This window comes from Cervus canadensis, chromosome 4, assembly GCF_019320065.1.
Source record: "Cervus canadensis isolate Bull #8, Minnesota chromosome 4, ASM1932006v1, whole genome shotgun sequence".
Classification (NCBI taxonomy): Eukaryota; Metazoa; Chordata; class Mammalia; order Artiodactyla; family Cervidae; genus Cervus; species Cervus canadensis.
In genome coordinates, this window is record NC_057389.1 from 93,312,875 (window position 1) to 93,384,963 (window position 72,089).

The 72,089-nt window shown below is 41.4% G+C and overlaps 3 protein-coding genes and 2 pseudogenes across 3 annotated transcripts; 3 read left to right on the top strand and 2 right to left on the bottom strand.

The window, feature by feature from the left end:
- Positions 1–7,371: 7,371 nt before the first annotated feature.
- Positions 7,372–8,969, bottom strand: LOC122440940 (olfactory receptor 7A10-like). Its single transcript, XM_043467597.1, has 2 exons — positions 8,043–8,969; positions 7,372–7,410 (listed from the first exon to the last, which is right to left on the bottom strand). Exons 1-2 carry the CDS (start codon positions 8,964–8,966, stop codon positions 7,372–7,374), a joined length of 963 nt encoding a protein of 320 aa, XP_043323532.1. The 5' UTR covers positions 8,967–8,969.
- Positions 8,970–18,368: 9,399 nt separating this feature from the next.
- On the top strand, positions 18,369–18,610 carry LOC122440941 (annotated as a pseudogene).
- Positions 18,611–18,807: 197 nt separating this feature from the next.
- ARMCX5 (armadillo repeat containing X-linked 5) lies at positions 18,808–21,167 on the top strand. The gene is given in 3 exon segments (XM_043467599.1): positions 18,808–18,883; positions 19,177–19,335; positions 19,338–21,167. Coding segments are annotated over 3 exon segments (1,737 nt in total). The 3' UTR covers positions 20,840–21,167.
- An 18,991-nt stretch (positions 21,168–40,158) lies between these two features.
- On the bottom strand, positions 40,159–58,822 carry LOC122440943. The gene is given in 7 exon segments (XM_043467600.1): positions 40,159–41,116; positions 41,119–41,246; positions 49,920–50,065; positions 50,114–50,441; positions 50,813–50,982; positions 51,572–51,841; positions 57,947–58,822. Coding segments are annotated over 7 exon segments (2,742 nt in total). The 3' UTR covers positions 40,159–40,292.
- LOC122439318 lies at positions 50,999–52,693 on the top strand (annotated as a pseudogene).
- Positions 58,823–72,089: the final 13,267 nt, after the last annotated feature.

Here is a 72,089-nt window from a genome sequence, read left to right on the forward strand (position 1 = left end):
GATACAGCAAAAGCAGTTCTAAGAGGGAAGTTTCCACCAATACAATCCTACCACAAGAAATTAGAAAAACATTGAATAGACAACCTAACTTTACACCTAAAACAACTGGAAAAACAAGAACAATAAAAATTAGTAGAAGGAAAGAAATCATAAAGATCGGAGCAGAAATAAGTGAGAAAGAAAATGAAAGGAACAGTAGTAAAAGTTAATAAAACTGAAAGCTATTTCTTTGAGGAGCTAAACAAAATTGAAAAACCTTTAGCCAGACTCATCAAGAAAAAAAAGAGAGAAGACTCAAATCAGCAAAGTTAGGAATGAAAAACGAGAGGTTACAGCAGATAATGCAGAAATACAAAGGCTTATAAGAGATGACTGTGAACAACTACATGGCAATAAAATGGATAACCTGGAAGAAATGGAAAGATTCTTATTAAAGTTCAATCTTCCAAGACTGCACCAGGAAGAAAGAGAAATTATGAACAACCCAATTACAAACACTGAAATTGAAGCTGTGATCCAAAATCTCCCAAAAAAACAAAAAACCCAGGACCAGATGGCTTCACAGGAGAATTCTATCAAACATTCAGAGAACTAATGCTTATCCTGTTAAACGCTTTCAAAAAATTGCAGAGGAAGGAACACTTCCAAACACATTCTATGAGGCCACCATCACCCTGATACCAAAACCAGACGAAGACAACACAAAAAAAGGAAACTACAGGCCAATATCACTGATGAATATAGATGCAAAAATCCTCAACAAAATTTTAGCAAACAGAATTCAGCAACACATCAAAAATCATGATCAAGTTGGGTTTATTCCAGGGATGCAAGGATTCTTCAATATACACAAATCAATCAACATGATACACCATATTAACAAATTGAAAGATAAAAACCATATGATAATCTCAATAGATGCAGAAAAAGCCTTTGACAAAATTCAGCACCCATTTATGATTAAATCTCTTCCAAAAATGGGCACAGAAGGAGCCTACCTCAACATAGTAAAGGCTATATATGATAAGCCCACAGCAAACATTATTCTTAATGGTGAAAAACTGAAAGGATTCCCCCTAAGATCAGGAACAAGACAAGGGTGTCCATTTTTGCCACTGTTATTCAACATAGTTCTGTAAGTCCTAGCTACAGCAATCAGAGAAGAAAAAGAAATAAAAAGAATCCAGATTAGAAAAGAAGAAGTAAAACTCTTACTGTATGAAGATGACATGATACTGTACATAGAAAACCCTAAAGATAGTATCAGAAAATTACTAGAGCTAATCAGTGAATTTAGCAAAATTGTAGGATACAAGATCAATACATAGAAATCATTTGCATTTCTATATACTAACAATGAAAAATCAGAAAGAGAAAATAAGGAATCAATCCCATTCACCTTCACATTCACCACTGCAACAAAAAGATTTAAATATCTAGGAATAACTTACCTAAGGTGACAAAAGAACTGTACACAGAAAATTATAAGACACTGATGAAAGAAGTCAAAGATGACATAAACAGATGAAGAGATATTCCATATTCCTGGTTAGGTAGAATCAGTATTGTGAAAATGACTATACTACCAAGTGCAATCTACAGATTCAGTGCAATCCTTATCAAATTACCAAGGACATTTTCCACAAAACTAGAAGAAAAAATTTCACAATTCATATGGAAATACAAAAGACCCTGAATAGCAAAAGCAGTCTTGAGAAAGAAGAATGGAGCTGGAGGAATCAACCTTCCTGACTTCAGATTATACTACAAAGCTACTGTCATCAAGACAGTATGGTACTGGCTCAAAAACGGAAATATAGACAGAAATGGAGCAAGATAGAAAGCCCAGAAATAAACCCATGCACCCATGGGTACCTTATTTTTGACAAAGGAGGCAAGAATATACAATGGGGCAAAGACAGCCTCTTCAATAAATGGTGCTGGGAAAACTGGACAGCTACATGTAAAAGAATGAAATTAGAACACTTCCTAACACCATACAAAAAGATAAACTCAAAATGGATCAAAGACCTAAATGTAAGACCAGAAACTATAAAACTCTTAGAGGAAAACATAGGCAGAACACTCAAAGACATAAATCAAAGCAAGGTCCTCTATGACCCACCTCCTAGAGTAACGGAAATAAAAACAAAAGTAAACAAATAGGACCGGACTAAACTTAAAAGCTTTTGCACAACAAAGGAAACTATAAGTAAGGTGAAAAGACAAACCTCAGAATGGGAGAAAATAATAGCAAATGAAACAACTGACAAAGGACTAATTTCCAAACTATACAAGCAGCTCATACAACTCAATACCAGGAAAACAAACAACCCAATCAAAAAATGGGAAAAAATACCTAGACATTTCTCCCAAGAAGAAATACAGGAGGCTAACAAACACATGAAAAGATGCTCAACACTGCTCATTATTAGAGAAATGCAAATCAAAACTACAATGAGATATCACCTCACACCAAAGAGAATGGTCATCATCAAAAAGTCTACAAACAGTAAATTCTGGAAAGGGTGTGCAGAAAAGAGAACACTCTTTGGTGGCAATGTAAATTGATACAGCTACTATGGAAGATGGCAGAGAGAGTCCTTAAAAAACTAGGAATAAACCACCATATGACCCAACAATCCCACTCCTAGGCATATACCCTGAGGAAACCAAAATTGAAAAAGACACATGTATCCCATTGTTCATTGAAGCACTATTTACAATAGCTACAACATGGAAGCAACTAGATGTACATATCCATAGATGAATGAATAAAGAAATTGTGGTACATATACACAATGGAACATTACTCAGCCATAAAAAGGAATGCATTTGAGTCAGTGCTAATGAAGTTGGATGAACCTAGAACCTATTATATAGAGTGAAGTAAGTCAGAAAGAGAAACATAAATATCATATTCTAATGCAGATATACAGAATCTAGAAAAATGACACTGAAGAATTTATTTACAGGGCAGCAATGGAGAAACAGACATAGAGAATAGACTTACAGACATGGGGAGAGGGGAGGAGAGGCTGAGATGTATGGAAAGAGTAACATGGAAACTTTCATCACCATATGTAAAAAAGATAGTCAATGGGAATTTGCTGTATGGCTCAGGAAACTCAAACAGGGGCTCTGTATCAACCTAGATGGTGGCGTGGGGAGGGAGATGGGAGGGAGATTCAAAAGGGAGGGGATATATGTATACTGATGGCTGATTCATGTTGAGATTTGACAGAAAACAACAAACTTTATAAAACAATTATCCTTCCATTAAAAAATAAATAATTTTTTTTAATGGAAGGATTTCTTAAGCTGGGGGGAGCTAACAGAAAAGTACTAGATGATGTTACAGGAGGGAGGTGGGTTGATGGGATTAGGCCATCTAATTGCTGCTTTTCCTTTTAACTGCATGATAATTGCTTTACAATGTTGGGTTGCTTTTTGCCATAGAACAACGGAAATTGGTCATAATTGTACATACATCTCCTTCTTGACCCTCCCTCCCCTCCCCGCATCCTACACCTCTAGGTATCACAAGTGTCAGGCGGAGCTCCCTGTGTTGTATATCAGCTTGCCACTAGCTATCTATTTTACACATGATAGTATATACATGACACTGCTACAGTTTCGGTTGCTGCCTTTTTAATTTAGGCTCTTACATTCCCACAGAAGCTGGGAGACAAGAGAACTAACTTTCTTGATGATTACATTTCAAAGCGAAGGCTTAATGAAAGGCATTCCTTGCTTGTAAAAAGAACAAAAGGCTTAGAAAAGATTAATCTACATTTACTAATAAAAGGAGCAGATAGGACTCCCTTGGTGGTTCAATGGTTATTCCTCCATGTTTCCAATGCAAGGGGCATGGGTTCAATTCCTGGTCAGAGAACTAATATCCCACATGCCCACGGTATGGCCAAAAAAGAAAGGAGTAGAAAAAGAATGTTAACGTTTTCTAATGTAAGTATTCTAAGAAAAGAATGGGGACAGATAGGTAGAAACTTGTTTAAGCTGAGGGGGGAAATTTAAGGTAGTCTTAGTGTAAGTTAATGACTTAGTGTTAGTCAATAAGGTAGTCTTAGTCCATTGTTGTTGCAATTTTGCAATTCTTTAGGTTTTGGTTGTGGTGTGGTAAGCTAACCTCCATTCTGAAGCAGCAGTTTTAAATTATGCTTTCAAGTAACTTGAGTTATAAATTCAAATGGTGGTGTTAACAGTGAGAGGCAAGGCAATAAATCTGGAATGGTATGCTCACAGGTGAGCACACATCAGGAGCATTGCTTGATTTAGCTAACTAAAAATATCAAAAGCAAGTCAGCAAGTGTCAGAAAGGAATATATGTATACAACAGTTGATCCACTTTGTTGTACAGCAGAAACTAACACACCATTATAAAGCATTATACCCCAATTAATAAAACAAATTTGAAAAAGATGCATGTACCCCAGTGTTCATTGTGGCACTATTTACAATAGCTAGGACATGGAAGCAACCTAGATGTCCATCGACAGATACATGGATAAAGAAGTTGCAGTATATATATATATATACACTGTGGACTATTTCTCAGCCATAAAAAGGAATGAATTTAAGTCAGTTGTCGTGAGGTGGATGAACCTAAAGCCTGTTATACAGTGTGAAATAAGTCATAAAGAGAAAAACAAGTATTATATATACGGCATCTAGGAAAATGGTACTGATGAACCTATTTGCAGGGCAGGAATACAGACTCAGACATAAAGAACAGATTTATGGACACAGCAAGGAAAAGAGAGGGTGGGATGAATTGAGAGCAGCATTGAAATATACACATTACCATATGTAAAACCGATGGCCAACAGGAAGCTGCCGTATAACACAGAGAGCCAACCAGGTGCTCTGTGACAGCCTAGAGGGACGAGATGGGGTAGGAGGTGGAAGGGAGACTCAAGAGGGAGGGAACACATGTAAACTTATGGCTGATTCATGTTGATGTATGGCAGAAACCAACACAACATTGTAAAGCAATTATCCTCTACTTAAAAATAAATTTTTTTAAAAAGTCAGTTCCCACAATTGAAAATCATGATTCTTTTCCCAGTTTCCAGACCCAACCCCATTTTTCAGTCTCAAAGACTAGAAATTAAACGGATTAAGTAGGAGATGAGCCCCCCTGCCCTTTTGGAAGCCCATTCTTGTTCTTCAAAATGAGAACATTCTTCAAGGACATAACCTGGTGACCAGTTGATTCAACTGGACTCCAGTCCTGGTGTGAGCAGTGATTCTTTTTATGTGTTTATGTTTGCCTTCCCTGCCTGCAGTGCCTTGGCAAACACGAACATTCAAAGACTTAATGCATCATCTAATTTTTTTAAAATATTTATTTATTTATATTTCTTTTTGGTTGTGCTAGATCTTCCTTATTGCATGTGCACTTTCTCTAACTGTGGCAAGCAGGGGCTACTCTCTAGTTGCAAGAGTAGTGATAAGTGTGGGCTTCTCCTCGTGGTGACTTCTCTTGTTGTGGACTACAGGCTCTAGTGTGGATGGGCTTCAGTAGCTGTGGCTCATGGCTTCTAGACCATAGCCACAGTACTTGTGGTGCACAAGCTTAGTTGCTCCATGGCATGTGGAATCTTATTGGACCAGGGATCAAACCCATGTCCCCTCCAATGGCAGGTAGACTCTCAGTCACTGAACCACCAAAGAAAGTCCCATCCAATTTCTTTATGGTGAAGAAGATGGGAAAATAAACATTCATCAAGACATCTAGTTGTTTGAACATATTCTGTACCCCCTGAAGCTGTTCAGTATCACATATGTCCAGGGTGGCAATTCTGTGATTCAATTCCTACTCTCTTGAATTCTAATCCAGCACTCTGTCCTGGCACAATACCTGGACATATGTCCTCTTTCAGCCAGATTTTGCCGCCATCTGGATCTTGTGTTTCAACCTCAGTAAATTCACCTGTAGAACGAGGCAACTAGATCCAACAATTTATTACCTAATATTGTTCTAATATTCTTGGCCTTGCAGTATTTTTGTCTCTAGTGATACATGTTCATACCTTATTTTGGAAACATACTAAATATACATAGAAAAGTTCAGCCATGCTGAAAATCAAATAAATAATCTATTTGTCAGTGTATTTTCTGTTTGACATAGAGCATGATCTGATAAATGCTGAAATCCAGGATTTAAGCTCCATGAGGGCAAAGATTTTTGTCTTTTTTTCCCTCCCTTCACTTCTGTGTTCTGGATATTTGCATCAGCCTGGCACATTGAACACCACTCATTAAGTCCTGTTGAATAAATGAATTTGGTAAGAACTAGCAATGGTATTGATAACAAGCACTATTTCATAACTCTTAATCAACTATTCTGAGTCTGTACTTGAAGTGGCTGGTGTCAACCTGGAGAACTGGAAATCCAATCCAATTTACAGTGATGGATAAGTAAAAGGAGGGATGCAGAGAGTAGGACTGAGGTTAATAGTCATCACTGTAAGAGGTGAAGACAAAGTTCTCACCAGGCAAGTCACTTGCAGAGAATGGATGAGAAACAAAACTTGATGTGACTAAGAGACAAGATTTCTTGTTGGAGAGAGTGTGGAGAAAAGGGTACCCTCCTATACTGTTGGTGGGAATGTAAATTGGTACCGCCACTATGGAGATTCCTTAAAAAACGAAATATAGAAGTTCATGTATTGGCCCTTATCTTTCTGGCTTACTTCACTCTATATAATGGGCTCCAGTTTCATCCGTCTCATTAGAACTGATCACCAGTCCAGGTTGGATGCATGAGACAAGTGCTCGGGGCTGGTGCACTGGGAAGACCCAGAGGGATGGGGTGGGGAGGGAGGCGAGAGTGGAAATCGGGATGGGGAATACATGTAAATCCATGGCTGATTCATGTCAATGTATGGCATAAACCACTACAATATTGTAAAGTAATTAGCCTACAACTAATAAAAATAAATGGAAAAAAAATTTAAGAAAAAAAAAGAAAAAGTTAAAAAAAAAAAGAAAAAGTAAAAAAAAAAAAAAAGAAGTTCATGTAGAATATATGATCCCACAATCCCACTCCTTGGCATATAACCACTGAAAATCATAATTCAAAAAGATACATACAGTTCAATGTTTATTGCAACACTATTCACAAAAGCCAAGACATGGAAGTAACCTAAATGTCCTTCAACAGAGGAATGAATGAAGATGTGTACATATAGACAGTGGAATATTACTCAGCTATGAAAAAAGAACAAAATAATGCCATTTGCAGGAACATAGATGGACCCAGAAATTATCAAACTAAGTGAAGTAAGTCAGACAAATATCATTAGTATCACTTACATGTGGAACCCAATAAAAATGATACAAACAAACTCATAAAACAGAAAGACTCACAGATCTCAAAGTCAACCTCTTGGTTACCAAAGGGAAATGTGGGGGGTGGAGGTAGTGATAAATCAGGAGACTGGAATTAACATACATACACTGCTATGTATAAAATAGATAACTAGTAAGGACCTACTGAATAGCACTAGGCACCCTACTCAATATCCTGTAATCACCTGTGTGGGAGAAGAATCTGAAAAAGTGTGGACATACATACAACTGATTCACTTAGCTGTATAGCAGAAACTAGCAGAACATTGTGAATCAACCATACTCTAATAAAAATCTTTTACAAGAGGCAGGATTTCAAACACTTGAATGACAATATAATATACTGAGTAAATGCAAGCTGTTGAGCAATTAAGCATAGGTCTACATTCTAAAATTCAATCAGTGGTCATTAAAAAGCACTTTCTCTATGTATGCAAAATTATAAAATAATAGTTGATATTCTAAGTTCATGAAATGTGTTTCTAAGACAATTCTGAAATTGTTTAATGAGCTGAATGCAAGATATTTGCATTAAAATGTATACGCTCTGCTTAAATAAAATATATGTTTATTCAAATCACACACAAGAAAAAAGCAGGATTTCTTTAGCCAACTACTGCTACAACTGTCAGCTCAAAACCCTTGGATCAGTATTCTCATCACTGAACACAGAGTGTTCTTACAAAGACTTTTTGTAGAGCCCTCTTGATGTCCCCGTTCCTCAGGCTGTAGATGAACGGGTTCAACATGGGGGTGACCACAGTGTACATCACCGAGGCGATCATGCCTCTCCAGGAAGATGAATCAGAACTGAGATACACACCAAGGCCTGTCCCATAGAACAAAGAAACCACGGACAGGTGAGACGCACAGGTAGAAAATGCCTTATATTTCCCATGAGCTGATGGGATTCTCAGAATGGAGGAGACAATGCAGGTGTAGGAGAAAAGGATCCCTGAGAAGGGGACAATGCCGAGAAAGCCAATCACCATATACAGCAGGATGTAATTGATGAGTGTGTCTGAGCAGGCAAGTGTGAGGACCTGAGCAAGTTCACAATAAAAGTGTGGAATGACCCAGTTGGTACAGAAGGACAGCCGCAACATCAACAAACTCTGGATCAGGGAGTGTGACAAGCTGGTGAACCAAGACACCAGAACCAGCAGGCCACAGAGGCAAGGGTTCATGATGACTGTGTAGTGTAGGGGGTGACAGATGGCCACAAAGTGGTCATAGGCCATCACAGTCAGCAGAAAAGTGTCCACACCTCCAAAAACCATGAAAAGACACATCTGTGTGATGCAGCCTGCATAGCTGATGGATTTGCTCTGTGTCTGGATGTTCACCAGCATCTTTGGGACTGTGGTGGAAGTGAAACAGACATCGGCAAAGGACAGGTTGCAGAGGAAGAAGTACATGGGGGTGTGGAGTTGGGAGTCTGAGCTGATAGCCAGGATGATGAGCAGGTTCCCAAGGACAGTGACCACAAACACAGATAGAAATAGCTCAAATAAGATGTGTTGCTCCTCTGAGTCTTGGGAAAATCCCAGGAGTAAAAATTCTAAAACACGTGTTTGATTTCCTGGTTCCATGTTGCTGATGCATCATCTAGACGATTGAAGAAGGGGGAAAAAAACATGAAATAACCACTGGACCGACTCTAGAGTCTCTGTGTTTGTGCGTTATTTGCTCAGTCATGTCCGACTCTTTGTGATCCTGTGGACTGTAGCCCACCAGGCTCCTCTGTAGGTGGAGTTCTCCAGGCCAGAATACTGGAGTGGGTAGCCTATCCCTTCTCCAGGGGATCTTCCTAGCCCAGGGGTCGAACCCAGGTTTCCTGCATTGCCGGCAGATTCTTTACTGTCTGAGCCACCAGGGAAGCCCATAGAGTCTCTCTACTTCTTTAATTTCTTAAAGTGAAGGATTGGGTATAAGAGCATTAATATGACAAAGCTTCAGAATCCTATATTGTTATTTGTCTATGCAGCATTTCAACCACTGTCCACTGACCTTTGGAATACACATCCATCCTCTTGAATCTGGCTTGTTGTTGTTGGTCAGTCACTAAGGCTTATCTGACTTTTTGCAACTCCATGGACTGCAGCCCACCAGGCTCCTCTGTCCATTGAATTTTCCAGGCAAGAATACTGTAATGGGTGGTCATTTCCTTCTCCAGAGTCTCTTCCTGATGCAGGGATCAAAACCACGTCTGCTGCATTGCAGGCAGATTCTTCACCACTGAGTCACCAGGGAAGCCTCTATCTCTGGCTTAGGATATCAAATCTAAAAAGTTAGTGCAAGACTTCCCTGGTGGTCCAGTGGATAAGAATTCACCTGCCAATGCAGGGAACATGAGTTTGATCTCTGGTCCAAGAAGATCTCACATGCTGCAGCACAACTAAGCCCATGTGCCACAACTGCTGAAGCCCTCATGCCCTAGAACTGGCGCTCCACAAGAGAAGCCACCACAATAAGAAGCCCACTCTCTGCAACTAGAGAAAGCCCTATGCAGTACCAAATACCTAGTGTAGAGAAAAATAAATAAGCACATTTTCTAAAAAAAAAAATAATTATAAGTTAAGGGCAACTTTGAAACTTAGAGATAAGTGGTTCATTCTTGCTCTAAAGCAAAAGTGGAACATGAGGCCTGGTGAAGTACAGTAACTTGTTCTAGGTTATTTGCCTTGTCTGGGACACAGAAAGGAGTCAGATAACCATGTCTCAGAGGTAACAAAATTTGAGAGAACATCTCAACTATCTGGTCAGAGAATTGTGGGATGAGTAGAATTAAGGTCTATTTCTCATGGAAAAATGAAGAAAATATTTTCACTAAATAATAAAACACATTTACAAATGTTTAGGGGCTTCCCTGATAGTTCAGTTGGTAAAGAATCCGCCTGCAGTGCAGGAGACCCCGGTTCTATTCCTGGGTTGGGAAGATCTGCTGGAGAAGGGATAGGCTACCCACTCCAGTATTCTTGGGCTTCCCTTGTGCTCAGCTAGTAAAGAATCCACCTGCAATGTGGGAGACCTGGGTTCACCCCTGGGTCGGGGAGATCCCCTGGAGAAGGGAAAACCTTCCATTCCAGTATTCTGGCCTAGAGAATTCCATGGTGTTGCAAAGTCGGACACAACTGAGCAAGTTTCACCTACAAATGTTTAATGCCTGGTATAACAAGGACATTGAGGGCAGGAGGAGAAAGGAGCGGTACAGGATGAGATGGTTAGAGAGCATTATTGACTCAATGGACATGAGTTTGAGAAAACTTCAGGAGATGGTGAAGGACAAGGAAGCCTGGCATGCTGCAGTCCATGGGGTCACAAAGAGCTGGACATGACTGATTGTCCAAACAACAACAAATACCAAGACTATCATTATCTCATAGAAACAGGGCTATATGCTTCCTGGACATTTGTCACGTGATGAAACACCCTTCACCTGGGAAGGTAAGGGACTGGTTTAAATGTCCAAGGAAAATGTGTCCATCAAAAACCATTTCAGTACCATTAGATACTAGAATGGTCACAAACAAAATTTTGTTCTCTGTGGTGCTCATTAAATATTGGGAGGAAAGAAGTTGCACCAGGATATTTACATATTATTCTGAAAGGATGAGTCTTATGTGGCACCCACATTAAAGTGATGCTTAGAATGGAGCTAAGAAGATGAAGACACTCATCTAGAGCCCACCTGCCCTCTGATTCTCACCACCCCTGGTCCTCAGGGTCCTGTACCCAAATAATAGATCCTATAACCAGCAATTACGGATAACATAAGATCATACAATGATTGATACTGAAGAACAGGGAAGCCTGGCATGCTGCAGTCCATGGGGTCACAAAGAGTCGGACACCACTTATTGACTGAACAACACAATGACTGTCAGTGTTCTGTTTTCCTTTTACAAGTCTTTCTGCACACTTGCTATAGTGTAATGCCCCTAATTACAAAGGAAAAGGACCACCATTGACTGTCCTCACTGTCAGTCTCCTTAGGTATTAAAATCCAAGTCCCCTAAGTTTCCTTAGGAGGATGAATGATGGGTCAAATGGGTGAAGGGGGTCCAAATGTGCAAACTTCCAGTTATGAAATAGGTAAGCCATGGAGTTTTACTGTATAATATGGGGACTATTTGCATATTTGAAAGCTGCTAAGAGAGTAGAACTTAAAAGTTCTCATCACAAGAAAAAACTTTGTAATCTTTTTCTTGAGTTTGTGATCTTGTGATTTGGTCTTAAATGGCTTGTTGTGATCATTTTGAAATATTGAGTATTGAATGTCTTCAAATATTGAATCCTTATGGTGTACATCTGAAAATAATATAGTGTTATATGTCCATTGTCAGTCAATAATTATTTTTTTGTCAGTCAATAATTAAAAATAACTCAAGGCAGATAGTGTCTTTGGAAAGATAAAAATGACTGTATCATGTGCAAATTGTTTTACTATATATGAATATCTTCATTCAATCTGACTCTTTTGGGGAGGTGGGCAGCTTTTAATTGTCTATAGTGGCTTCTGATCAATTGAAAGGCAGTCCAGTTTTCATGACTCATATTTGAAGTATGATAATTTGTAAAAAGATTCCCTTGACTTTTAGTAAATGTGGATTGTTTGCTTGCATTCCAACTTGCTTTATTCAGCAGAGTAGTAGAGAATATATGAGAATGCCTGAGATTCTAGGTATTCCCTGGAGTGTGCTGTGCAAGTTAATGGATCAACTACCTTGAAAGAGAGGAAAGTAATTTTGTCCCCTACTGATCTATTGCGGGCTTCCCAGGTGGCACTGGTGATAAAGAACCTGCCTGCCAATGCAGCATATGTAAAAGATGAGGGTTCCATCACTGGGTTGGGATCGCAAATCTCTCGCAGAGTTCTTAGCACACAGGGGCCCTCCAAATGACTACAGCAAGTGAATTAATGAGTAGGTGAGTGTACAAACCAGTATTTCTCCATTGTTGCTTATCAAAATCTCTGGGTGTCTATGACCCCCAAGCCTTCAACAACTCTTGCCTTCAAGGAAGTTACTATGTGGAAAGAAGATAAAAGAAATAAGATATTAATATTAATAGAAGAGAGATAGAAAGAGAGACAGAAAAGGAACATAAAGTTTCTGCACATTGAATAACCAAGTCCAGACTTCCCTGCTGGCTCAGTTGTAATCAATCTTCCTGCCAATGCAGGAGACAAGAGTTCTATCCCTGGTCTGGGAAGATTCCACATGCAGTGGAGCAACTAAGCCCATCACCACAGCTACAGAGCCCACGCTGTAGAACCTGGAAACAGCAACTACTGAGCACCTAGAGCTCATGTTCTGCAACAGAAGAAGCCACCACATTAAGAAACCCATGCACCACAACTAAAGAATACCCCCTGCTCATTGCAATCAGAGAAAAAAGCCTGCACAGCCACAAAGACCCCGCATAGACAAAAATAAATTAAATTAAATGGACAACATGCTCAATCCCAATGTTGAACCATCCCTAGTCCCAACAATAGTACATTTCCTCTGACCATGATATTTACTTATTCTTTCACCTAGGATCATTCTTCTTTTCAGTTTTAATTTTTTGTTGAAGTAGATTTGATTTAAAATGCTGTGTTAATTTCTGTTGTAGAGAAAAGTGATTCATTTATATATATATTTACATTCTTTTCTATATCCTTTTCCATTATGGTTTATCACAGGATATTGAATATAGTTCTCTGTGCTGTACAGTAGGACCCTGTTGTTTGTCCATTTTATCACCCAGGGTCTTTACCCAGGAAAGTATCAGCAATTGCTTTTCTACAGTCTTTATCTGAAATACCAACATATGTGTCCCTGATTTCCTGTCCTAATTATCTAAAGGCACAAACAGAAGTTAACTGAGAGACTAAATAGGGAAATTACACATTTGCAATAGATTTCACAAAGGATGAATTATCACACAGCTATTTTTCTGTGATAATAAGTAAGGATACTCATCATCTTCTGATTTCCCTTTCTGGAATTCCTTCAACATTTATATTCTGAGTCCTTTCACTTTTTCTAAGTACCTTTTACCTCTGAATGAGGAGATCCTTTCTTTTTTGTGCTCTGCCCTCAAACACTTGAAGACCTCCTTCCAGGACAGAACAATGGTGTGTGTGTGAGAGCTTAGCCTTTCGACTCTTTGTGACCCAGTGGACTGTATAGCCTTCCAGGCTTCTCTGCAAATGGGGTGTTTTCCCAGCAAGCATACTGAAGTGGCTTGCCATTTCCTCCTCCAGGGGATCTTGCCAACTCAGGGATCGATCCCTCCTCTCCTGTGTTTCCTGCATTACAGGTGGATTCTTTACCACTGAGCCAGCTGAGCAATGGCAGGTAAGAGGATAAAGACACTCATTCCTTTACCTCTCCTTATAGGGCCTAAGGAGCTGGAAAGGAAAGAGTCAAGGGGTAGGCAGACACTGGACAAATGCCCCCTCTCTCCATCTTCTCAGCATTACCTCATGGGTGATCCTCATCCTTTCAGGATTATACACAAACATCTTGGTGCAATTTTTCTCTTCTTATAAGTATTTATGAACACCATAGAGGATAGTACTTTCCCAGGTAGTGCTAGTGGTAAATAACCTGCCTCCCAATGAGATGTAAGAGATGCGGGTTCAATCCCTGGGTTGGGAAGAACCCCTGGAGGAAGGCATGGAATCCACTCTAGTATTCTTGCCTAGAGAATCCCATGGACAGAGGAGCCTGGCAGGCTGTATATATAACTGTATATAAATACATATAAACTGTATATATAAACTCCATATATATAGCTGAGGTGAAATCTCACTCTGTTTGGCAACTTCACACAAGTAGTGCAGCCATTCACCTTCCCAAGAATTACCCTCTAGAGCTATTTCTCCACAGACATCATAGGGTTTTCTTTGCCTTGTGCTTAATAGGCCAGTGCCCTTTCCACTCAATCACCTGTTTTTTCTATTTCCCACAACACTTACTGGGATATGCAGGCTTGCCAATATGGGACCACCACAGGGGCCAACTTTCCTGAATCCTGTTCTCTCGTGGAGTGTGGATGATGAAGGAAAAAGGTCTGTCCCACCAAAAGAAAAAAAAAAAGGATATAAGGCCAGGCACATGCTTTGGGGTCTGGTTGATTTCTCCTGGAGAAGGCATTGAGTGTCTTTGGTCTGGCACATGGAGGCCTTGGTGACTATAAGTTGATGTGTTACAACTTTTGTGCCCCTAGAGACTGAATACCCTCTGAAGCTTGTTAGACAAATTGATCAATGGATCTTCCATTCCCTGTTCAGTCTGACTCCTCAAGGACAAGGAGCACACAGGAAAGGATCTCTGACCTGCCCAATTCCTTGTCCCTGTGAGACTTGCAGAGGGTCTACCTGTGATTCCTCTATTCTGGGTCTGTTTATTCTGTGAAGAATCACTCTGGTCTCCCTTCAGTCTCCTCTTTGAGACAAGTGTCAGCATTTTGGATTTGTAACTTCCACATTAGAAAGATTGCAGAGTACCAAAGGGCCCCAGACCCCTTTGTCTATTGAGAACTACTAGGGTAGTTCTCAAACGTAAGCCTGCACCAAAATTATCTTGAGAATGTGTTACACCACACACTGCTGAGTCCTACCCCCAAATTTCTGCCTCAGTAGATTTGTGCTTGAGTTTTTCAGGTGGCTCAGTGGTAAAGTAGCCACCTGCCAGTGCAGGAGACTCAAGTTCAGTCCCTGGGTCAGGAATCCACTGGAGAAGGAAATGCCAATCCACTCCAGTACTGTTTCCTGGGAAATCCCATGGACAGAGAAGCCTGGTGGGCTGAAGTCCATGAAGTTACATGAGAGTTGGACACAACTTAGGGACTAAACAACAACAACAAGTTTGGGGCTTGGCTCTAATAGTTTGGATTTTTTAAAGTTTCCAAATTTTGTCAGTCCCCACGACAATCTTTTGAGAACCATTGTCCTGGGGTAATGTTGCATAATTTGAGTATTATCCAAACTACCATAAAACTAATGGAAAGGAAGAAAACTTACACAAACATAGGCACAAAATTATACTACTTGTGGGTATATATGTGTGTGTATGTAAAAAAAAATGTGTATGTATAGAGAAGAGACTGGTAGAAAATGAAATGAAGTGTCGACAGTGAAAAAAAATCCCATTGACTGAGGTTTTTGTTAATATATAGCTTCCCATCTTATCCCAGACTTACCTACTCAACATATCCAGGAAAAGAGTTTGAGAATTTGCTTTTTAAAAATATTTACTTATTTCCTTGCATCGAGCCTTAGCTGTGGCACATGGGATCTTCGTTGCAGCCCACAGATGCTCTAATTGTAGTGCTGGGGCTCCAGAACTCAAGGGCTCAGTAGTTGTCGCATGGGGGCTTAGTTGCACCCACATGACACATGCATCCTAGTTCCCCTATCAGGGATCTATCCTGTATTCCCTGAATTGCAAAGTGGATTCTTAACCACTGAATCACCAGAGAAGTCCTAACTGAGGGGTTACTTTTGAAAGAAAATTACAATGCTTGTGAGAGTTGGATGGCAAAGAAAGCTGAGTGCCAAAGAATTGATGCTTTTGAACTGTGCTGCTGGATAAGACTCTTGAGAGTCCCTTGGACTGCAAGGATATCAAACCAGTCAATCCTAAAGGAAATCAACCCTGAATATTCACTGGAAGGCCTGATGCTAAAGCTGGAGCTACAATAATTTGGCCACCTGATGGGAAGAACTAACTCATTGGAAAAGATCCTGATGCTGGGAAAGATTGAGGGCAGGAGGAGATGGGGAAGACAGAGGATAAGATGGTTGGATGGTATCACTGAATCAATGGACATAAGTTTGTGTAAACTCCAGGAGATAGTGAAGGAAAGGGAAGCCTGGCATGCTGCAGTCCATGGGGTCACAAAGAGTCAAACACTATTTAGTGACTGAACAACAATAGTTTTACTTTATTTTATGTTTATTGCATATAGACTCACAAGCTGGATCAACATTGCCAGGAGAAATATCAACAACCTCAGATATGTGGATGATACCACTTTTGTGGCAGAAAGCAAAGAAGAACTAAAGAGCCTCTTGATGAGAGTGAAAGAGAAGAGTAAAAAAGCTGGCTCAAAACTCAATATTCAAAAAACTGGGATCATGGCATCCGGTACCCTCACTTTATGGCAAATAGATGGGGGAAAAGTGGATAGTTGCAGATTTTATTTTCTTGGGCTCCAAAATCACTATGGATAGTGACTGCAGACATGAAATTAAAAGACATTTGCTTCTTGGTAGAAAAGCTATGACAAACCTAGACAGCGTATTAAAAAGAGGAGACATCATGGATGAAAATGGAGCCCCTTATACAGAGTGAAGTAAGCCAGAAAGATAAAGAACATTACAGCATACTAACACATATATATGGAATTTAGAAAGATGGTAACGATAACCCTATATGCAAAACAGAAAAAGAGACACAGAAATACAGAACAGACTTTTGAACTCTGTGGGAGAATGTGAGGGTGGGATATTTCAAAAGAACAGCATGTATACTATCTATGGTGAAACAGATCACCAGCCCAGGTGGGATGCATGAGACAAGTGCTCGGGCCTGGTGCACTGGGAAGACCCAGAGGAATCGGGTGGAGAAGGAGGTGGGAGGGGGGATCGGGATGGGGAATACGTGTAAATCTATGGCTGATTCATATCAATGTATGACAAAACCCACTGAAATGTTGTGAAGTAATTAGCCTCCAACTAATAAAAATAAATAAATAAATAAATAAAAAATAAAAATAAAAAGAGAAGACATCACTTTGCCAACAATGTCCATATAGTCAAAGCTATGGTTTTTCCAGTAGTCATGTACAGATGTGAGATTTGGACCATAAAGAAGACTGAGAGCCAAAAAATTGATGCTTTTGAACTGTGGTGCTGGAGAAGATTCTTGAGAGTCCCTTGGACAACAAGGAGATCAAACCAGTCCATCCTAAAGGAAATCAGTCCTGAATATTCACTGGAAGGACTGATGCTGAAGCTCCAATACTTTGGCCACCTGATGGGAACAGCCAACTCATTGGAAGAGACCCTGATACTGGGAAAGAGTGAGGGCAGGAGGAGAAGAGGCCAACAGAGGATGAGAGGGTTGGATGGCATCACAAATTCAATGGATATGAGTTTGAGCAAACCCCAAGAGATGGGGAAGGACAGGGAAGCCTGGAATGCTGCAGTTCATGGGTTTGCAAACAGTCAGATACCACTTAGTGAATGAACAACAACATACAGTATATACAATATTCATGTTGTATATTTTATATTGTATGTGTGTATATATAATGAAGTTCATCATTTTAACCATTCTTATGTGTAAAAGTTCTGTGGCATTGAGTACATTCACAATGTTGTGCAACCATTACCTCCATCTATTTCCAGAACATTTTCATCATCCAAACAGAAGCTGTAAATTCATTAAACAGCAACTCCCCATTCTTCTCTCTGATCAGACCCTGAAAACCTCATTTCTACCTTTTGTCTCTATGAATTTGCCTATTCTAGATATATCATGTAAATGAAATCATATAACATTTATCCTTTTATGTCTGACATTAAACTATTTAATGATAAACATTTCACTTAGTATAATGTTTTCAAAATTCAACCATGCTGCAACACCTATCAAAATTTCATTCTGTTTTAAGATTGAATAATATTCCATTGTGTGTGTATATCCCATTTTGCTTATTCTTACATTATTGATGGACACATGGGTTGTTTTTATCTTTTGGCTCTTGTGATTAATGCTGCTCTGAACATTGGTGTGCAAGAATCTGTTTGAATTCCTGCCTCCAATGTTTTGGGGCATATACCTACATAGAATTGATGAATCCTGAAAATACACCTTTAAAAGGATTTCAAGGGGCCTGAGCAGCTGTGGGGGCAGCATTATTTAGCAGCAGTGTCAGCAGTTCCAGTGCACTGCTTTACTTTTTAGCTGCCTGAGCATAGGGACATAGCCATTATGCCAAAGAGAAAATCCCCAGAGAATACAAAGGGCAAGGATGGATCCAAAGCAACTGAACGGGGGCCCAGCAGACAGTTTGCCAGGTTCTCAGCGAAACCTGCTTCTCCAAAACCTGAACCTGAACCAAGAAAGAAAAATCTGCAAAGAAAGAACCTGGAACAAGGAGTAATATGTTGGGAAGAGGAAGGAGCGGCGCTATGCAAAGCGTGGTATCGCTCCTCTTCCGTAAAGCCCTTTAGCAACTCTGGTTGTCCGTGTTGTTTCTTGGGATGAGGCGAGACAAAGTTTGCGGAGGAAATGGTGGCTGTTAAAGATTTACTAGGAGCGGGTCCCTGAGGTGTCCTGGGGACAAGAAGGAAATACCAAAAAGTGACAATCGTATGCCAATTGCGGACCTTCATCTGATAAAGTGTCTGCACCCCCTCGAGGCAAGGAAATGAGAAAACTACGTCTCATCCAAGCGGAGCAGGTCAATGAAGGGGCGGGCACTGCTTGGGAGTGTGGATACGGGTGTCAGAGGTCCAACTTCAGTGGCTGATCTGGTGGCCTTGGAGTGGCTGAAGACCACCACCCTCCACAGGGCTGTGATCAGGCACACAGCCATCCTTCCCTTCCCTGAGTGAGCTTCCCCTGCGCGTTGTTTATATCACTGAGAGCCTGTAGATCGAAAGGGGGCTGAGTGACAACTGGACTTTGTATGAAAACACCAACCTGGGAGAGACCCTCAGTCAAGGCTGAGACAGGGGTGGGGATATATAACTTGGCCTTGCCTGTAACTTGGATCGTGACTGACTTCCGTACTGAGGCAAGGGCAGAGGAGGGGCTGGGGTTGGCCTGAAAGCTGGCATCCGTTTCCCTGCCAACACTAAAGCCAAGGCTAAGATCCAAGCCAAGGCAGTGGCTGAGGCAGAACTGAAAACGGGACTGGTGACCCAGGCCAAGGCTGGGGATGGAGCAGTGGCCAGGACACAGTGACCTATGCTGAGGCCATGGCTATGACAAGGCAAGTGAGCAAGATGGAATCTAAGACTAAGACTAGAGTCATGGCTGAGACCAAGGCAACCCCTCTGACAGAACCTAGTGTAGTGTCCCAAACCAAGTCAAAGGCCATGCCTATGTGCAGGCTCAGTGCTGTGACCAGTTATAAAGTGAAGGCAGGTGCAGGAAGTGAAGCCAATATCGGTTCCAAAGACAACATTGGGTCCAGGTCCCAGAGAAGGAGCGAGGCCAGCATCAAGTTGAAGTTTGGGGACAGAGCTGGTACTGTAACTCAGTTCCGAGATGAGAATGAGGAAAATGTCTGTTCTTGGTTTTGGACTGGAGAAGAGCCTAGTGTAGGATCCTGGTTCTGGCCTAAAGAAGACAACCCATTTCAAGTGTATAAGCCTCCAGCTAAAATCCAGGAAAAGCCTAAGCCTACACCCAAACCTGAACTTACTATAAAGCAAAAAGCAAAAGCATGGTCAAGAGCCAGGTTTTCTGTCCTAGTTCCAGTAGATGGAGGGGAGCAATCCTTACCTCCAGGAGGGAATTGGACTCTGGTTGATACCTTGATTGAAACTCCTCTAGGGATTCGACCTCTGACCAAAATCCCACCCTATGATGGGCCTTACTTTCAGACCTTAGCTGAGCTCAAAAAGCAGGTTAAGTATAGGGAAAAGTATAGGCCCAATCCAAAAACCTGTCACTGCAAATCACATGTTTTTAGTTTAGAGCCTAAAGAGTTTGATAAACTTGTTGCCCTACTTAAGTTAACTAGGGATCCTTTCATTCATGACATAGCTACAATGATAATGGGTGTCAGTCCTGCTTATCCATTTACCCAAGATATAATTCATGATGTAGGTATTATTGTTAGGATTGAAAACTTGGTCAATAATCCCAATATTAAAGAACACCCTAGAACTTTAAATATGGTGGATGACAACTCTGAGCCTTCTGGAGAACCACAAATAGGAGAGTTGTACATAAATCAAATTAGTAACGACATAATCTTTTATCCTTTGAACTCCCCTGTGCAACTGTCTGGACTAAAATTATTAGTGCAGCTGAGTGTAAACTTTGAGTACCACCATATAATTGTCAATTACATTCCAGATTTCCTCACTTTGTTAAACAAGGGAAGTGTCAAAACCAAGTTTTATGTTTTAAAAGTGGGTTTGCACTTGTCTAAAAATCAAGCCAATACAAGAGAACTGATCTGTGCCAAAGTGTTGTCATCATTGCGTGCGCCCTTTAACAAAAATGAGTCAAAGGCCAATATTCTTAATATCACTGAAATATTTGAGAACATAAATTTCCAATTTAAAAAGAAGGTGAAGCTATTTAGCAAGGAAGAGTTCACAAAATTTGAACTTATTTCCATATTTCAGGGAGCAAAAGAGTTTGGTCAGAAACTACAAGACTTAGCAGGGCACAGTGATCCTGAGGTGAGAGATAAAGTTATAAGATTAATACTCAAACTCTGAATAGCTGTATGTTCTCAGAAAACCTTTAGCAGTTTTTTTGGTGTTGTAATATGAAACCAATGCAACTTATAAGTTAAGTATTTATGCTATCTGTGCTGACTGAAGGAGCTAATTTTATGGATACCAAATGATCTTGAGAGCTTGAATGTTTGTTGGTTTTCATTGTGCCATATAAGTTCAGATATTTTTAGTATTTTTGCAATATGACCTGATAATGAACCTATTCATCCTGAGTAAGTTATACTTCTGTGCTTTATATTAACATAAGTGTATTCATTTAATACTTCAATTACATGTGAATAAAGTTGCATGCTAAAACTGGTGAAAAAAAAAAGAGTAATATGTTGGGGTCCTTTAATGGACTGGGACCTGGTGGTCTGGAGTCAATGATAAGAAAGTGAAAGAGAGAGCCGGAGGGGGAGAGAGAGAAAGAGAAAGAAAGAAAGACATGGGGACCCAAGCTCTGATGGAGCAAAGGTGCTTTAATGATTTTTCTGTGAGTATATATAGGCTATAGTACAAGAAATTTCTATAATGATAAAGATCAGAAAACCAAACGTACAGTAACCGTTACCAAGGGAACAAACGATAATGATGGTCACAAGGTCAGGAGACAATCCATATCTCAAAAAAAGAGGGAGACTAAACAGTTTTCTCTTAAAGAGAATGTTTTACTAAAGGAGACCCAAGCCTGTCTCCCACAATGACCTCAGTCCTGAGAGCTGTGAGCAGTTCTACTTACTTCTGGCAGAAGCTGATAAGGAACAGAGGATTTATGAGAAATAGCACATAGGAATCCTCCCATCAAACACTCCCTGAAAATTCCTCCTTATTTATTTATAATATTTGTAAAAAGAGTTCTGACTATAAGAGTTTGTTTAGTTTTAACAATCTTTGCATAAGGTAACAGTAGATGACAAATATAATTGTCAAGATAATCACTAAAATTACAGTTCCAGACCTGATGCTGTGAGTAATGCTTTGAAACCATTTGCATGGGTCTAGCCTAGATAATTGATCAGCTAGTTGTTCAGCTAAAGTTTCCAAATTAGTAGAAGAGGGCAGATTATTAGAAAAGGTTTCAAATATTTCTTTTTGTAATAATTGTGCATTCAGAGAGGCATTATCATGTATGTTTTGTAAGTGAAATTTGATTTGTTCCCAGTTGTAGGCATTATTATTGAATTGAACAGGAGCAACACAAAATTGAGTAGAATTCTAATCACATTTTAGTATCACCTGTTTTTGTACATCTAATAATTGATCTGCAACCCATTTGATGGCTGTCCATAGTTCCTGTATTTCATCTTGAATATCCTCATCTATTTGAGCCTGAGTGGCCCACATAGTATGAGCATCTTTAGTCCAATTTTGGATAAAATTATGTGCTTGAATTGAGGTTTGTAAAACAACAGCAGTGACAGCAGCAGTGGTGCAAATAGCTATTAATCCCAAAATGCAAAAAATCAGCCATCCAATGGATCGTTTAGATAGCTGGAGCAATTTAGTAAGTAACTGGGAAGCAAGTCCAGCCATGGGACCTTCTTCCCAGGGCTGCTGGAGATTTATTGGTAACCATAGATTATGTCAAAATTGAAGAATCAGAAGGGAGTCATTTCTCAAGGAAATAGAGGAGTTAAGACAAGTATATAATTTACAATTTATGCAAGTTACAGAATGTAAAGTCTTATTGAATTGTAAATTTCCTATAGCTACAACAAAAGGAAGTGGAACATAGGCTTGTATAAAATATGATTGATTATAGTGAAAGAAATAATTGCTATAGCTACGATTGGTCCCTGTGAAATGTCCGGTCCAAGTCCCAAGTTCTTCGGTGTTTGCAGCAAGTTTCCAGATGTCCCATTGTTCAGGCCCAATCTGTTTATCAAGAATGATTCGAGGACTGGAGGGGGCATTCCACCATCAAGCCATCCAAGAAGTCCTCTATCATGGTAATGCTCCATTGTAGTATTAGTAACCTTCCATGCTACTTGAGTAACATAATCACAGATAGTGCTGTTAATATCATCTGAGCAGTTAGATAACTATATACCATGGGGTCTCCAATCAACAATTGTATGATTAGCCATAAACATTAATTTTTCTGATTTGGCCTGACATTTGTCCCAATGAACAGGAATATATTTAAAGTTCTTGTTAGTAAACCCTTTGCATAGTGTTCTTTGTTCTTTCTTCAATTCTTTGCCTAAAGTTTCAGTAGCATAAACATGATTCATGGGCAAAGAAAGGGCAGTAAGTAATCCAAGCAGCATGTGAAAGTCCTCTTTTGGAGGCAGGGCGAAAGCCCAAGTTTGCTGGCTAATGTTTATGCATAATTCTGTTGGGCCCATCCATAAAGGAAGGACTTTATAACCTAGAGAGATATTAATTAGTTTTTCTTCTTCTTCAGGATGAGAGGGCCCCTCCAGGTTCCAAGGAGGGGGCATATGTGTTGAGTCATTAGTGGATATGATTGGTCATATATCTGTCCATTTTATAACCTACAATAAAAAAAGGGGGGTTAGGTATATAAGCCCAATAAGTGTGATCAATCAAGTCAGCCTGAATGGGGGAAGTAAAAGCAGGCAAAGCAAGCATAGCGAAGAAAAATATTTTCAGGATTCTGAGGCATTCCCTGTTGAGAAATCAAATTTTCAGTTTGATTAGTAAGGATTTTTATCTGTCCCCAAGTAGGGAGATCATAAGGTCGGGGATGTCAAGTATGGCGTTTTTTGGAAATTTTTAAAGTCGCCATGGCTTGTATTGGAATTCTTTCCTCCTGGGGTTTTTGTTGTTTCATCTCTAGTCTGAATGTTGGGGGCCCCCTTAGGTTGAATCTTCTGAAGAGGAAGTCAGGTGAGTTTGTTGAATCCATCTGGAGAAATAGAAGCATACCCCTTTCCCTGTAAGATTAGTTTCTTAGATTTCCATTGATTAGTTAACACATCTTGATATCAAATAGGCAAAGGAAGGGAGGCATAGTTTAATGTTTCAAAATGTTTTTCTGCTTTTGTCAAAATATCTCCTTGTGGTAAGTTTAAACAATTTAAAATAAATAAGGCCATATTAATAATAGTTATAGAAATAAAGGAAAGCGATAATGATGAAAACATTCCTAGGAAATATTTCAGTCCAAAAGAAAAAATTCATCTAGAAATCTGTTTGGGGCTGGTATTTGGCTGTGGTTTTGAATTAATGGGTTGAGTTTCTCTTCATTCAGTACATACATTTTTCCTGATATAAAAAGAAATGGGACCTGACTGTGTTCTAAGTGGTTTGTGTTATTTGGGGCAAACGATTAGAAGCAAACATTCAAACATTTTTTTCCTAAGTGAAATTATTGGAAAGCTGATGCAGAACAACTTGACAAATGAAATGTTGCTCACATCCAAATATATTTGGCCTTGTCCTTGGAAAAGAAATGCAGCCTGGCAGCTGTTGAATCTCTCTGTTCAGTGTGTTAAAGAAGATGATTATGATTTCAAGACAGACCTGAAAAGAAGGTGAGTATTTGGCATTTTTTATATTCTTAGGAACAAATAACTTATTCAGCAAATGGTGTCTTTTTTTACGTTGTTTTTGTTTTGTATTGTGAAACAGGCATTGAAGTTGATGTTGTTTTGTTTTAAGAATCTTACAGACTGGAAACAGAAATAAAGCTATATTAATAATAGTTATAGGCTTAAAGAATATATTGCATTAGAATCTAGTAAAGTCTGTTCTGGATAAGGAAGATAAAAGTGTTCCTGTGTATTTCCTCTTACTTAACTTTTTATTTGCAGTTATAGTGTGTAATGTGTTTGTTTAATTATGTCTTGTGTTTGTGGATTTTAAGGAATATCTGTAATCTGTTTAATAGAGAATGAGTGTAAAAATTGTTTGAACTGCTTAGAAATATAGGCAGGGCCATTGTCTGTTTTTATAGAATTAGGTGTTCTCATTATTGCAAAGTAAGTTGATAGGTGGGTTATAACATGTTGTGTAGTTTCACCTTGGAGAGGTGTGGTCCCTAGAAAAGAAGACTTTGTATTGATCAAGACATGTAAGAAGGAAGAGGAAGAAAGTTCAGGGCAATGAGTTACATCTATGTGTCAAAAAATTCTCTTTCATTTGTCATAAATCTTTGTTTATATTTTTGTATTCATCATTTTATTTGCCATTTCTTATATCTTTTTATTAAAAGCATATATCTTATTTTTCTTTAGCAACTATGAAGTGTCTTTTATGTTAGTATTTTACAGATTGGTGAATATATTTATTATATCATATTATATATTATAATATATATACATATTTATTTTTATATAAATTTATATTTATATTTATTAATAGCTTAAAATCTCTTTAGTTTTTCTGTAAGAAAAACTTTTTGTACGAGGAAGTTAATGTTCAGTAATTAATGTTTTAAAATTTTACTTCATTTGGAAATGACCTAGCTATTTAATAAACTTTTATTTTTTAGCTTAAACTCCAGAAACTTAAGTTACCCCAATCCTAAGAGATTGTTTTAGATTTATAATAGATTATAATAATAGATTTTTCTATCAAAAATATAATTATTTTTAAGAGGTTATCTAAATGTTTTCATCTCATTTATACATATATATATATATATATATATACATATATATATATATTATACATATATATATATATATGTAACTTTATATATATATAAAGTTACCCTTTTGTTAACAAATTTAGTTTACCTTAAACCTAGGCATAATAAAAGTATTATATAATGTTGATGACTTAAGACATGTCTTAATTAGATTAACAAATAATTATATTTAAATTATATTTATATTTAAATAAACATTATATTTAATATTGAATATTTTTCAGTTCATGTGAAGTTGAATTTAAATAGAGTTTATTAACTTCATATTATCCAAAAACACCCCCATCTAATAAAAAAAAATAAAAATAAAAAAATAAACTACCAAAAAAAAAAGAAAAAAGAAATGGGGAATACGTGTAAATCTATGGCTGATTCATATCAATGTATGACAAAACCCACTGAAATGTTGTGAAGTAATTAGCCTCCATCTAATAAAAAATAAAATAAAATAAAAAAAATAAATAAACTACCAAAAACAAGGACATATATTGAGACATAGATAATTTTAGATAGATAGACATAGTTTTCCATTTGAAATTTAAAATACCTTTTTGTTTTATTATTTATTTTGAGTTCCACCAATTTGTTTATGGCTGGAGTCCTAGATAAAGTGGGCTGTGTATCCCAAGGACATGATAAAAGTTAACTTTAGGTTTTTTCTTAGGCCTGTTTTTGTTTTCCAGGCAGAATTGAAGCTCCAAAAAAGTATTTTAACAAGTTAACCTTTGCCTAACTGCATGTGTAAGAAGAACCAGTTTTGCAATTTCAAAAACGATTTTATTTTAATCAGTTTTCTCTGGAGTCTAAAGAATTACCATGGCCATTCAGGGTCAAAAATATCATTTCTCCTTTTTGTAGCTATAGTATATTATTAATGATATATGCATGAGGGAATTGCTGTCACATAGGAAGTAAAGGCTTGGCTACAAAATTTTGACAAATACTAGGACTGTTAAGCATACCTTGAGGTAACATAGTCTATTGAAATCTTTTATGAGGCCCGATATGTTTAGGATAAGGGACAGAGAAAGTGAATTTTGGGAGAATTTTAGACTGGGAGGTCTAAAGGGTGTAAAGGTATATTAAAAAAGCAATCTTGTAAATCAGTAATAATAATGTGCCAATTTTGAGGAATAGTAATAGGTGATGGGATCTCTGGTTGTAATGCACCCATAGGTTTCATAGATGCATTAACTTTTCTAAGGTCTGTTAAAAGACACCATTTGTTAGATTTCTTTTTTATAATAAAAATAGGAGAGTTCCAAGAAGAGCAAGATTCCTCAATATGTTTCAATTCTAACTGTGTGTCTATAAGTTCTTTAGTAGCTTGTAATTTTTCTTTCGTAAGGGGCCATTGCTCTGTCCAAATAGGCTTGTCATTTTTCTCAGTTATTTTAATAATTGTTTTGTTTGTTAAATGAGCAGTGGCCCCTAGGAAAAATGTGGAATGTATCTCTGAGTTTGCCATTGCATACGTAAGTCCCTTCCTATTAGGTTAAGGGGTGCATCTATCACATAAGCTCTTAATGTTGTAGATTGACCTTTTGGTCTATCATATGGGTAGATTTGAACATTTTGATAAATTTCTTGTACTTTGGTTTGAGAAAATCCTGCAATTTGGCAAGAGACCTTTTATATAGGCCAGGATTTGGGCCATAAGTGTTTGGAAATAATAGTAATATTAGATCCAGTGCCGAGGAGATCAGAAAATCTTTTACTATTAATTTTGATATTTATATTTGGTTGGGCATATTCAGATACCAATGATGTCCATAAGGATTGTTTTTGATCTGTACTGCCAAATCCACCTGTCCGTACATTATTAGAGGAGTTAATAGAAATGTAAGGCAAAAGAAGTAACTGAGCAATTTTGTCCCCCTTTTTGAATTGCCATAGAATCTGAGATGACATCATAATTTGAATCTCTCCTTTATAATTTGAATCAATTATTTCAGGGTGAACAGTAATTCCTTTAGAAGCCAAATTAGATCGGCCAAAGAAAAGACTGAAGGTTTGTGGGGGCAGGGATCCAAGAAGTCCGGTAGGTACTCTAGAAGGGACTGCTTAAGGGTAAAGGAAAAAATCATTTAGGGCTGGTATATTAATGGCAGCACTGCTGGACGTTGAGGGTTTGAGGGAAAAGATGGAATTTGCCCCTGGTTTTTGTTGTAGGGGACCTGGGGGGGGGGGGTCCCCTGTTTGGAGTTTTCTGGAATAGGTTTTCCTTCAATATCAAATTTAAATTTACAGTCTTTGGCCCAATGCATTCCTCTACAGCAGTGAGGGCGAATTCTTGGAGGTTTTTTATTAACCTTCTTAGGGCAATCCCTTTTTAAATGGTTTTTATCTCCACATGTAAAGCATCCTTCATTTCCCTTTTTAAAGGTAGTAGCCATTGTTTCAGCTAGTATTTGCATCTTTTTAGTTTTTGATCCTAAATTGTGACAAGCCTTCAAATAATCAATAATTGTCCCAGTCTCATGAATTGCGGTGATAGCTCTTTGACATTTCTGATTTGCATTCTCATAAGCAAGTAATTTCTCTAGCTGTTTCTTGGTTTCTTCTCTGATTACAGCACGGGAAATAGCAGTTTCTAATATAGCTAAAAAATTAGCATAACTTTCATTAGGTTCCAACAAAGGAGAGACTTTTGCAGTTGCACCTATTGGCAGAGGAGGAGCATTTGGAGCAGCCAGGGCACGGCTAGTAAGAAAATTTTGAAATATTTTATGTTGTTTTAATTGGGCCTTTTGTAAAGTTTTATCATTTAATTTATATTCATGTAATAAGTGTTCTGTCTGTTGTCAAATATTGGAATGGCTAGAATTTACCTTGAAATGGCAGAATTACAGCTTTAACGAGAGCCCATGGGGGCTAGAAATCAATTGGAATATATTTTCCTTGTTTGGCAGCTCATTCAACATTTTCTTTGACTCAGTGCCAAATTTCTAAATCAAAACTGCACTTATCAGGGAACCAAGGGTTACATTTAACCGCTGTTTGAAAGTAAACCTCTATTCATTGGCGCAAAACCAAAAGTCCCTGAGCTTTAAACAAATGGTGAAGTAAAATAGAGAAATGATGGGGCTTTCCAGCTGTTTGACCTGTGTCTTAGTACTTACTGACCTCAATAAGCCTGGAGTCACTCTGTCTGAAATGCCATGTATACCAGTGTCTGTGTTCTGGGCGCCACTTGTTGGGGTCCTTTAATGGACCGGGACCTGGTGGTCCAGATTCGATGATAAGAAAGTGAAAGAGAAAGCTGGAGGGAGGGAGAGAGAGAGAGAGAGAGAGAGAAAGAAAGACACGGGAACCCAAGCTCTGGTGGAGCAAAGGTGCTTTAATGATTTTTCTGTGAGTATATATAGGCTGTAGTACAAGAAATTTCTTTCGATAATGATAAAGATCAGAAAACCAAACGTACAGTAACCGTTACCAAGGGAACAAAGGATAATAATGGTCACAAGGTCAGGAGACAATCCATATCTCAAGAAAGGGGGGTGAGACTAAGCAGTTTTGTCTTACAGAGAATGTTTTACTAAAGGAGACCCAAGCCTGTCTCCCACAATGACCTCAGTCTTGAGAGCTGCATGCAGTTCTACCAGCTTCTGGCAGAAGAAACAGAGGATTTATGAGAAACAGCACATAGGATTCCTCCTGTCAAACACTCCCTGACAGTAATATAGTGGCTGATTGTTGTTGTTTAGTTGCTAAGTCATGTCTGAATATTTTGCAACCCTGTGGACTGTAGCCCATCAGGCTCCTCTGCCCATGGGATTTCCGAGGCAATAATACTGGAGTAGGTTGCCATTTCCTTCTCCAGTGGATCTTCCTGACCCAGGGATTGAGCCTGAGTCTCCTGCATTGGCAGGCAGATTCCTTACCACTGAGCCACCTGGGCAATCCAATGCTGGCTATAACCTGAGCCATATGCTTGAGTTGTTTTGAACATATTTGAACCCCCACCAGATGGTAGAATTTAACTACATGCTGACTACAAGCACAAAGAGCCCAGAAGACTGATTGGAACCAGAAGGTTAATGGTGCTGACCCTCGATTACTTCACCACCAACCAATCAGAGAATTGTGCACCAGCTGATCATGCACTCCGCAATCCTCTTCCTCACCCTGTCTTTAGGAAATTTCCTGGAAAGCCATCAGGAAGGTCTGAGCCATTTGAACATTAGCTTAGCTGCCTATACTCCTTGCTTGGCCTTGCAAATAAAGTCTGCACTTTCTTTTACCTGAACCTGAGGTTAGTAGATTGGCTTTTCTGGATGCAAGCAAGAGAACCCAGCTTTGGTTCAGTAACAGGATGGCTACCCTGAACACCATTATATCTACTGTTGAGAGATCTGTATGTAAGTTAAGAATAACAGCTAGAACTGGACATGGAACAATAGACTGGTTTCAAATAGGCAAAGGAGTACGTCAAGGCTGTATATTGTCACCCTGCTTACTTAACTTATATGCAGAGTACATCATGCAAAAAGACAGACTGGATGAAGCACAGGCTGGAATCAAGATTTCTGGGAGAAATATCAATAATCTCAGATATGCAGATGACACCACCCTTATGGCAGAAAGTGAAGAGGAACTGAAGAGCCTCTTGATGAAAGCCTCTTGATGAAAATTGGCTTAAAACTTAACATTCAAAAAACAAAGATCATTAAAAAAAAAAAAAACAAAAAAAACAAAGATCATGGCATCCAGTCCCATCACTTCATGGCAAGTAGATGGGAAAACAATGGAAACAGTGACAGACTTTATTTTGAGGGGCTCCGAAATCACTGCAGATGGTGACTACAGCCATGAAATTAAAAGACACTTGCTCCTTGGAAAAAAGGCTATGACCAACCTAGACAGCATATTAAAGAGCAGAGACGTTACTTTGTCGACTGTCTAGTCAAAGCTATGGTTTTTCCAGTAATCATGTATGGATGTGTACCGAGGTCCAGCCCCGGCGGGACCAGGAATACCCAAGGGATAAGTGGCGTCGGCGAGGAAGAAGACCGACACACACACACACACAGAGACGTTGCGTAGAAGAGGTAGCTTTTTTTAAAATTATTTTTAGGATAGCTCAGTTTTTATAGAATGAATGTTACCTCCCCCTTAAATCACCACATATTACATCAGATATTGGTTTGTGCTTCTGCCAATATTTTTTTTCCCATGTTTTTCCCCTAATCATTCATCTAGAACATTTCTGATTACAGGGTTTATACTTAAATGTCCCGTACATAATCTTCTTGCCTCAACGGCCTAACATTCTCACTCTAACAAAAACAATGTTACATAAGTCTCAGGTATACTGTAAATTCTTTGGACAATAAAACAATACATGGGAAGGGTCACAGTAACATGTTTGACATTTCTGAAAATGGTACCATGAGAAAAACCTGATATTTTTCTTTACCTGAAACCACAAAATCTCAATTTACAATGACTAACTATTAAACAGCAAAAACACCTCTAAAGCAGCAAAACACCTCTATTAATAGTAAGATAATGGCAGTAAAGCTGGTTAATATAAGTCTTCTATTAAAATCCTATATATCCCATTTTCTAATTTTATAAAAATACCCATAATATCCCATGTTGTTTAAAGAAAGGGAAACAATGAACAAATAACAGCAAGGAAATAGCAATAGTGAAAACCCTTTCAACCAAGGAGCAAGTAAACCAAAGCAGTATATCTACTTCTAAATCTAAATACCTCTACTCTTTTCTATTCTAGAACATTATAATCTTTTAAGCAAGCAGCCAAACTATACCTGTGGCCTTTTCTTTTCTGACTTGATGTTTATGGTCATGTCCTGAGCCAGAGCAATCATAAGCATTTCCAAAAAGGCTTGGACTTTTCCAGGGAGGCCTTATTACTATATATTATATTTCCAAAAATTAATAGAAAGCCCAAGAACAGTAAGACAGAAGGAAGAATGGGACATACCGGGCCCCTGGGACAACCTCGAGGGAAAGAGCTGCCTTGCAGGTTCCTTTCTCGTCCTGGTGGCTCCGGAGGGGACATATTGGGCCCTCGGGGCAGCCCCATGTGAGGAAGAGCTGCCTTGCAGGTTCCTCTCTCGTCCCATGACCTTGTCACGGACTGGGTGCATCCCGGCGGCTCCCAACAGATGTGAGAGCTGAACTATAAAGAAAACTGAGTGCTGAGGATTGATGCTTTTAAACTGTGGTGTTGGAGAAGGCTCTTGAGAGTCCCTTGGACTGCAAGGAAATCAAATCAGTCCATCCTAAAGGAAATCTGTCCTGAATATTCATTGGAAGAACTGATGCTGAGGCTGAAGCTCCAGTACTTTCACCACCTGATATGAAAAACTGACTCATTGGAAAAGACCCTGATGCTGGGAAAGATTGAAAGCAGGAGGAGAAGGGGATGACAGAGGACAGGATGGTTTGATGGCATCACTGACTCAATGGACATTAGTTTGCGCAAGCTCTGGGAGTTGGTGATGGACAAGGGGGCCTGGTGTGCTGCAGTCCGTGGGGTTGCAAAGAGTCGGACACGACTGAGTGACTGAACTGAACTGAACCCTGAAAACCCTTCCCTCCAGCATGCAAAACCTTTGGAAAGTACAAATTGGTCCCAAGCAAGGGCTAAGTAGGACAGTGTATGAGACTGATGGGCCATCCGTTTCCTATATCTCCCCAAGAGTTTAATCTCCTAGGACTGGGCAGAGAGAAGGGGTAATTAAGTATCTTTTTTTTTTTTTTTTTTACTTTTCATTTAGTACTGGGGTTCAGTTCAGTTCAGTGGCTCATTCGTGTCTGACTCTTTGCAACCCTGTGAATCACAGCACGCCAGGCCTCCCTGTCCATCACCAGCTCCCGGAGTTTACCCAAACTCATGTCCATTGAGTCGGTAATGCCATCCAGCCATCTCATCCCCTGTCATCCCCTTCTCCTCTTGCCCTCAATCCCTCCCAGCATCAGGGTCTTTTCCAATGAGTCAACTCTTCGCATGAGGTGGCCAAAGTATTGGAGTTTCAGCTTCAGCATCAGTCCTTCCATTGAACACCCAGGACTGATCTCCTTTAGGTTGGACTGGTTGGATCTCCTTGCAGTCCAAGGAACTCTCAAGAGTCTTCTCCAACGCCACAGTTCAAAAGCATCAATTCTTTGGTGCTCAGCTTTCTTCACAGTCCAACTCTCACATCCATACATGACCATTGGAAAAACCATAGCCTTGACTAGACGGACTTTTGTTGGCAAGGTAATGTCTCTGCTTTTTAATATGCTATCTGAGTTGGTCATAACTTTCCTTCCAAGGAATACTGGGGTAGAGCCAATTAAAAATGTTGGAATCCTGAAAGGTGAACAGAGAAGGGATTCAGCCATACACATACATGTATTCATTCTCCCCCCAGCCTCTCCTCCCATCTAGGATGCGACATAACATTGAGCAGAGTTCCATGTGCTATATACAGTAGGTCCTTATTGGTAACCATTTTAAATATAGCAGTGTGTACATGTCTATACCTAACTCCCTAAGTATCCTTCCCTTCCTCTCCGGCAATCAGTGCTAAGTCGTTTCAGTTGTGTCTGACTCTTTGCCACTCTATGGACCACAGCCCATCAGGTTCCTCTGTCCATGGGATTCTCCAGGCAAATATACTGGAGTGGGTTGCCATGCCCTCCTCCTGACAACCATAAGGGAACCGAATATCTTGAGTCATGGAGATCGTATCTTTCTCTAAGTCAATGCCTTCGAAAAGGCAGGACCTTCAATAGGAGTAACTTGATGCCAGTTGGGACAGGAATAAAGTCAAGCCCTGTGGTCTTGGAGACAGTTGCAGACACACTTGGAAGGGATGGAATGCATGTTCAGAGGAGCCACAAGTGTCATAATGCACAGTAACATGGAACACCATCTGCTTCATGGATTGAAAATAAGGAGAGTGGAAGTGGGTGAGTGCTTTGCAGAAGAGGTGAACCATTTGCCACCTTCTTTCTCTTTGTCTCTTTCCATGTATTACTGATTTAAGAGCTTTGCAGGAACTCTATGATTCTCCATGTAGCTCCCTCAGTAAACCCATATTTGACACAATTTGTGGCAGTTTTAAGACATGGTTTGTGAATTCTTTTATATTTCTCTCTCTGATGGCTCAGTAGTAATGAATCCACCAGCAGTGAGCGAGGTCTCACTTCAATCCCTGGGTCAGAAAGATCCCCTGGAGGAGGAAATAGCAACACACTCCAGTATTCATGCCTAGGGAATTCCATGGACAGGAGTCTGGTGGGCTACAGTCCATAGGGTCTCAAAGAGTTGGACATGACTAAAGCGACTGAGCACACATGAAAGTGAAGTCCACAACCCCTCTCTTGAATCAACTTGTAATTCTAAGTATGAATTGTAGTTGAAACTATTAATATCTACTGTCTCTAAAAAGTTTGTTGCTCAGTCTATTGAAATGTCAGTTTCTTAGTTTTAAAATAGGGCCAGTAAGAATTATAATTTTTCATAATATTTTTAGAATCAAGAATCAAAGATCCCAGCTATGTATTCTCACATGCTCCTAATTCAATGGCACAGGTATAAATTTCTTTCCTTATTTCTGTTGACTCTACACAATTTAACTTTTATTTCATGCAAGCAGTTTCTCCAGGGACTAAGGGTGGGGGAAATGGGGAGATACTGGTCAAAGGATGCAAATTTCCAGATAGACGATGCATAAATTCTGGAGATCTAACTATAGTCAGAACTTCCCTAGTGACTCAGGCAGTAGAGAATCTGCCTATCATGCAGAAGACCCATGTTTTATCCCTGGGTCAGGAAGATCCCCTGGAGAAGGAAATGGCTACCTACTCCAGTGTTCTTGCCTGGAGCATTCCATGGGCAGAGGTTATAGTCCATGGGGTCACAAAGAATCAGACACAACTGAGGGACTGACACTTTCACTTTTTCAAACGGGAAGGGAATTCAAAAAAGAGGATATATGTATACATATATACACTTTGCTATATACATATACATACATTCATACATACATACATTCACTTTGCTATATAGTAAAAACTAACACATTGCAAAACAACTATACTCCAATAAAAATTAATTTTTAAAAATGTATTTGTTCATTTTTAACAGTCATTACTGCAAAGGGCAATTTGTACAAGAATATGTGGAAGGGAAGGGTGCGGGATCTCCAGCTAGAAAAATAAAGATATATCTTTAGAATAATAAATTTTTATCTTTAAATGAGAGGTAACTTTCAATGGCACATGGAAGCTTTAAGAAATGGCAATTAGCAAATATGCAAAAATTACTGCTGTAAACCACAGTATTTAATATTATTTTGAGAATTCAAACAAATGCATAAAATGAAAACAAGAGAGGGAGATAAACATTTTAAAGTGACAACAAATGTATCATCATTTGTAGATCAGATGTTGGAGGTGAAATATCTCTCAGATCTCTGAAGATGCAGCCTTGTGAGGGTCTTTCATCACTCATTTCAACAAGTCCCCTAAGGCAGTTGTTTTCAAATTTTAGCCACCCATAGGATCCACTCGGGTGGCTTGTTAAGCACAAATAGCTAGGGCTGACGCTGGAGTTCCTAACTTAGCATCAGTAGATCTGGGATGAAGGCCAAAAATGTGCATGTCTAACAAGCTCTCAGCTGATGTTGATGCTGCTGGTTTGGAGACAAAACTTTGAGAAACACTATTCATCTTTGTGTCCCTAGGACTCTGTCTAATAAGTTTTCCCTCCATTGCTTACAACTCCCTTCTCTATCCCCACCCGCAGACTTTACTTTGATAAACTGCCTCTTTCAGATGACATCATGGAAACCCCTAGTTACCTTGACTGTTTTCCTACAGTGCACATTTTCTTCCAGAAAGTACAGGGAGATTATCCAAGAAGGGAATTCACACCTTATGTCTGGGAAGTCCAAGATACTTTGCCTTGGGGACACTGAAAGCTTATTTTAAAAGTTTCCAGGTCTTTGGTAGCTGAATTCTCAGACTGCCTCATTAAATAAATTGGCCTGTTGTCACTCTACTCTTTAAACAATTAAGCTCCCTTGGGGTAGAAGGAGAATAATAGAAAAGAAACTTTCTGCCACTGCTGTTTCCCTGAAGATCACAGTAAAAAGAGGCAAATTTCTTTCTTGCAATTATTCTTAATTTATCTGGCTATGCTCAAACATTTACAGTCAAGAGTATTCCCCTGGAGATTAAAAAGTTTCTTCATGAAGAATTCTCTCAGGGCTCCTTAAGATTCTGCCCTAAATCTTGCTTCCCCTTTATAGGATTTGATTTCAGAGTTAGAAGTTTCTCCCTCAGGGATGTGTTAATGCTGCAAGTTGCCCAGTGGACTTGAATCTGGGAATCCCATTGTAACAGAAACAAAATGCTTTAGAAAGGTCCCTATTTCAAGACAAGGAATGCAGCCATTAGTGATATTGCTACTGAGACATCAAGCATTTTGACAAAAGGAAATATCCCTTAAAACTTATTTGGCAAGTGAGGTCACTGCAGACCCTAGGGAACGCTGTTGTGATGGAGGTCGAAATACTCCTGATGAGTTGATTGAGAAGAGAAGGAATATTGTGAAAATGGAAGTAGCAAATACTGACCAAATTCTTTAAGAGTTTGGAGCAATACCCAAAGGGCAGTATGGGTCTATGAGTGTTTTATTTCCCTTGAAAGAAATGGGAATGTGGATGATTGAATATTGTAACAGGTCATATGAGATCATATATCCAGATGAGGCTCTATAACTGAGAACTGAAGCATCATGGGTAGGATTCATTCAAGCATGGGCTTCTATTTCTATTAATAACTCCTGAATCTCTCAGCAGGAACTTCTTCTGTCTGTAAGATTAATTAACTTATACTGTCACTTATGCAGATTAATGATATCCAGGCCAATACCGCTTACCTCTCAGATAATAGCAGGGTGTTCTGAAGGTCATCAACTCAACCTTTCCAAGATAACCTGATGCTTAATCCTCCCCCAAATGTTGCTTTTTCTATAACCCCATCTCTTTGAAAGCATACACCATCAATTCTGTTATCTATAGAATTTTATTTTATTCCAGTGTTCTCAACCAGACTGATTTTGCCCCCTCTGGAACAACTGGCAAAATCAGTCTGGTTGAGAACACTGGAATAATCAGTTTCTGCTTATCACAATTCAGTGCTGGTATCTCATGAGTAGAGGCCAGGGATCCTAACAAACATCAGACAATATACAGGATAGACTCTATGACCAATATTAATAATACAGACCAAAAATATCAGTATTATTGAGGTTGAGAAACCCTCGTCTATGTTGTTGAGGAAAAATATTAAAATTATTATCTTGGAACTTCCCTAACTGTCCAGTGGTTAAGACCACACTTCCAATGCAGGGGGCATGGGTCTGACCCCTACTTGGGGAACTAAGATCTTGTATACTGTGTGGTGTGGTCAAAAAACAAATAAAAGTAAAATTTTTATCCAGAAAGCCTAACTAAGCTCTATTATTTTATAATGATGTTGAAAATATTATCAGAAATAAGCCTCAATCTTTCTCCTTTATTTTGTGCTGCTGCTGCTCAGTCACTTCAATCGCATCTGACTCTGATTATTTTGTTACTTAATGCTTTTATTGTGATTACATTTACATAACATACATGTGAAAGTAGAACATTCTTTAATACCATATACAAAAATAAACTCAAAATAGATTAAAGACCTAAATGTAAGATTGAATACTATAAAACTCTTAGAGGGAAACATAGAAGTGAAGTGAAGTGAAGTGAAAGTCGCTCAGTCATGTCCGACTCTGTGACCCCATGCACAGTACAATCCATGAAATTCTCCAGGTCAGAATACTGGAGTGGGTAGCCTTTCCCAACAAACCCAGGTCTCCTGCATTGTAGGCAGATTCTGTACCAGCTGAGCCACAAGGGAAGCCCAAGAATACTGGAGTGGGTAGTCTATCCCTTCTCCAGTGGATCTTCCAGACCCAGGAATTAAACCAGGGTCTCCTGCATTGCATGCAGATTCTTCACCAAATGAGCTGTCAGGGAAGCCCAGAGGGAAACAAAGGCAGAATACTGTTTGAAATACATCACAACGATATTTTTTTGGATCCATCTCTCCATCATAATCAGTTTTATGTGTACAGTTCTATACACTTGGCATTAAGTATATTCACATTGTTCAGCAATCATCGCCATCATCCATCTCCAGATCTTTTTCACCTTTCCCAACTTGAAACCCTGGACCTGGTAAACACTAATCATATTTACTCCCTTCCTCTATCCCCTGGAAACCACCATTCTATTTTGTCTTTATAAATTTGACTACTCTTCGTACCTCTTATATGTGGACTCATAGAATATATATCCACTTGAAATATCTCACTTTTGAGATATTTCTGAAACTCTGATGTCCTCTTTCCTTCTCAAACTTTCTCCATTTTCACCCTCCATGTCTCAATGGATGTCTGCTGTTGAGCTCAGCGGCTCAGTCATGTCCGGATCTTTGCAGACTGGTCTATAGTCAGCCCAGCTCCCCTGTTGATGGGATTTACCGGGCAAGAATACTGGAGTGGGTTGCCACTTCCTTCTCCAAGGGATCTTCCTGACCCAGGGATCAAACCCTTGTCTCCTGCATTGCAGGTGGATTCTTTATCACTGCACCACCTGGGAAACCCATCTCAATGAATTCAATTCTATTTTTTCAGTTGTTCAGGCCCCCAGTCCTGGAGTCATTCTTGTCTTTTCTCTTTCTCTCACACATATATCCTGCCTGGAAGCAGATCCTTTTAGGTCTGCCTTCAAAATACAATACACTGACTACTTCCCAGTTCTTACACTGGTATCCTCCCCTTGGGCCTAGGTACCTATATCTAACCAGGCTTGCCTACAGATAAGTCCAAACAGGCTACCTTACACCCTACAATCCATGCTCAACCCAGCAGCCAGAATGATCTTTGAAATCTTATTAGGTCATGTTACATGTCTGCTCAAATCCCTGCAATGACTCCCCATCTCATTCAGAGTAAATGAAAGTGTGAGTCATTCAACGGCAGAGAAAGGCTCATAGGATCATCCTCCATACCTGTCCTCCCGTTCTACTGTGCTCCCCCTCACTCACTGTGCTCCAGCTAACCCCCATCCCCACCCCGACGCAGTCTCCTACCTCAGGGTCTTTGTATTAACCTTAACCTCTGCCTGGGGCACTCTTTCCCCAGATACCACTGGCCTAAGTCACTTACCATCTTCACCTATATCCCTGCACCAAGGCTGTACTATTGAGTCTTTTTTTTCAGTTATTTTTAAAAATTTATTCATTTATTTTAATTGGATGATAATTACTTTGCAATATTGTGATGGTTTTTTGCCAAACATCAACATGAATCGGCCACAGGTACACATGTGTCCCCCACATCCTGAACCCCCCTCCCACCTCCCTCCCCACCGTGTCCCTCTAGGTTGTCTCAGACCACTGTCTTTGGGTGGCCTGCTTCATGCATCAAACTCACACTGGTCATCTATTTTACATGTGGGGTGCTCTGTTTAGTCACTCAGTTGTGTCTGGCTCTTTGCGACCCCATGCACTGTAGCCCACTAGGATCCTCTGGGATTGCCCTACCCTCCTTCAGGGGATCTTCCCAACCCAGGGACCAAACCCAGGTCTCCCACATTGCAGGCAGATTCTCTACCATATCAGCCACCGGGGAAGTCCCTATTTTACAATGGTAATGTACATGTTGGATGATTTGAGAATTGCACTATTGTTTCTTGACTGTTCCTCCTTTGTCTCTGCATCCCCTCCCTTCCCTAATTAACAACTGTTTGAACCTGCCCTTGGAATTCAGAGATCTTGGAGGCTGAATGCAGCCTATTTCCTGTAATCAAACAATTGTTGTTGTTGTTGTTGCTTCATCCTAAGTCACATCTGACTCTTTGCAACCACATGGACTGTAGCCTGCCAGGCTCCTCTGTCCAAGGGATTCCCCAGGCAAGAATACTGGAGTAGGTTGCCATTTCCTTCTCCAAGGGATCTTCCTGACCCAGGGTTCGAATCCATGTCTCCTGCCAATGCAGGCTGATTCTTTACTGTCTGAACCACCAGGGAAGCCACTTCTTTTGAAAAGTGGGGTGAATAAGAGAAAATATCTCAAAGAAGTGTTTACAAGAAGATATAAAGTCACACATGTGAAGAAACAAGCACAATCCTGGTATGAGAAACTCTTTGTTATGTCTATTGTATGATTTGTATCCCATTTCTCTTGGAGATAACAAGTCCACAACCAAATGAATGTGAAGAACACCAAATTTGAGAGGCTAATTTGGGGACTACCAGGTCAGCACTTGATAAAGTGCTCCAAATCTGAAGTTAGAAATTGTTAGAATGGCTACAAGAAAGCATGTAAAACCATGAGATTTTATGGACAGCATATAATGAAAATGTCAAAAAAAATTTACTGACAACAATGCTGTGGAGAAACTAATACAAAAACAGAAGTGGGGACTTCTCTGGCAGCCCAGTGGTAAGACTTTCCCTTCCAGTGCAGGGGGTACTTCTTTGTTACCTGCTTAGGGAGCTAAGATCCCACATGCCTCATGGACAAAAAAACCAAACATAAAAGCAGAAGCAATGTTGTAACACATTCAATAAAGACTTTAAAAAATGGTCTCCATCCAAAACAAAGTCTTAAAAAATAATCCAACAAAAGTGAAGTCACAGGTGCTTTAGGAATAGAAGAAATGAACATGTCTTTTGAGGGAGAAAAGGAGCCAGGAGATTTAAATCTGCAACATTTGTCTTCGGGGTTTACAATGTTCACTTATTTCTGAGGTCAGTGACTCATCACAGACAGGGGGCGCCTAGACTCAGGAGCCTGGCCAGGGCCCCTTTCACATCCTTGTTCCTCAGGCTGTAGATGAAAGGGTTCAGCATCAGAGTGACTACAGTGTACATCACTGAGGCAATGGAGTGTCTCTGTGAAGAGTGGGTCACAGCAGAAATGAGGTAAACCCCCAGGCCTGTCCCATAGAACAAGGAGACCACAGTGAGGTGAGACATGCAGGTGGAAAACGCTTTATACTTGCCCTCAGTGGAGGCCATCTTTATCAATGTAGAGACAATCTGAGAGTAAGAATAGAGGATCCCAGTCAGAGGAAACATACACAGCAGGACAGTCGCGATGTACAAGCAGATGTTATTGATGAGGGTGTCCGAGCAGGCTGCCTTGAGAGTCTGAGTCAGTTCACAGAAGAAATGTGGAATTTCAGTTCCAATACAGAAAGTCAGCCGCATCATCAGTAGCACATGAAACAGGCAGTTGAATAAAATGATAAGCCAACACGTGAGAACCAGGAGACCACAGAAGTGGGGGTTCATGATGACCATGTAGTGCAGGGGTTGGCAGATGGCCACAAACCGGTCATAGGCCATCACGGTCAGGAGGAAATTGTCCATTCCAGCAAAAACCATAAAGAAATACACCTGAGTGAAGCAGCCTATGTAGGAGATGTCTTTTCTCTGTGTCTGAATATTCACTAGCATCCTCGGGACAGTGGTGGAGACAAAGCAGATGTCAACAAAGGACAGGTGGGAGAGGAAGAAGTACATGGGGGTGTGGAGGTGGGAGTCAGTGCTGATGGCCAGGATGATGAGCAGGTTCCCCAGATGGCAACCAGGAACATGGACAGGAACACTCCAAAGAGAAGGGGCTGCAGTTCTGGATCATCTGAGAGGCCCAGGAGGAGGAACTGTGATACTCCTGTCTGGTTTCCTGCTCCCATGTAGCTGGTATGTCTGCTGGGGAAGGAGGCAAAAGCAACATTCAATGAATAGTCAACTGGCACCTCAGCTAGTCATCACTTTTTCCTAGATTGCAGTATGGTTGATTTGAGGGGCTTCCCTGGTAGCTCAGACAGTAAGGTATCTGCCTACAATGCAGGAGACCCCGTTTTGATTCCTGGGTCGGGAAGATCCCCTGATAAGGGATAGCCCACACTCCAGTACCCTTGGGCTTCCCTGGTGGCTCAGTCAGTAAAGGATTCGCCTGGAATGCAATCCCCATGGACAGAGGAGCCTAGCAGACTGCAGTCGATGGGATCAAACAGAGTCGAAGGTGACTGAATGACTAAGCATAGCACAGCATATTTGATTTACAATATTCTGCTAGTTTCATCTGTACAGCTGAAGTGATTCAGTTACATATACTTTTTCAGATTATTTTCTGATATGATTTATTATAAGATATTATAATATAGTTCACTCTGCTATACAGTAAATCCTTCTTATTTATTTATTTTATGTTTAGTAGTTTGTATCTGTTAATCCCATACTCTTAATTTACTCTCCCGCCACTCCCTTCCCCCTTAGGTAACCATAAAGTTTGTTTTCCATGTCTGTGAATCTGTTTTTGATTTGTATATAGATGCATATGTATTATTTTTTTTTTGGTTCTATACATAAGTGACATCATATAATACTTGTCTTTCTCTGACTTACCTCACTTTGTTTGATAATGTCTAGGGCCATCCATGTTACTGCACATGGCAACATTTCACTCTCTTTTATGGCCATATAATATTCCATTGTGTGTGTGTGTGTGTGTGTGTATCACATTTTTTCATCTTCTTAAGCCAATTGTCTGTTGATAAGCACTTGGGTTGTTTCCAAGGCTTGGTTATTGTAAATAGAGCTGCTATGAACATTTGGGTGCATGTGTCTTTTTGAATTAGAGTTTTCATCTTTTCTGTATATATGCCAAGAAGGGGGATTGTTGGATCATTTGGTAGCTCTATTTTTAGTTTTTTATGGAAACTCCATACTGTTTAGTGGTTGCACTAACTTACTGTCCCACCAACAGTGTAGGAATCCCTTTTCTTCACACCCTCTCCTGACTTTATTATGTGCAGACTTCTTAAGTCTTCACTTTCTGATTCCACCTTTTTGTGGGCAGGTTTCACCCTCTATTAGTCCTTCCTATGTCAGTGCTTCATTCATTGGACTGGCAGCCCATTTCTATTTTAAGGATCTGTAATTATTCAGACTTTCTTTAATTCAGCAGATATCTCTATTTCTTTTTATGTCCTAGTCATGTGTTCTAATTCCCATATTGAATCTATGAACATAAATAAATTTCCTCTTTGGTAAGACCTTTCTGAAATAATTGGGCTATTGATTGAAGATATTTAAGGTCTTTTTAAAAAATAATATCTGTATTTCCTTCATTCTCACAGCTCTATAACAGTAAGACATGAGTTGTCAGTTCAAACAATTTTAATTCTGTCCCATGATATGTCCTACTGATGTCTCAGTTAATTCTAATGTGTCTTATTTCTACTCTTTCTAAAAATGTGGTTACTTCTCTTCTCAGTGATGCTTGAAAATGCACTTTTGCACAGCAGAATATCAATAAATGATAGCTATTATTATCATTATCAATATTAATCTTTTTGTGACAACTATTTATGAGTCATAACTCAAAGTACAGTGTGAAAAGTGTTAGTGGCTCAGTCGTGTCTGACTATTTTGCAACCCCATGGACTGCAGCCCACCAGGCTCCTCTGTCCATGGGATTCTCCAGGCAAGAATACTGGAGTGGGTGGCCATTTCCTCCTCCAGGGGATCTTTCTGACTGAGGGCTCAAACCTGGGTCTCCTGCATTGCCAGGTGATTGCTTACCATCTGAGCCACCAGGGAAGGCCTAAGTATAGTGTTGAGCTGTGATTTATAAAATGGGGTCTGAGTCAGATTGCCCAGAATAGAATTTTGGCCCACCAACTTACTTTCTTTGTGACCTTGACAAAGTTACTTAATCTCTCTGAACTGCACACACATACCTCTACAGTGGAGTAGTAAATATCCCCTACATTATAAGACTGATGAGTGAATAAAATGAGACGATGCACGTGCTTTTTCTAGTGTGGTTCTCGTGACATGCAGTGGACATTTAGTAAATGTGACCTTCTGTTCTTCACATGTATCTTGCATGGCTACCATTGAGCATTATGCCCCATAGAAAGGGCAGCCATCAAAGATAAAATCCAGATTATTATAAACACAAAAGGTCTGTTACCTCTTTTGACTGCCATGCAGTGCTTCTAATTAATGATGATTCCCAGGGCTCCCACTTTCAGAGACCTGCTGCCAGGTGGATTCTTGCAAGACAGGGAAAAATCTTATGAACTACATAGATAAGAGAGAGAAACAAGATCACAAAACCATTAAAATCAAATGCAAACTGTGTGAGAGAGTACGAGTGTATGTGTTCATGCTCACAGCTGGAAATGTGACATCTAAAAATCAGTGAACTTGGGATGTCCCAGGCAGTCTATTGATTCAGACTTTGCCTTTCAGTAGAGGGAGTATATGTTTGATCTCTGGTTGGGGAGTTAAGATTCTACATGCCTCGCAGCCAAAAAACAAAAACAGAAAACAGAAGCAATATTATAAAAATTCACAATAAAAACTTTTAAAAAATCAGTGGACTTAATTGCAAGAAAAGTGTGATTGGCAGATTTGAATTTAAATATTCAAAGCTTCTATAAATCAAATTTACAAAAGCTGAAAGGCAAATTTAGGGCTTGAAAAAATGTTTGCATCCATTATGATAGAAAAAGTGTGTTATTAATGTCTAGAGAATGCTAGTTAATTAAAAAGACAAAAATTCTCTTTTTGAGAACCAATTTGCCCTGAGAAGGAAAGTAGAAAAGGTTTCTCTCTGAAACACAACTGTTGAGCTGTGAGAAGGATGGGAATTGTTAATCAGAGGAAATAAGGAAAGGGCAAGCATTTGGGGCTGAGAGAACAGATTTCATGGTTGCTCTGGGACTGGTGAACTTGGTAATAGAAGGGATGTGAAAGGTCAGTGAGATGGAGAGCAGAGTGAAGCCAGAAGGACAGAGAGTGAAGCCCACAAGTCCAGCATCTTGTACTATTCTTGACAAGCATCTCATGTTGGTAATTTTATGTTTACTTGTGGGTCAGAAATTGTGACTGTTTTTGCTTATCATTGTCCTTCCAGGGGCTTACATAGTGCCTGGCACATAGAAGGTGTTCAACACATGCAAATGATAGATAAATAATAAAAAAGTGAGACCATAAGCATCAACTGTAACACAAAATGAACCCGCCAAGTTTATCATATGCCTGAATGTAGACACAAAATAGTTAAATGAAACAAAGTACATTCATATAACTTTTAAGATAGTAACATATCATGAATAATAACTATTCAAGGGATGGGAAGCTAGCTATACTATGATGTTGAACACAATTCATTACAAAAATACATCAATAAAGAGAAATCATAGCCATTATCACAAGAGAAAATGCATTTGAGAAAATGTAAGAGCCATTACTGTAGTTAGCAGCCAGGACAGAGCCTCTCACTAAGTGGGGATGTCAAAGACAGTTTCTTAACCCAACCAAGAATAGGTATTTTAGAACTTCAGCCAGAAAGATATTCTACATTAGAAAGCTAAAATATTTCTGTTAAATTCATGAACAGGCCAATTCTATTAAATTCATGAACAGGCCATCTACTTCAATGTCTATCTCTCCATATTATCCTGAATGATCAGAGATAAGGATCTGCAAAATCTGGGCTGCTCAGCAGGAGGTGAACAGCAGGTGAGCAAGCAAAGCTTCACCTGTATTTACAGCCACTCCCCATAACCAACATTACCACCTGAGCTACCTACACTTCCTGTCAGGTCAGCGATGGCATTGGATTCTCACAGAAGCATGAACCCTACTATGAACTGTGCATGTGAGGGACCTAGGTTGTGCGCTCCGTATGAGAATCGAATGTCTGACTATCTGAGGTGGAGCTGAAGCAGTGATGCTAGTGCTGGGGCGTGGCTGCAAATACAGACTATCATTAGCAGAGAGGTTTGACTGCACAGTGCATGCTAAGTCACTGCAATCGTGTCTGACTCTTTGCGACCTAACGGATTGTACTCCACCAGGCTCCTCTGTCCATCAGATTCTCCAGACAAGAGTAATGGAGTGGGCTCCCATTTCCTTCTCCAGGGAATCTTCCCAACCCAGGGATCGAACCCATATCTCCTTTGTCTCTTGCATTGGCAGACAGATTCTTAATGGCTAGAGCCACTGGGAAGCCCCTTGATTGCATAGAGATCAATTGTTTACAGACTCATATCAAAACTCTATCAGTGAGTGCCAAGTGACAACTGTATAATTATTTCTTTATATATTATAATGTAGTAATAATAGAAATAAAGTGCACAATAAATGTAATGCACTTGAATCATTCCAAAACCTTCCCCCCAACCTCAATCCATGGAAAAATTTCTTCCATGAAACCAGTCCCTGATGCCAAAGGCTGGAGACTGCTGATTAAAGACATTGGTAAGATGAGAAAAGAAAATGAGCCTGAGTACAGAAATAATTATATTATTTGTCAATGATACTGAGGACACTAAAGAGAAGCAATGACAAGAATACAGTAAGTTATCAATAAGTTGAATCAGCTACAAAAACAGTTGAGCGATATAATAGATAAATAGACAAATCCCATCACATGAGGACTATATTAGACATTACCTGGTGCGTATCTCTAGTCAGCAGTTAATGAATGAGTACTTGGTCACAGGAAATCAAGTAGGAGCCTACAATTCAAAGGAAAGAGCAGAGAAGAAGCAGAGCTTCTCTGGAAAATAAGTCTTATTGGAGATAGACTTTAGTAGAGTCTAAGAAGACAGAGAAGGAAACAGCAAGACGTGGAAAACACTGGTGTCAGTAGAAACTAAAGCACCTTCAAAGTACAGGGACTTCACTGCCTTAGAATAAATCAATATGGGACTTTCCCAGTCTCACTCTTCTGGAGGTAAAGGCTGATACCCACTTTCTCCCCTTTTTTCTTCTTACTCCATCAGCACTTCCTGAGGGACATGCTCTGGTATTTGTCACTGCAGGTTTCTGTTCTCCATGTTCTGTTCTTGGGAAGTCCAGTTGAGTTTTCACTTGGCTGGGTTCAGAGAGTTATATCTAAGGGGCAAAAAGAACATGCTTATAGTTTGCAGGGCCTCAGGGGTGGGATTCTCACAGGTCTTCATTAAATGAACTGTTCTATTGGCCTTCTACTGTCCAAACAATTCAGTTCCCTTGAGGTACAAAGGTAAAAGAATGGAAAACTTTCAACCAGTGCAAGTAGCTGTGGTGGGAGATGAACTGATTTCTCCACTATTGCCTCTGGGCTTCCCGAATAGCTCAGTTGGTAAAGAATCCATGTGCAATGGAGGAGACCTGCGTTCAATCCCTGGGTTGAGAAGATCCCTGGGAGAAGGGAACGGCTACCCACTCCAGTATTCTGGTCTGGAGAACTCCAAGGTGGGTGGCAAAGAGTTAGACATGGCTGACATGAGCGACTTTCAATTTCACTTTCACTGCTGTCATTAATTAAGACAGAACACCTGAATAACACATTTCATTGCCAAGTGGAAATTACTAGTGGAGTGTTTCATGGACACATGAAATTCAATCTTTCCAAGAACAAATTCAGTGTTTTTTTCCTTTCTTCCTTTATACCTTTCTTCATTTTTACCTTTCTTCCTTCGTTCAGAAGGATGAGATAGACATTTTCCATAGTCTATCCTATAAAAGCTTTTGAATTTGAACCCTGAACCTATTCAGAAGATAAATAAGTAATTATTTTTAAGTAGAATATGAAGGCTCAAATTCTTAATATCACAAAACCACTATAGCGGAAAACCTGGACTGGAGACAATTTATGAGGAAAAGATACGAGAGCCTTACTTAACTACAATTTTGGTAAATTGGACAAATGGCAAATTAGAGTGTATAGAGAAACTCTTTTTTATTTGGGACATTGTATCATAAAACAAATGGGTTATGCAAATTTTTACTTTTACTTGAAGAAAAGGAAACTGCTAAGTCAGTTTGGGCTGCTGTAATAAAATACTATAAATGGGGAAGGGGCTTGTGAACAATTTTCAAAACAAGTATTTCTCAGAGTTCTAGAGGCTGGAAGTCTGAGATCTAGGTTCCAGGATCACTGATTTCTGGTAAAGACTCTCTTTCGGGCTGCTGACTGTTCACTTTCCATCGTGTCCTCACAGGGCAAAGAGCAAAGAGAAAAAGCAGCTCTCATGACTCTCACAAGAGTAAGAACCCCATCATGAGGGCCCATCCCCCTGACAGCATCAAATCCTCACTACCTCCCCAAAGAACCACATCCTAATACCATCACATAGGAGGTAGGTTTCAGCATGTGAATGTTGAGGGGACACAAGTATTAATTCCATAACAAGTATTAATGGGGAAATGAGAGTTTCTATGGAGATTATTGAGCTGCTACAAAGATCAGTGGTATTTGTATAAATTTCTAGAGAGAACTACAGTATAGAGTATGTTCTATAAAGCATTAACAGGAGCGATGCATCTTTCTTCCTCAAAATAGTCCTTGGCATCAGGGACCCACTCCTGGAAATTACCTCTTGCTAGAGGAAATCCATCCTCTCATCACAAAAACTGATGAAGCGATGTGAATGACACAGAGGACTTTTCCATCTCTAAGATTCTGTGATTAAAATCTATTGGTCCAAATTTATTTCAAAAAGGTAGCTCAGATTTGATTTTGTTCACTTATTTGTGTGCCTACACTCTTGCATACACTTGCTATGCACAGTCAGACCAAAGTTGGCTAAATACAGGTTTGGCTCCAGGGGAGCATATAGTCTAGACTTTAGCAAAGACCAGGGAAGAGAATAAATTAGTGAAGTGCCGAGGTCCAGCCCCGGCAGGACCAGGAATACCCAAGGGATGAGTGGCGTCGGCGAGGAAGAAGACCGACACACACAGAAGGTTGCACAGAAGAGGTAGCTTTTTTTTTTTAATTTTTAGGATAGCTCAGTTTTTATAGAATGAATGTTACCTCTCCCTTAAGTCACCATATATTACATCAGATATTGGTTTGTGCTTCCATCAATATTTTTCTTTCCCATGTTTTTCCCCTATGCATTCATCTACAATGTTTCTGATTGCAGGGTTTTTTCTTAAATGTCCTGTACATAGTCTTCTTGCCTCAATGGCCTAACATTTTCATTCTAACAAAACAATGTTCTACAAATCTCAGGTATAGTGTAAATACTTTGGGCAATAAAACAATACATGGGAAGGGTCACAGTAACATGTTTGACATTTCTGAGAATAGTACCATGTGAAAACCCTGATATTTTTCTTTACCCAAAATCACAAAATCTCAATTTACAATGATTAACTATTAAACAGCAAAAATACCTCTAAAGCAGCAGAACACCTCTATTAATAGTGAGATAATGGCAGTGAAGCTGGTTAATATAAGTCTTCTATTAAAATCCTATGTACCCCACTTCCTAACTCTACAAAAATACCCATAATATCCCATGTTGTTTAAAGAAAGGGAAACAATGAACAAATAGCAGCAAGGAAATAGCAATAATGAAAACCCTTTCAACCAAGGAGCAAGTAAACTAAAGCAGTGTATCTACTTCTAAATCTAAATGCCTCTACTCTTTTCTATTCTAGAACATTATAATCTTTTAAGCAAGCAGCCAAACTATACCTGTGGCCTTTTCTTTTCTGACTTGATGTTTATGGTCGTGTCCTGAGCCAGAGCAATCATAAGCATTTCCAAAAAGGCTTGGACTTTTCCAGGGAGGCCTTATTACTATATATTATATTTCCAAAAATTAATAGAAAGCCCAACAACAGTAAGACAGAAGGAGGAAAGGGACATACCAGGCCCCCGGGACAACCTCGAGGGGAAGAGCTGCCTTGCAGATTCCTTTCTCCACACGGCGGCTCCCGAGGGGACATATTGGGCCCCCGGGGCAGCACTGTGTGAGGAAGAGCTGCCTTGCAGGTTCCTCTCTCCTCCCGTGACCTTGTCACGGCCCTGGCGCACCCCGGCGGCTCCCCGACAGTGAAGAGCAGGACTAGAACAAATCTAAATAAGAGGATTTGATTTTACGTTTTACATTTTTTTTATTATCTATTTAGTTGGCTCAGCTGGGTCTTAGTTGTGGCACACGGGAACTTTAATCTTTGTTGCAGCATGCGAGATCTTTAGTTGTGGCATATGGAATCTGGTTCCCGGACCAAGGATTGAACCCAGGTCCGCTGCAGTGGAAGCATGGACTCTTAACCACACGACCGCCAGTGAAGTCCCACAAATTAGGATTTTAGAATAATTTTGCAGTCCTTACTATGTCCCCAATAATTAGTTTCTTTTTTTATCCAAAGTCCCTCATTCCATTCATGGCATTGTCTTCATAAATCAGTCTTTATCTTTCGTGTTAGTTTTCATTCCTACAGAAGCAGATGCTGAGCCAGGGATTCATGGGCAAGCACTTGATTGGAAGGGGCAAGAAACATGGATGGGAGAGTCGGCGGAGTGGCCGGCGCGCGCGTGTGGGTCCTCCGCCCGGCAGGAGGCGCCACACAAGGCCGTGCCCGGTAAACCGGCCGGCGGCCGCGCGGAGCCGCGCCCTCGGAGGGCAGAGGCGCCGATGGGCGGGGGCAGGGGGCGCCTGGGTCGGCACCTCTTCCAGGCGCTTGAGTTGCTCGGATAGCGCCCAGTTACGGAGACGGCAGCGCCCCTGCACCGCAGCGCCGAGTCAGCTTCCTCACGGAGTCCGCTTCCTCACGGAGTCGGCGGCGGCCGGCACGAAGAGGGCCCGGGCCCGGCCAGGCGCTGACCTCGGCTCCGCGCGGCCCTTCCCCGTTTCGGCCCGGCCTCTGGGCATGAGCGCCCGCTCGGGCCCGGGGCCGCGGCTGCCCCAGCTCGGCGGCCGGCGGGCGCGCCGGGGGCGGGCGGGCCAGCGATGCTGATCGCCGCCCGCCCGCGCCGACACCGGGGCGCGGTCTTGGAGGTGGTGGGCGACTTCGAGTACAGCAAGAGGAACCTCGTGGGACGCGAGGCCTTCGCCGTGGTCTTCCGGGGGCGGCACCGCCAGGAAACTGATTGGGGGGTAGCTATTAAAAGTATTAATAAAAAGAACCTGTCAAAATCACAAATACTGCTTGGGAAGGAAATTAAAATCTTAAAGGAACTTCAGCATGAAAACACTAGCGCTCTTTGATGTTCAGGAATTACCCAGCTCTTTCTGGTGATGGAGTATTGCAATGGTGGAGACTTGGAAGATTATTTGCAAGCTAAAGCACGTTCAGCGAGGACACCATCAGTGTTTCTGCATCAGATCGCATCTGCCATGTGCATCCTGCACAGCAAGGGCATCATCCACAGGGACCTCAAGCCCCAGAACATCCTGCTCCCATCCAACCGCAGGAAGTCCAGTGTCAGTACTATTCGCATCAAAATAGCAGATTTTGGTTTTGCTCATTACCTACATAGTAACATGATGGCCACCTCGCTGTGCAGGTCCCCAATGTACATGGCTCCTGAGGTTATCTGTCTCAGCATTACGATGCCAACGCCGACTTGTGGAGCATCAGGACAGTGATATATCAGTGCCTCCTTGGAAAGCCACATTTTCAGGCTAATAGTCCTCAAGACCTAAGGATGATTTATGGGAAAAAAAAAAAAAAAACCCAGGAACTTAATGCCTAGCGTTCCCAGAGAAATATCACCCTATTTGGCTAATCTTTTGGGTTTGCTTCAGAGAAACCAAAAAGGTAAAATGGACTTTGAAGCATTTTTCAGCCATCCTTTCCTCGAGCAAGTTCCAGTAAAAAAAAAAAAAAAAACAAAAACCACCTTCCCAGTCCAGTGCCCATGTATGCCGGCTCTGCCTCCGGAGGCTTCTATGGCAGGTCTCCGTCCTGTCGTTTTGCCTGTCCACCACCCCTTCCAGATATGCAGCGTATTCAGGAAGAAAACATCCTCCCCACCACTGGGTCCTCCCAACTTTTCCAGATGTCCAAAGATTCTGCCAGTACTAGTAGCAAGAAGTCTTCTCGTGACACGGATGACACTTTTGGGTCCACACAACGTCTCGTCAGACCACTCATATGATATGCCTATGGGAACTGCTGACAGACGTGCTTCTAATGAGTTCTTGGTGTGTGGAGGGCACTGCCAGCCCTCCGCGTCACCGCGCAGCACAGCTACCACCATGCCTGTCCCCACGCAGGTGAGGAACTACCAGCGCATAGAGCAGAACCTCACCTCCAATGCCGGCTCTGGCACAAATCTCCACGGCTCTCCATGATCTGCAGTGGTACAAAGGGCTAACACCGGCTCTCTGGGCTTCCGCCGGCCGGGATCCTGCTCCCTGGCACTGGCAGACGCAGTTCCGGACGTAAGACAAGACTCTCCACTGGCTCTTCCAGGCTTTACTCACCTTCTCCTCTGGTGGGCACCATTCCTGAGCCGTTCGGTCAGTGCTGCTGCGGGCATCCTTGGGGCCACGAATCTAGGAGTAGGAACTCATCAGGTTCTCCCGTGCCGCAGGCCCAGTCACCACAGCCTGTCCTATTGGGTGCTAGACTGCAGAGCGCCCCCACCCTCACCAACATCTACCAGAACAAGCAGAAGCTCAGAAAGCAGCACTCTGACCCCGTCTGCCCATCCCAGGCTGGGGCTGGCTACAGCTGCTCCCCCCACGGAGCTCCGTTACCAACCATCATTAGCTCTCCCACTAAGACCACGGCTCCTTTCATATTTCCCAAAATGCAAACATCTTCCAACCTGGTCACCTTGGCCACTTGTCATGGGCCTTCTGAGGGGCACCAAAAGACGGGGACAATCCGAGGAAGTGCACTCACTGTGTCCTGGTACAAGGAGGGGAGAGGCAAAAGTCTGAACAGCTGGTCAAGGCAGCGTTTGGTAGGCCCATCAGTACTGGGAAATTATCCAACCAACAAGTTAAAACACCTTTTGGTGGACATCAGGGCAGCACCACAGTTTAAATACAGAACAACCAATGGATATAGCCCGTACAGGAGCCTGTGGTTTTCCCCTGGCCCCTCCTATGGGAGCAGCAGCAAGTCCCAGGGCTGCTCACCTTGGGATCTCCCCCTCACAGGGCCACAGCCACCACGTGTGCCCACGTGGATCTTCAGACAAAAACCACCTCAGGGGGATTTAGCGGCTCCGGGGGCACCCTGTGCTCCATCGGTAGCACAGGTGTGGGGGCTCCCCGCCTGGGCTGTGCTCAGGGTCCCCCCTTCTGGGAGCAGAGGTAGCTCCCAGCCTGAGACATGTGCCTTATGGTGTGTCACCTCCCAGCCTGGAGGGGCTCATCAAAAATAGTTAAGAGATATAATAGAAAAATCCAATCACATGAGGAATACATTAGACAATGCTGAGCTGTTCTGTGCTCAGTCACGTCCTACTCTTTGCAACCCCTGGACCATGGCCCACCAGGCTCCTCTGTCCATGGGATTCTCTAGGCAAGAATACTGAAGTGGGTTGCCATGCCCTCCTCCAGGGGATCTTCCTAACCCAGGCATCGAACCCAGGTCTCCCACATTGCAAGTGGATTCTTTACCATCTGAGCCACAGGGAAGCCCCAGAATCCTGGAGTGGGTAGCCTATTCCTTCTTCAGGGGAACTTCCCAACCCAGGAATCAAACTAGGGTCTCCTGCATTGCAGGCAGATTCTCTACCAGCTGAGCTGACAGGGGAGCCCAAATTAGAGAGCAGTGAGCTATTAATGAATAAATAGTTGGGCACAAGAAATTAAATAGGAGCCTACAGTTAATAGGAAAGGGCAGAGAAGAGGTGGAGATTTTCTGGAAAAGAACTGTTATTGGAGAGGGGATCTAGAGTAGGGACCCCCAACCTCTGGGCTGAGGACCAGTACCTCCTGTGAGATCAGCCACAACATTAGACGAGAAGTAAAATGCACAATAATCACAATGTACTTGAATAATCCTGAAACCATCTCTCCCACTCCATAAAAAAAATTGTCTTCCACAAACCTGGTCCCTGACATCAAAGAGTTTGGGGACCGCTGGCCTAGAGTCCAAGAAGAAAGAGAAGGAATTAGCAAGAGCTGGAAAAGACTGGTTTCAGTAGAAACTAAAGTACTTTCAAAGTACAGGGACCTCACTGTCGTAGAAAAAAAAAAAAAAAAAAACCAATACAGGACTGTCCCAGTCTCACTCTTCCAGAAGTAAAATCCAGTACCCACATTCTCTCCTCTTTTCCTTCATACTCCCGCCGGCCCTCACTCAGACACAGTTTCCAGTGCTTGTTATTCAGCATTCTGTTCTCCATGGTCTCTCCTTGGGAAGTCCAGTTGTGTCTCCACTTGGCCAAGGTCAGAGAATGTATGTTAGGGGCAAAAGGAACTTGTTTGAAGTTTCCATTGTCTCAGGGTTGGCTCTCAAAGCCACTCCTTAAATAAACTGCTCTCTTGTCTTTCTAGTCTCCATTGTCTTTTCAGTTCTCTTGGGGTACAGAGGCAAGAGAATGGAAATTCTCCAGTCAGTGCTGCACCTGTGTAAGCAACAGCGGAGGGAGATGAGTTTGTTTTCCCCTGCCGCCTTCATTTAGATGGAACACCTGACCAACACATTCCGTTGCCAAGTGGAAATTACCAGTGGGGTGTTTTCTGTGCACATCAAACTCAGCCTTTCCAAGAATAAACTCACTATTTTCCTCCCTTTCTTCCCTCTTGCCTTCCTTCCTTCTTTTATGAGGATGAGATAGATGTTTTCCTTGGTCTATCTTCTCAAAACTTTTGAATTTGAACCCTGAACCTATTCAGAAGACACATAAGTAATTGTTTTCAAGTAAGATGTGAAGGTTCAGATTCTTAATATCACAAAGCCATTATAGTGAAAACCTGGATTGGAAGCAATTTATCAAGAAAATATATGGGAGCCTTACTTGTTACAATTTTGTTAAATAAGAAACGTGGCAAATCGGAGTGTAGAGAGAGACTATTATTTATTTGGGAAATATCACAAAATGGATGGGCTACACAAATGCCTCCATTTACTTGAAGAAGAGAGAGAGCTGTCTTAGACAGTCTGGACTGCTGTAACAAAATACCATAAACTGAGGGGCTTCTAAGGAATGAAAACGTAATTTTCATAATTCTGGAGGCCAGAAGTCTGAGATCTAGGTTCCAGGATCATTGAGTTCTAGTGAAGACTCTCTTCTGTTTGTAGACTGCCCACTTCTCATCGTGCCCTCACAGGGCAGAAAGCAGAGAGAAAAACAAGCTCTCTCATGACTCTCACAGGAGTAAGAATCCCACCATGAGGGCTCCATCCCTGTGACCTCAAATCCTAATTATCTCCCAAGAGCCCCACTTCCTAATACCATCATATTAGAGGTAGGGTTTCAAGTCTTGAATGTGGTGGGGGACACAAATATTTAGCCAATAACAAATACTAATGGGGAAATCAGTTTCTATCGAGGATGTGAAGACCTGCTGCAGAGATCAATAATACAGAGACACATGAAAACATGTTTCCCATCGCTACTTATTAGAACAACACAAATCAAAATTATAATGAGATATCATCTCACACCAGTCCAAATGGCTATCATCAAAAAATCCACAAACAATAAATGCTGGAGAGGGTGCAGAAAGAAGGGAATCCTACTACACTGCTGGTGGGAATGTAAATTGGTACAGCCACTATGGAGAACAGTATGGAGATTCCTTGGAAAACTAAAAATAGAGCTATGACCCAACAATCCCACTCCTGGGAATATATCCAGAGAAAAACATGATCTGAAAAGATGCATGCATCCCAATGTTCTTTGCAGTACTGTTTACAGAATTACAGAAGATATAGGAACAACTTAAATATCCACTGACAGAAGAATGGATAAAGAAGACATGGTACATATATACAATGGAATGTTACTCAACCGTTAAAGAGAATGAAATAATATCCTTTGCAACAACATGGACAGACCTAGAGATTGTCATATTAAGTGAAGTAAATCAGACAGAGAAAGACAAAAATCAGATGATAATGCTTATATGCAGAATCTAAAAAGAAATGATATAAATGAACTTATTTACAAAATAGAAACAGATTTACAGACTTAGAGAATGAACTTATGGTTACCGGGGGTGGGGGAGTGGGGAAGCAAGGGGAATAGGGTAGAAGGGATAGTTGGGGAGTTTGGGATAGACACGTGCACATTGCTCTATTTAAAATTGATAACCAGAAAGGACATACATATAGCACAGGGAACTCTGCTCAATGTTACATAATGGCATAAGTGGGGAAAAACTTGAGAAAGAATAGACACATGTATATGTATAACTGAATCTCTTTGCCATAGTTTTGCCATACATTTGAAACTATCACAGCATTTTTAATCAACTATACACCAATATAAAATAAAGTTTAAAAAAAAAATCAGTGGCACATGTTTTCCCAGACAGAACTATTGAGTTGGCCAAAAAGTTTGTTCAGGTTTTTCCATAACATGTTATGTAAACAATTCAATACAGATACATTCTATAAGGCACTCATCTTTCCTTTCCAAAACAGTCCTTGGCATCAATGGATCCATTCCTAGAAATTCACTCTTGCTCAAGAAAATACATCCTCTCGATTAAAAAAATTTATGAAGTTATGTGAATGACACAAATGACTTTTCCAGCTCTAAGATTCTGTGATTAAAATCTATGACTGTAGTCCAAATTTACTCTCACAAGGTAGCCCAGACTAATGGATATGTGAGTGTCTCCATTGTCCTACACACTTGCTACACACACTCAGACCAAAGTAGGCCAAATACAGGCCATAGCTCGCAGACAGCATGTAGTCTAGACTTTAGCAAAGAGTATGGAAGAGTATAAGTGAGGAGCAGGACAAGAAGAAATTTAATAAAAGGTTTCAGATAGTTCCTTATCAATACAATCAAAGGTATTTAGGCAAATGAGTTAAATTTTTTCCTCATTGAGAACTATATACACTTTATTTGAATTAAGACTTCATCTAGAAAACTTAATTTTGAATGATATTATTAATATTTGAAGAGGCAGTTTTCTGTAAACACCATGTCAATGCATAATATAATTGGCGCGACCTCTTTTATTTAATTGAGGTATGACATAATACCATGCACAAATCTTAAATGCATGAAAAATGTTACTTATGTATATGCTCATGTAGCTACTCATCTAGATTGAGAAAAAAACACTTCCATAGCTTAGAATATGTCTTGATGCTCTTTTGGGTTCCCTGCCACAAGGTATCCAGTGTTCTGACTCCTGTCTCATCAGTTGGCTTTGTCAGCTTAGATTTCATTAAAAGTGAGATCATGTAATATATTGGGCTTCCCAGGTGGGGCTAGTAGTAAAGAATGACACAAAGGTTTGATCCCTGTGTTGGGAAGATCCCCTGGATGAGGGTATGGCAACCTACTCCAGTATTCTTGCCTGGAGAATTCCATGGACAGAGGAGCCTGGAGGACTACAGTCCATAGGGTTGCAAAGAATTATACATAACTGAAGTGACTTAACATGCACACACACATGTGATATATGCACTTTCATGTCACTCAAAACTATGTCCTTCAGGCTTGTCTAGGTTGTGCATTGCAGCAATTTGTTCTTTTCATATTGGAGTGTTCTTTAGTGTGGTATACCATAGTTTATTTACTCATTCTACCAAGATGGGCATTTGAATTATTTCCAGGTTAGTGCTATCATGAAAACTGCTATAAACCTTTTTAGACATGTTTTCTGGATGTAACCATGCATTTCTCTTAGGTATATACATTGGTGTAGGAGAAGTACACTGTAGTGTAGGAGTATGTTTAGATTTAGTAGCAGTTGGACCCATTTATACTCTGACTAGTAGTGTGTGAAAGTTCCCATTGCTCCATGTCCTTGCAAGGTCTTATTTTGTTGTTGTTTGTTTTGGTTTTCTGTGGGGGTTTTTTGGCCCCATAGAATGTGGGATCTTAGTTCTTCAGTGAAGAACTGGACCCGTGCACCCTGCATTGGAAGCACAGAGTCTGAACCACAGGACTACCAGGGAAATCACAGCCCTTGATATTTTTAATCTTTTGCATTTGAGCAATTCTGGTGGGTAAATTCATGATTACCTTGATATGTCTAATGATAATGAGGAGGAGACCAAGGATAAACATTGCTGCACAGGAAATGTTGTTGTTCAGTTGCTCAGTCGTGTCTGACTTTGTGACCCCATGAACTGCAGCATGCCAGGCTTCCCTGTTTTTCAACATCTCCTGGAGATTGCCCATTGAGTTGGTGATGCCGTCCAACCATCTCATCCTCTATCATCCCCTTCTCCTCCTGCCCTCAAGCTTTCCCAGAATCAAGGTCTTTAAATTCTTTGGGAGCAGTTGCTTTTGGATATGGAAACTTGGAAGAAAATCAAGTGATGATATTTCAGAAAAAGAGGCATAAGTCATACACTCAAAGAAGTTCAGATTTGGTATTTCTTACTGCCAGTGCATTGATCTTTGGTTATCGTAGTAATTTCCAGTCCCAACATCCATGACTCTTCACAGGGAGAAGAAAGACCTGCTGACAAGTTTTCTCAGGGCTCTATTCATGTCCCTAATTCCTCAAGCTATAGATGCAGGGGTTCAGCATGGGGATGAACACAATGTACATCATTGAGGCAATTACCCACTTCAAGGTGGAGGGGAAGAAGGCAGAACTGAGATACACTCCTAACCCTGTCCCATAGAGTAAGGAAATGACTGTTAAGTGAGACCCACAGGTGGAGAAAGCTTTGTACTTCCCCTCCGCTGAGGACATCTTCAATACAGAGGAAATAATCTTGGTGTAAGAGAAAAGGATCCCAGTAAGTGAAGGAATTCCCAGCAACCCAGTCACAGAATACAGCATGATGTAAATGCTGAGAGCATCCGAACAGGCAGACTTGAGCACTGCAGCAAATTCACAGAAGAAGTTCCGAATTGCCCTGTGTGTGCAGAATGAGAGATGCAATACCATCACACTGTGCAGGAGGGAGACTAGGACACTGAGAGACCAAGAGACTAGACCCAGCAGAGCACTCGGGTGGGGATTCATAATGATCGTGTCGTGCAGGGGGTGGCAGATGGCCACAAACCTGTCGAAAGCCATCACAGTCAGGAGTAAGTTGTCCAAATACCCAAAAACTGAGGAAAAGTACATCTGGGTGAGGCAGTCTGCATAGGTGATGATTTTGCTGTTTGTCTGGAGGTTCACCAGCATTTTTGGAACTACGGTGGAATTGAGAAATATATCAGAAAAAGACAGGTGGGAGAGGAAGAAGTACATGGGGGCATGGAGGTGGGAGTCAGAGCTGACAGTGAGAATGATGAGAAGGTTCCCAAGCATGGTGACCAGGTACATGGACAGGAAAAGCCGGAAAAGGAGGGGCTGCAGGTCTGGATCTTCTGAGAGTCCCAAGAGAAGGAATTCTGAGGCAACTGTTTGATTTCCTACATCCATGTAGTTGATAATTCTGCCTGGTAATCGACAAAGCAAAGCTAATTAAAACAAACAGAAGTCCCCAAATATCAAGATATTTTTATCCTATTAATGCCCAAAGGAAAACAGAATAACCACACTTTTTGGCTGGCAATTTCCTATTTATTCACTAAGAGGGACTCAGTGCAAACATCACTACCTTATACAGGTATCATTTGGGGAAAATATATTCCCTCTTTCTGACTTTTATCACATTAATCACAACCTTCAAGATCCAGAGATTGTCATACTGAGTGAAATCAGAGAGAGAAAGACAAATATCATATGATATCACTTATATGTGGAATCTAAAATAAAAAATGGTACAAATGAACTTGTTTACAAAACAGAAATAGAAGCACAGATGTAGAAAACAACCTTACGGTTACTAAGTAGGAAAGGAGAAGGATAAATTGGGAGACTGACATTGATATATACACACTGCTATATATAAAATAGAAAACTAATAAAGACCTAGTGTATAGCACAGAGAACTCTACTCAATACTCTGTAATGACCTATATGGGAAAAGAATCTAAAAAGGAATGGATATATGTATATGTATATCTGATTCACTTTGCTGTACACCTTAAACTAGCACAACATTATAAATCAACCACATTGCAATAATCTTTTTTTTATAAAAAAAGATCTGTCTCAATAGATCATTAACCATTGTGGTGTCCAGCTCAGGTTCAGCCCATTTTAGGTGTAGCACGTCAATGATTTGAACATTTTTCCTTCTTTTGGGCAGAAATCTTCCTCCTGAATAATTCTGCCTTTCCCCCACATTTATTTTGTATTTTAGTAGATCCCTGTGTGTTGGTGGTGCACTCGCCCCACATGGCTCATGGCCCTGTTCCATGATAACAACCCATTTGATCAGTGAGTGGTGTCTGGCCCAGGCTGGCTGAACAGTTTCTTCCTGGGAACTTGTAAATAAAACTCATATTCTGGTGAGTAATCTATGAGGGTAGACTCGATGGAACACATCAATAAAGGGTCTTGGGTTTACAGCTGGCTATCACAAGGCTTGAAAATAAGGCACGTTTGCTCCAAAACCTGTGGACTGAACCATTAAGCTAGGTGTGGCAGTAATTATTGCACAATGTCAAAAGTGAGCCCTAGGGTCTCACTGCTTGGGCATGAATTGCAACTTCACATCTCCTTGATCTTGGGCAAATTTTTAAATTTCTGAGTGCCTCAGTTTCCTACTTAAAATGAAAGCGAAAGAGAAGAGTGAAAAAGTTGGTTTAAAGCTCAACATTCAGAAAACTAAGATCATGGCATCCAGCCCCATCACTTCATGGCAAATAGATGGGGAAACAGTGGAAACAGTGGCTGACTTCGTTTTTCTGGGCTCCAAAATCACTGCAGATGGTGGTTGCAGCCATGAAATTAAAAGATGCTTGCTGCTTGGAAGGAAAGTTATGACCAACCTAGATAGCATATTAAAAAGCAGAGACATTATATAACAAACTCAGAGCAAACATTATCCTCAATGGTGAAAAATTAAAAGCATTTCCCCTAAAATCAGGAACAAGACAAGAGTGCCCACTCTCACCACTACTATTCAACATAGTTTTGGAAGCTTTGGCCACAGCAATCAGAGCAGAAAAAGAAATAAAAGGAATCCAGATAAGAAAAGAAGAAGTAAAATTCTCACTGTTTGCAGATGACGTGATCCTCTACATAGAAAACCCTAAAGACTCTACCAGAAAATTACTAGAGCTAATCAATGAATATAGTAAAGTTGCAGGATATAAAATTAACACAGAGAAATCCATTGCATTCCTATACACTAACAATGAGAAAACAGAAAGCAAGATTAAGGAAACAATACCATTCACCATTGCAACAAAAAGAATAAAATACTTAGGAGTAAATCTACCTAAAGAAACAAAAGACCTATACATAGAAAACTATAGAACACTGATGAAAGAAATCAAAGAGGACACAAATAGATGGAGACATATACCATGTTCATGGATTGGAAGAATCAACATTGTGAAAATGAGTATACCACCCAAAGCAATCTATAGATTCAATGCAATCCCTATCAAGCTGCCAATGGTTTTCTTCACAGAACTAGAACAAATAATTTCACAATTTGTATGGAAATACAAAAACCTCGAATAGCCAAAGCAAACTTGAGAAAGAGGAAGGGAACTGGAGGAATCAACCTGCCTGACTTGAGGCTCTACTACAAAGCCACAGTTATCAAGACAGTATGGTACTGGCACAAAGACACAAATATAGATCAATGGAACAGAATAGAAAGCCCAGAGATAAATCCACATACCTACAGACACCTTATCTTCGACAAAGGTTGCAAGAATATACAATGGAAAAAAGACAACCTCTTTAAAAAGTGGTGCTGGGAAAACTGGTCAACCACTTGTAAAAGAATGAAACTAGAACACTTTCTAACACCATACACAAAAATAAACTCAAAATGGATTAAAGATCTAAACATAAGACCAGAAACTATAAAACTCCTAGAGGAGAACATAGGCAAAACACTCTCTGACATAAATCACAGCAGGATCCTCTATGACCCACCTTCCAGAATATTGGAAATAAAAGCAAGAATAAACAAATGGGACCTAATTAAACTTAAAAGCTTTTGCACAACAAAGGAAACTATATGCAAGCTGAAAAGACAGCCTTCAGAATGGGAGAAAATAATAGTAAATGAAGAATCAGACAAAGGATTAATCTCAAAAATATATAAGCAACTCCTGCAGCTCAATTCCAGAAAAATAAATGACGCAATCAAAAAATGCGCCAAAGATCTAAACAGACATTTCTCCAAAGAAGACATACAGATGGCTAGCAAACATGAAAAGATGCTCAACATCACTCATTATCAGAGAAATGCAAACCAATACCAAAATGAGGTACCATTACATGCCAGTCAGAATGGCTGCTATCCAAAAGTCTACAAGCAATAAATGCTGGAGAGAGTGTGGATAAAAGGGAACCCTCTTACACTGTTGGTGGGAATGCAAACTAGTACAGCCACTATGGAGAACAGTGTGGAGATTCCTTTAAAAACTGGAAATAGAACTGCCATGTGACCCAGCAATCCCACAGCTGGGCATACACACTGAGGAAACCAGATCTGAAAGAGACACGTGTACCCCAATGTTCATCACAGCACTGTTTATAATAGCCAGGACATGGAAGCAACCTAGATGCCCATCAGCAGACGGATGGATAAGGAAGCTGTGGTACATATACACCATAGAATATTACTCAGCCATTAAAAAGAATACATTTGAATCAGTTCTAATGAGATGGATGAAACTGTAGCCCATTATACAGAGTGAAGTAAGCCAGAAAGATAAAGACCAATACAGTATACTAACACACATATATATGGAATTTAGAAAGATGGTAATGATAACCCTATATGCAAGACAGAAAAAGAGACACGTATGTATAGAACATACTTTTGGACTCTATGGGAGAGGGGAGGGTGGAATGATCTGAGAGAACAGCATCAAAACATGTATATTATCAAGTGTGAAACAGATCACCAGTCCAGGTTGGATGCATGAGACAAGTGCTCGGGGATGGTGCACTGAAACGACCCAGAGGGATGGGATGGGGAGGGAGGTGGGAGGGGAGTATAGGATGGGGAACACACGTAAGTCCATGGCTGATTCATGTCAGTGTATGGCAAAAACCACGACAATATTGTAATTAGCCTCCAACTAATAAAAATAAATGAAAAAAAAAAAAAAAAACAGAGACAGTACTTTGCCAACAAAGGTCCATCTAGTCAAGGCTATGTTTTTTCCTGTGGTCATGTATGGATGTGAGAGTTGGACTATGAAGACAGCTGAGCACAGAAGAATTGATGCTTTTGAACTGTGGTGTTGGAGAAGACTCTTGAGAGTCCCTTGGACTGCGAGGAGATCCAACCAGTCCATCCTTCGAAGGAGATCAGTCCCAGGTGTTCATTGGAAGGACTGATGCTGAAGATGAAATTCCAATCCTTTTTCCACCTGATGCAAAGAGCTGACTTATTTGAGAAGACCCTGATGCTGGGAAAGATTGAGGGCAGGAGGAGAAGGGGACGACAGACAATGAGATGGTTGGATGGCATCATGAACTTGATGGACGTGGGTTTGGGTGAACTCCGGGAGTTGGTGATGGACAGGGAGGCCTGGCATGCTGTGGTTCATGGGGTTGCAAAGAGTCAGACACGACTGAGTGACTGAACTGAACTGAAAAGGAGATTTTTTTTATTAGAATATCTTTTTATTATGTTTTATTATTATTTATTATCTTTTTTTCTGTTAATGTTGCCTGGTTTTCTAACAGGATTTGCTTATTTTACTTTAGGGCTGTTTTTTAGTACATAGCTACCATACATTCATAGTGGATTATACTTTTTATAAATATAAAATGTTTCAGTCAGCTCAGTCACTCAGTAGGGTCCGACTCTTTATGACCCTGTGTACAGCAGCAGGCCAGGCCTCCCTGTCCGTAACCAACTCCTGGAGATTGCTCAAACTCATGTCCATTGAGTCAGTGATGCCATCCAGCCATCGCATCCTCTGTTGTCCCCTTCTCCTCCTGCCTTCAATCTTCCCCAGCATTAGGGTCTTTTCCAATGAGTCAGTTCTTTGCATCAGGTGGCCAAAGGATTGGAGTTTCAGCTTCAACATCAATCCTTCCAAGGTATATTCAGGACTGATTTCCTTTAGGATTGACTAGTTTGATATCCTTGCAGTCCAAGGGATTCTCAAAGGCCTTCTCCAACACCACAGTTTGAAAGGATTATTTCTTCAGTGCTCAGCTTTCTTTATAGTCCAACTCTCACATCCATACATGACTACAGGAAAAACCATAGCTTTGATTAGAAGGACCTTTGTTGGCAAAGTAATGTCTCTGCTTTTTAATATGCTGTTTAGTTTGGCCATAGATTTTCTTCCAAGGAGCAAGCATCTTTTAATTTCATGGCTGCAGTCACCATCTGCAGTGATTTTGGAGCCCCCCAAAATAAAGTCTGTCACTGCTTCCATTGTTTCCCCATCTATTTGCCATGAAGTGATGGGACAAGATGCCATGATCTTCATTTTTTTAATTAATTTATTTATTTTAATTAGAGGCTAATTACTTTACAATACTGTGGTGGTTTTTGCCATACATTGATATGAACCAGCCATGGGTGTACATGTGTCCCCCACCCTGGACTCCCCTCCCACTTCCCTTCCCAGCCCATCCCTCTGGGTTATCTCAGTACACTGGCATAAAAGGGGATTATTAATGGTATTTATTCCATAGGATTGTTGACAGGGATAAATGAGTCACTGTTTTAAAGAAGAGTTCCTGACACACTGTGGGGAGCCGGCCTGCTCAAGGCCCAAAAAGGCCCTGGGAAAGCCTTGAAAGAGGCCATTCCCTGTCCCACCACCCCATGATAAAGTAGTAAAACATTTGCCAGGTCTCCTTTGTTCTTCCTTGAGAAAAACATAGTAGTGTGTGAGGCTGTCATGGCTAACGCCATGGCAGGCAGCCTAGATTAGGAGTAGGCCTGGTTTCCCAGGGTAACATAATTATCAGGCCTCCTGGAGCCAGCCAATCAACATATGCCTAGCCAGAAAAAAGGGAACCTATCAGGAGAAAGCTGAAAGCCCCACATTGGGCCAACAAAAATTACCTTGCAACTGTGTAACCAATCAGCTTGCACCAACTACCCACTGTGTAACCAATCCGATTGTGCCAACTACCTGCTGCTTATTTTGACCTAATAAATACCCAAGAGAACTGGGGCTCGGGGCCTTTCATCCTCACACACCTGGTGAAGGCGGGAGGCCCTGGCTCGAGTCAGTAATAAATTCCCCTATTGCGAGTTGCATTGTTTCGAGGAGTCTTCTTTCCCGACCGGGGACTTGGACTACGGGCAGAACATTTGGGGGCTCGTCCAGGAACCCTTGACCGGGGAAGAACGCTCTTTGGAACAAAGGGGAAAAAAGACAGGTAATAGCACCGGTGCTCAGGCAGGTCTAGAAAAGTCCAGAGTAAAGCCGAGGCCCTGCTGTGAAGCAGGAAGGTGTCTGGCGTTAGGGAAAGCTTTCCATGAGGGAACGGACTGGCCGTTCCAGCTGGCATGAGGCTGCGGCCAGCGAGCGCACTGGGAGACAGCCAGCTCTGCGGGAAGGAGACCTCCTCTCCTAAACCCAAATCTGGGGAACAGTGGACGCCATACAGTAAGGTGACCCTTGTTCCAGAGGATCTGTGTTGTCGGCCGATGTGTGTCTGTCTGTGTGTTTTTCTATATAACTGACGGCATTGTCTCCTGTCTCATTGTTCTCTGGTGTGTCGTTGTCTACTTCTTCCTATAAAGCCTTGGAGCCTCATTCCTGTTTCTGGGAGATTCAGTGAACAGGCAGACAGTTGTCGGGGCAACTGACGAGTCCTGGCCAGGGCTACTTCCTGGCGGATTCTGAAGGCCTCCCAACAAGTCAGCCCCAGTAACGGGAGCCCGAGAGGGTGAAACTCTTTCCTTTTTTCTCATATTCTAAACCGAGAATCTGGCCAAATAAAAACCTGTCTGTGTGGGCACAGGACAGGCACTTAAGAGCCGATAGGGCGCCTGCCACTGGAAGACTCCCGTGAAAGGATAAGGGGGTCACGGAATGGGCTAGAAACCCTTAGGGTGCCCGCCCCCAGCAAGAAAACTTCCGTGCAATGACTAAGGCACTCAAATATTTCCACAAAGCATACCACAAGCCCAACCTCCTGGCCTCCACCACTCCCGATAGGATTTATTGGTGGTAATTCTCAGTGACTTTCTTCTGACTCTCGCTATGGGGCAAAGAAAATCTACCTCACTCTCTCTCATAACTGATCATTTCTCGGATGTCAGGGCTAGAGCGTATGATCTGTGGCTACTAGTTACAAAGAGTAAATTAATAACCTTTTGCTCTGCAGAGTGGCCCACCTTCCAAGTTGGATGGCATCCAGAGGGAACTTTTCAACCTTCTATTATTCGGGCGGTGAAAGAGAAAATTATGGCTCCTGATCCCTGGGGCCACCCGAGCCAAGTCCCATATGTTATGGTCTGGCAAGATCTAGTAAAAGATCCACCCGAATGGTTAAAACCTCTTGTTCACAAACTCCCTGATTCTCCTAATGTACAGGCCCTGGTTATGGAAACTCCCACTCCCCCAGAGGAAGCCAAGAAGAATAAGGGCCCAAAACCGGTCTTGCAGGAATCCTCGGACCGGAACCTGATTGACTTGGAGACGGAAATTAGGCCCCCGCCATATGCCCCTCCTCCATTGCAGGTGCCCCCGGGGGGAAGAGCCCCCTCAATGAATCAGAAGGGACAAGGGAATCCCGACCCCGGAGAAAGAATAGAGGAAATAGGGGTGAGCAAGATCATGGAGACCCAGAGTTACCTTCATCTACTGTACAGGCACTCCCCGTCCGGGTGGGACCAGCTAACCCGGACGGAGAGCGAACCTATCAATACTGGCCCTTTTCCCATTTTGTTCACTCATAACCCCACCTGGGATGATTGCCAGCAGCTGTTGCAGGTGCTCTTCACCACGGAAGAACGGGAGCGAATCCTGGCAGAGGCGCAGAAACGGGTCCTGGAGGTCGACGGGAGACCAACCGCCCAGCCTCATCTCGTGGACAAGGGGTTTCCTCTGTTGCGGCCTAACTGGGATTTTGAGCGAGTGGAAGGTAGGGAGCATCTCTGAGTGTACCGCCAGACTCTAATGGCTGGCCTGCGGGCCGCAGCTAAAAAGCCAACAAATTTGGCGAAGGTAAATTTAGTAGGGCAAGAGCCCACTGAGAGCCCGTCAGCCTTCCTAGAGAGGCTAATGGAAGCCTTTAGACAATATACGCCTATGGACCCCCAGGCTGAGGAATCACGCGCTGCAGTTCTACTAGCGTTTGTGAATCAGGCAGCCCCAGATATTAGGAGGAAATTACAAAAGATGGAGGGATTAGGAGAACAGACAATACAAGACTTACTGAAAGCAGCTGAAAAGGTACTTAATAATAGGGAGACCCCAGAAGAAAGGGAGGAACGACTTCGTCGGGAGGAAAGGGAACTAGCTGAGAAGACCAGAAAAAAGATAGGGAACATAGGGCGAAGGAAAACCGGAAGAACCAGAGAGAGCTAGCCAAGATTCTTTTCGCGGGGATGAAGGCCAGAACAGAATTGAGGGAGCCTCGAGGCCCCCATATGGGAGAAACAGAGAGACCAAAAAGGCAGGTCCTAAAGAAAGATCAGTGCGCTTACTGCAAAGAACAGGGGCACTAGAAAAAAGAGTGCCCTAAGAGGGACCTGAAGAAAAGAACAACCCAGAGAGAGAAAATTTCCTAGAACTAGAGTTCTATATGCAGGGGAAGACAGTGACTAGGGGAGTCACGACTCGACACCCCTCCCCGAGTCCTGGGTAACCATACATGTGGAGGGGAAACCCGGTGGCTTCATGGTGGACACTGGCACCCAACACTCTGTTTTAAATCAAAAACTGGGACCAATGTCTAAGAAAACCAGCTTGGTGCAGGGAGCCACGGGGACAAAAAAATATTGTTGGACCACAGAACGGAAAGTAAATCTGGGGACCCATTAGGTGTCCCATTCGTTTTTGGTGATACCAGAATGCCCAGCCCCTCTACTTGGACGGGACTTGTTGACTAAAGTTAATGCTCAGATTCATTTTGACCCTGGGGGAATGTCAGTCACGGATGGACTTGGACTGCCAATACATGTCTTGTTTCTAGCTTTAAGAGATGAATACAGACTTTTTGTGCCTAAACCCTCAGAGGTTATAGCACCAGATATACAACTGTGGGTCCACAAATACCCGTTGGCATGGGCAGAAACAGCAGGAATGGGACTGGCTAAACAGAGACATCCGGTCGTCATCGAACTAAAAGCCGAGGCGACTCCTGTGAGGGTGAAGCAATATCCTATGAGCCAGGAGGCTCGGCAGGGGATCGCTCCCCACATTCGACGGCTCATGGATGCCGGAATTCTCAAGCGGTGCCAGTCCCCTTGGAACACCCCCTTACTACCGGTGAAGAAGCCAGGGAGTACGGATTACAGACCTGTCCAGGACCTACGAGAAGTCAACAAGCGGGTGAGTGACATACACCCTACTGTCCCCAACCCATATACCCTCCTGAGCAGTCTGCTGCCTGAGTACACTTGGTACACTGTGTTGGACTTAAAAGATGCTTTTTTCAGCCTACCCCTGCGGCCCAGAGCCAGAAAATATTTGCCTTTGAGTAGACTAAGGGGGAAGACCAACCGGTAGTACAACTAACTTGGACCCGCCTCCCACAAGGGTTCAAAAACTCCCCTACCTTGTTTAATGAGGCTTTGAGTAAAGACCTCTGTGAACATCGAACTCGCCACCCAGAGGTCATCCTGCTGCAATATGTGGATGACCTTATGTTGGCTGGAACCACAGAGGAGGCATGCAGCCGTGCCACCGGTGACCTCTTACAGACTCTAGGCACCTTGGGATATCGTGCTAGCTCAAAGAAGGCGCAAATATCCTGGCAAGAGGTCACCTATTTGGGGTATAAGATCAGAAAGGGGCAAAAGTGGCTAACTCAGGCCATGAAGGAAAAAATATTGCAGATACCAGAGCCCAAGACCCCCGCCAGGTGAGAGAGTTTTGGGGGACTGTTAGGTATTGTAGACTGTGGATCATGGGGTTTGTTGAGAAGGCCCGGCCCTTGTATGAGGGAAGTAAAGAGACCCCAAACTGGACTTGGACTGAGCCAATGAAACAGGCTTTCCAGACACTCAGACGGGCCCTACTAAAAGCGGCCAGCCGGGACTACGCCACCCCCATATTAGCCATGGGACTTCCACCTCCTGGTATGGGGACTCTACTGCCAGTCCCCGACTATTCCCTCCCTGACCTCATTTGGATCAACAAGGATACCACCCTCTAGAAGGATGACAAAGATGGATGGTACCGAGATCAAAACAACAACCTGATATTGCCTGCCATCCTGGGTCGTCACCTATGTGAACACCTGCACACAACTACACACTTGGGAGAGAAAAAGACCTTGACTCTTCTCCAGACGGCCTGCCTGAGGTTCCCTCAACAAAATGCAACTGTACGAGAGATAATCCAGGCTTGCAAAGCGTGCCAGCTGGTGAGGACAGGGAAAAGGCAGCGCACTGGAACGAGGTACCGAGGGGAAGAGCCAGGGCAACACTGGGAAATAGATTTCACTGAGGTAAGACCAGGCAAGTACAGGTATCGCTATCTGTTGGTTCTGGTAGATACCTTCTCGGGGTGGGTAGAAGCCTTCCCCACTAAGGGAGAGACAGCAACAGTGGTTGCTAAAAAGATCTTAGAAGAGATAGTGCCTAGGTACAGGCTGCCAGTGACTATGGGCTCTGATAACGGACCTGCCTTTGTGAGCCAGATTATACAAGGGCTGGCCCAAGCTCTGGGGACAAAATGGAAGTTACATTGTAAATATAATCCCCAGAGCTCAGGACAGGTTGAGAGAATGAATCAGACCCTAAAAGAAACTCTGACAAAGTTGGCAATAGAGACTGGTGGGGACTGGGTGACCCTCCTTCCCTTCACGCTCTTTCGAGCTCGTAACACCCCTTATAAGCTGAATCTTACCCCTTTTGAGATTCTGTATGGAAGACCCCCTCCTGTGTGTCCTATATTCGAGGGAAAATGCCTACCACCCCCTACCTTGGGACAATTCCAGCAATCACTGATGGCATTAAGTAAGATGTGTAGCCATGTTTGGAAATTAATTCGAGAGATACACGAGGGAACAAGCAAGGGAACCATCCCCTCACATAATATTGGCTCGGGTGATTGGGTTTGGGTAAAAGGACACCAATCTAAAGCATTAGAACCTAGATGGAAAGGCCCTTATGTTGTTCTCCTTACCACTCCTACTGCTGTTAAGGTCAACGGGATCAGGCCCTAGGTTCACTGCAATCACTTGCAGCAAGCCACCCCGGAAGAACAAGAGAAGATGCAAGCAAAATGAGAGGCAAGACCTCACCCGTCAAATCCTTTGAAACTGAAACTCGTACGACGGGAGCCCTCTTAACTCTCCTGTTGATAACAGTTTTCATCGGCCCAGGAGCAACCAGCCACAACCCCCATCAGCCGGCTAACCTGACTTGAGTGATCTACAATCCTGAGACTGAAAAAGTGCTTAATTCGAGCTCCAACGTGGACCCCAAAGGGACATGGTGGCCAGTACTGACCTTTGATTTGTGCGTGCTGGCGGCTGACAGTAATGGGTTTGGTCCCCACCAACTGACCAAGTTCTTTGCCCACGGCTCTTTCGGTCTGTTCACCCGTAACTGTGAGCGAAAAGGCCCACAGTACTATGAACAGGTGCCTGTCTATGTCTGCCCAGGGGAAAAGAAGGGATCAAAACCAAATTGAAAAATGTGGGGGAGTTGACTCTTTTTATTGCACTGCTTGGGGTTGCGAAACCACGGGAACAGTCCATTTCACACCTCCAAGAATCCTTGAGCTCCTTGGCTGAAGTAGTGTTACAGAATAGGAGAGGTTTAGATTTGTGGTTCTGCAACAAAGAGGATTATATGCAGCACTGAGAGAAAAATGCTGTTTCTATATCGACCATTCAGGGGTGGTACAAAAATCTCTCCAGAAAGTAAGAGAGGGACTAGCCCAGCAGAAGAGAGAATGAAAAGCCCAACAAGGCTGGTTTAAATCTTGGTTTCAGCGCTCCCCCTGGTTGACCACTTTGATTTCCACCCTCCTGGGTCCACTCATAGTATTAATATTGTTACTGACCTTTGGTCCATGCATTTTAAACCGACTGGTCTCATTTATTAGGGAGCGCCTAAATACCATCCAAATTATGGTATTGAGACAACAATATCAGTCAATTTCACAGGGTGAAGAGGAAGATTCCTCTACTTGAACAACAGACAGGGGGGAAATGTGAGGCTGCCATGGCAGGCAGCCTAGATTAGGAGTAGGCCTGGTTTCCCAGGGTAACATAATTATCAGGCCTCCTGGAGCCAGCCAATCAACATATGCCTAGCCAGAAAAAAGGGAACCTATCAGGAGAAAGCTGAAAGCCCCATGTTGGGCCAACAAAAATTACCTTGCAACTGTGTAACCAATCAGCTTGTGCCAACTACCCACTGTGTAACCAATCCGATTGTGCCAACTACCTGCTGCTTATTTTGACCTAATAAATACCCGAGAGAACTGGGGCTCAGGGCCTTTCGTCCTCACACACCTGGTGAGGGCAGGAGGCCCTGGCTCGAGTCAGTAATAAATTCCCCTATTGTGAGTTGCATTGTTTCGAGGAGTCTTCTTTCCTGACCGGGGACTCGGACTATGGGCAGAACAAGTGACCTTCACTTAGTAGTTTATCCTGGAATGTTAAAAAAAAGAATGTAAGCTTCTGCAATCACTTATGATAAAGAATTGTATTGATGTGGCAAGAACCAGATGGTATTTTTATGAACTATGTTTTCTGCTTGTACTAGTATAAAGGTAGCTGTTTTACTCAATAAAATCACTGACTTGCCTCAAGAGCATTCAGTCCTCTCGACCCCATCCTTTATTTTGGTTCTTTTCTCAGGCTTCTGTGCTGTTGCGATCAGGACTTGTTCTCTTTGCCGGCTGGTCCTGGCAACACACTATGGAAACCTAAAGAAATCGTGGTTCAATAAACTTTAAAAGTTGGGAAATATAGCCTGCAGAGATGAAGGCAATGAGGCAAGTACTTAGAATGGGACATTAGATCATTGGTGTGAGAGAATATGGGAAGGAGTGAAAAAAGCAAAGAGAAAGAGATGATGACATTGGTTCTGAGGTTTTCTGGGTTGGAGACCAGCCCTTCAACACTTCTGGTTACCTTCTTGCCCTGCCTTCTGTTTAAATATGCATGGGTTTTCTGATAATCTTCCCTTTTCTATGGAAGTTGGTTTAACTGTGTTTATAAAACTTGCATTGAAGAGAACATTCACATGTATTTCTATAGAAAATGCATCCTCTTCCTATTGATGTAGCATCCTCATTGGTAGTTATTTTAAAATATCCCTCCAGGGAAACAAGGTTGACACTGCAGTTAAGATGACTGTTTTATGAGGCAAACAGGCATAGATTTGAATTTTTGGAATTTCCCTGTAGCTTATACAGTAAAGAATCTGCTTGCAATGCAGGAGAGCCAGTTTTGACCCCTGAGTTGGGAAAATCCCCTGGAGAAGGAAACAGCAACCCAC

Bases quoted from the DNA above. Each gene is read 5' to 3' on its own strand.
- LOC122440940 (XM_043467597.1), bottom strand. From the start codon at position 8,966: ATGGAACCAGGAAATCAAACACGTGTTTTAGAATTTTTACTCCTGGGA. The intron at 7,411-8,042 runs GTTCAGTGATGA...TTGGTAACCAAG, and splicing joins TCTTTGTAAGAACACTCTGT to AGGTTGACTTTGAGATCTGT.